Genomic DNA, 72,089 nt, shown 5'->3' on the forward strand with positions numbered 1-72,089 from the left:
TATTATGGCTAAAATGATTGATTAATAACAGAAATATGCTGAAAATTAGACGACACTAATTATGCTAATACAGCAAACATTTTCTGCTTTTTTCAGGTCGCAAATGGCTTAGGGCCTAAACATTTCATAAATACTTTAAAATTGTCATACTTCAACTCATTTCTTAAAGGTAAGACTAGTGCACGGATTTTTCTACTTTGCTAAAGTATATTATTTTTCTACAATTTAAAAACAGCAAAAAACAAAAATTCTACTTAAGTAATATTCATCCCTTTAAGCAAAAAATCACCTAAAACTGCAATAAATGTTTATTACCACATAACAAATGCGTAGTTATCGTTTAAAACCATTCGAAAACTTTAGATGAACGCCTTGTTTCAAATTCTGGCGAGAACATAAGTAAAAGTTTCCTGCAGTGGTTATCACCTCCTTATGCTGACGACATTTGTGAGGTACTTTGCCATGCAAAAACTTCTTTCCAAAGAGGTGTCGCACTGCGGCACGCCGTTTGAAATCTTTTATTATATAAAAATTAAATTGTTGCGCTTTGTTGAACGAATTTTCATGAAATTTTCACAGATGGTAGAGTTTGAGCCCCCGGTGAAAGTAGGGTACCAAATTTTTTGATATCCGAAGGGGGAGCGGACCCTCCCATTTACCTAAATTTTAAAAACGCCAGATCTCGGAGATGGATGCACCGATTTAAGCAAAATTTTGTATGCCACCTTATGTTACCCCAACTAAAAACACGAAATTGGTATAAAATTGTTGGGTCAAGTAACCCGGAGGGACTCCCCACCCAAAATCCACCCGAACGGACATGTGAAAGATATTTAAGAGTAGAGTACGAATTTGGTATAAAAATTTCACTCCTAATTTTCGCACACGCAAAAAAGCCCCACGAGGACACTTTCACCGCTTTGGGCAATATGCGCGTCAAATGAAAGGTATTTAAGAGTAGAGTACCAACTTGGCATAAAAATGTCACTCTAAGTGTCGGGCGGTCCCCCACCCCCAAAAACTCCACCCAACAGGACACTTTAAACGCTTTGGGCAATATGGGTATCAAATAAAATTACTTAAAAGTAGAATACAAATCTGATACAAAAATTTATTTTTTGATGTCTGAGGGCTACCCCAATCCACCACCAAATCCAAGAGAATGAAGTAGAGCTAACGTCCCAACTTAATGGGCGGAACCTCCCCTTATCCTATTTACAATAACGCTAGATCTCGGAGATGAGTAGGGCGATTTAAGCGAAATTTAATTTGTTTATAACCATAGCAATATAAGGCTCCAATGAAAGGTATTTGGGAGAAGATAGAAGAAATATCTGAAAGGCCGTACCACCACCCCCAAACAGGAGTTATTTCCTGATGAGATCGTATAGGACTCAGATAAAATAAAAGAGAGAATGAAGGCGCAGCGGAGCGGGCTCTGTGCAGCTAGTCGACAATAAAAAGGAGGTTCCTTATCATTGAGCTTAAAATTGAATCGGACAGCACCTCTGTTCCTTATTATTATTTTATTTATTTGCTAATTATAATTGTTACTAAATTATAAGTATAATGGTTGAAGCGATGAGCGCATTGCTAAAAAAAAGCAAAAAACCGTTAAATTCAAAAGGTAATTTTTTTGTTTTGATTATTAGCCGCGTGTTTACTGATATCATAATTATTTCTTGGATACTGAACTATTTAACATTCCTGACTAAGTGAAATAGCCCAAAAACATTCAGTTGACTTATTGACTGCTGCCCAAACGCCAAATTTGGCAAACTCAGTGGTTGACAGAGCTACATGAATGCAGAAACGCACGTTCATCTTAAACACAGCCACTTACATTTCACTGGCTCCTTCTGTTCTGTGTGAACCATTTTTGGATTTCTTATTTTGCATTTCTTGTAGATCCTCGCAACTTTTGGCTAATCGTTCAAATGAAATCGACAAGCAATTTATTAACACAACAAGTAAGCTCAAATATGGGCCCAAGGATCCAATTGAATTTTGTGGAAGGCGAGCTGTCTGGCTGAGGGCTCATCTCGAAAGGTGCTTTGCAACGAATAAACATGGAAAGCATCAGGCTTCGATGGAATGCGCTCTCTTACTGACTTGCTTCTTCGTACTATGGAAGGCAAGTCAGACGTGTTTGTTTGGCTGTATGTGTGTTACGCATTTGGAGAATGCCACCACCAGTTCCAGAGATTATCTTAATACAACTTGTGGGAGACTAATGAGTCCAAGAACATAAAACGAAAAAAAAACTAAACTACCTCCAAAAAGTTGGAGGCCAGAGGTATTTTAAATGTTCAACTCACTGCACTGCGGTGAGGTCCTTCAGTTAGCCATGCATTACTGCAAATTGTAAGCAGATCCCACTGATGTGCAAGTTGTCGCAGTTGATGATCCATTCATTTATGGCAGCGGACTATGGAAATTCCCAAATCCATCGAATACGACCCAAAATGAAGGAGACGTTTGGTATGCGTGCGTATACTTCATGTGTTTTCCTTGTCTGATCGCATTTTTTACTCACTTTTGAGGTGGTGTACTAAAGGGTGTCAATGCCGGAAGAACGAAAGATTTAAGAAAATGTTAAAATTTTATTCTTAGTCACAATATGTATCTGATGCTCAAAGTCTCTGTTTTCCTGGATGATCGAGCTGTTGCCATCGTTTTTATGATGTTCAAATCCAACATCATAAAAAAGAGATGCAGAAGAAGAAAATGGTTTTTCTGCATCCACAAGAAGTCAAATCATGAGATCAATTAATAATTGAGGCTATATCGAAAAGTGAGCCTATGTATACCATATTTGTTACAGAGTTCAAAACCCGGGGAAATAAGTTTGCTAGTATCAGCAATGGCTGCTGGCTTTAAGTTAAAAATGTTTAAACTTTGAGGGAAATAGTTCAACATTTTTGAACATCTAACCGACGGGCAAGGCAATTCCTGAACATGAATGCACCTTTTTGGCAATTTCAGACGTTATTTTTCGATGAATGTTAAATAATTAATATGTAGAAAATTTTGTATTCTGAAAATCTTAAAAACAATTTTTATGAATGTTTTGAAAGTGTTTTTTCACATTTTGAGGCTAATATCACCATTGTGGTGTCTGGCAACAGAAGAAAATGTTTCCTATTTTGGCCAAAAATTCCTGAGATTTCTGTGTTTGCTATTCCTTTTAGTGAAGTAGTAAACGCTTTAGGGTTTCGTTTTATATTTATAAACTCTTTTGCGTTATAAAATATCCTACTTTGTGAACTACCCTAATATCAATGTGAACACTCATAAGTTTTCCAAATGTTATTTTAACTGGATCAATTAGCTGAATTTCCATACGATTAGAATTGTTGTTTAGTTTAAAAAGTAAGTTTGTAAGAATAGACTAAGTATTTTTTTTTAATTTGGCAACACTGATTATTAGCAAACAGCTGATAATGTTTACAAAATTTAAACACACGGTAAGCAGAAAACAGAGCGGAAATTTCAAATATTTCGTTAGTTATATTTTCTTTTAAGGTGTTTGAATTTCAATAACTTTTTATATGGTGAGTACTTTAAAAATGTTGTTATTAAAATGTTAAATATTCATAATAAATCCTTTGTATTACTCATGGAGGCTTCCGTGGCGCAAAGGTTAGTTCAAATCCAGGCGTGAATATCAAAAAAAAAATTTCAGCGGTGGTTATCCCCTTACTAATGATGGCTACATTTGTAAGGTATTCTGCCATCGATATTTAATTTTTTTACTGAATATCGATTGATATTCTTCGGACGGATACTATCGCAAAAGTTAAATTGTTTGCAAAACTAAACAATAATAAGCAATCCGACGCTGAATGTATCTTTATAGACACATTGCGCCTATAGAGTGCGCAATTTTCATTCGATAATACTAACATTTTGTACAATGATTTCTCTCATAACTTTCAACTGACTTTATTAACCTTGGATTTATTTGGTCTGTGCATTGATATTGCTTCTACATATATAAATTGATTTTCTGATTTTAACTTTTCAATTTTGTTTGAAATATGGTTGATGGGAAATTAACGATAACATCGATACTATCGATATTTATTTTTAAAACCATCGAATATATCGAATTATCGATAGTTTGCCAGCTCTAGTCGCTATGCGGCACGCCGTTCGGACTCAGCAAAAAAAAAGAGGCCCTATATCATTAAGCTCAAACTTTAATCGGATTGCACTCATTGATATAAGAGAGTAATCCCCCGTTCCTTAATGGAATGTTCTTGAGAAATTTAGTAGTAATACCCATTGATTCTAAACTTGCTTGAAGCAAGCAGATAGTACCAGCAAGATCTGAGGCGATATTACCACTTGATATAAAAGTGGACGATGATTCTCTAATAATGAACAAGGAGATAACAAAAGGCGTTTTTGTTGAAAATTGTCTAGTACCGTCAAATGGAATGGAATCAGTTCGTACACTACTTAAAAGGTTTAAGCATGTACAAACGGCTGATTTCTCACCAGTATAAATAAAGAACTATAGACTCCCTCAGACCAAGTGGAGGAAATAAACTAGAAAGTCAAACAATTAATCAGTGATGATATAAAAGCGCACTCGATAAGTCCATATAATACACCACTGTGGTAGTACCAAAAAAATCCATCAATGATAAAAAGAAATGGCGTTTGGTCGTCGATTTCAGGAATGATAAAACCGTGAATGACAAGTTTTCGTAAACGGAAATTGAATTGATCGGCTAGGTAGGGCCAAATATTTTTTAGCTTTGGACATGACAAGTTCATTCCATCAGATAAACATACGTACAGATTCACTCCCTCTTACAGCATTTTCAAAAACAGATGGCCACCACCAATTTAAACGTTTATTTTTGGCTTGAAAATTTCTTCAAACAGTTTCCAAAGAATGCTTGCAATAGATTTAAGTGGTTTAGATGCATCCGCATTCTTATACGTTGATGATATGCAGTCGAATCCGCTTGATTGGACACCTTTTAATTGAAAAAAATCACTTGAACTAATTGATAACAAGGAATTTTTAATACATTTCACTCCCCCTTTATTGAAAAACCGCTTTATTGAAAAACGCTCAATTGAAATACAAATTTATGACAAAAAATCAAATTTCTCAACTCCGCTTAATTGAAAACATTAAATACACAAAATTCGCGTTTGGTCAATGCTACGATTTAACTAATTGCACTACATATATAGTTCCAGATCTTTTAATTACAAAGCCTTTAACTCACAGAAGTTCTGCTAATAGAAAACATTCTTAATTCTACAAACTTCGGTTAATTGAAATGTATTTCAATTATCCGAACTTCACATAATTGAAAACAGCGGATAATAGAAACAAATTTCTTGTATTGTGCTGTTTTCAATTAAACGGATTGAACTGTAATTGAATATGGCTAAGACACCACAACGAAAACTTATGTAACGTTTTTCAGCGGTAAAGAAAGTTTAATATAAAGCTAAGTGGAGCGGGAAGTAGTCTATTTGGGATACCCTATAACTGATAAATCCGTAAAGACCGGTCCAGCCAAGAATAAAGCCATCAAAAAAGTAATTGCGGATTTTTTAAAAGAAAGTAAATGCATATTTAATAAAACTTAGAATAAACTTTAATCAAATATACTTTTTTACACTTTTTTTCTAAAGCAAGCTAAAAGTAACAGCTGATAACAGACAGAAGAAAGAATGCAATTACAGAGTCACAAGCTGTGAAAAAATTTGTCAACGCCGACTATATGAAAAATCCGCAATTACTTCTTGGGCAACCCAATAATACATCGAAACATTGATTTGAGACCCAAAAAAGTATATTCTTTCTTGACACTCTAAGTACGGTCATCGAAAAAGTTTGCTGAAAATGGCAAACTGTATTCTGAATATTATTAGCTAATTTTGTTGCTTTTGTAGCAGTAGTTCTCATATTACAGCAGAAGTGTTGCAATTTCAGAGCAGCAGGATTACTGTTGAAAAGTCTTTGAAATTGCTCTGCAATTTCAGAGCAGCAGGATTACTGTTGACAAGTCTTTGTTTTTTGAAAATGACTGCTGCTTAATTATGAAGGGGATGTTGGAAGAAAAAATAAAATACAAATGTAAGTGTGTTTCTCGATGGATGTTTATAATCACCACTGAAGGAATACTTTCCACAATCTTTTTTCTTTAAATTAAGATACAAAAGGCCATGCCACTCATGTACACATTAGTAGGGCAATAACAAAAAAATGTGAGCGAGCTCAGCCACATTTCGAAAGGTATATCAATGGATGGATCAGGTAGCTTCATTACAGCAATGTTCCACAAATTAAAATGTTCTCTTCCAACAAAATTTCTAAAAAAAAATTAATAAAGTCATCAAAACAAGTAACAGGCACACCAGAGACGTAGCAAGACTCGCGCAATCTTATCTTTTATCCTTTTTTTGCCTAAGAAGAGATGCCGGGAAAAGAACTCGACAAATGCGATCCATGGTGGAGGGTATATAAGATTCGGCCCGGCCGAACTTATTACAATTATTTTAATTGTAGTTTTATCTGTTGAATTTAATTTAATTTATTATTTAAAAAATATATTTAAATGCAATATTTTGTATTTAAATTAAATATATTTGCTGAGTCTGAAAAACTTCTCCAAAGAATATTTAGTAATTTTTCGATGATAGATAATTTTGTAAAAGAAAAGGAAAGCCAGAGTGAAGAGTGTAGTGATACACACCCACCATTATGGGAAGCGTTTCGTCGTTTGGTTGGAATAACTCATTGGCCATATTAGGTGTGGAGGCTTCAAAGGGCCAAACGTTGGTAGTACTTATAATGAATATACTCGGAAACGTGTATACGATGTAAGTACGAAACTAACAGACCTAGCTGTTCTTATCCATCGCATGTATTTTCTTCTTAGTGATAGACTTTTTTTCTACACGACTACTTAGCTTCCATGGCATAAACATGTCATTTGTGTGCATCTTTTGGAAGTTGTATTTATGAATATTAGAAAACGGTAACGGCTCTTGCCGTTGCTCCGTGTGTCATGGTTCGAGTCCCGTACATTCGAATCTCCGATCATTGAGCTAGTCTCGAAAGAGAAACAAAACGAAACATGGTGAAATTAAATTATCTTCGCTTTAACAGACAAAACAAAACTTGAAAATAATTTGTAATATTTAATTATAAATTATTTGAATTACATTAGTAATGAAATGAAAAATTTTCAGGACTCGGAAGCACAATTTAAAAACCCCGAAATGATCACCCAGATTAATTTCCATTTTAAATAAAATAATTATTTCAAATAAAACCATAACATTTTTTTTTCTTGGAATTCTGTAATTTCCAGTACAGTATTTAAGGCCTTTGGTTTTGATTCGAGAGCTTCCAGAGGGCGCAATTTTTATCCGATTTGGCTGACATTTACCATGAAGTGCTCTGGTATGACTCCCAACATCTCTACCAATGTATGGTCTAAATCAGTTCATAACCTCATATAGCCGCCATATAACCGATCTCCCGAATAGACTTCTTGAGGACCTAGAGGGCGCAATTCCTATCCGATTTGGCTGAAATTTTCCATGACGTGTTTCTTTATGACTGTGTTAAGAATGGTTTAAATCGGTCTATAACCTGATAATGCTGCCATATAAGCCGTTCTTGGGTCTTAACTTCTTGAGCTTCCAGAGGACGCAATTCTTATCCGATTTGGCCGAAATTTTGCATGAAGTGTTTTATTTCGACTACCAACAATTGTGCAAAGTATAGCCTAATTCAGTTCATATCCTGCTATAGACGCCATATAAACCGATCTCCCGATTAGATTCTTGGGCTGCTAGCGGACGAAATTTGGCATATCTCGTTTTGGTATGACTTACAATAACTGTTCCAAGTATGGCCTAAATTGGTATATAATCTGATATAGCTGCCATATAAACCGATCTCGCAGTTTGACTTTTTGAGCCTCTAGAGGACGCAATTATTACTCGATTTGCCTGAAATTTTGGACTTCTATGACTTATAACGTCCACGACAAGTACAGTCGGTCAATAGCTTGGTATAGCTCATAGAATGGTCATAGAATCACGGGAAATATCTTTCACCAAAGGAATTGTTTCCTAAAATGTTTATCATCTTTAAATTGGGGTTTCTTATCTTTGGCTCGAATCTTTAAAATAAGTACACACATTTTTACACTGAAGAGATACCGGTCAAAGAACTTGACAAATGCGAGCCATTAACACTTTGTTGGATCTGCCTTTCACTAATCAAGTGACTAACACGTGTTGTCAGTTTTGTGCACTGTTCATTTGATATGATTAGTATCATCAATGGAAGTAAAGTTGTTCGTAGAAGTAACAAAGACCGTTGTGTGTGTAAATCCCAATGCTGTTGATATTAATTATCCAATACCCAAATTTATATGAACGTATTGCAAATTATTCAATTATTGTTTCGGAATTGAAACATTTACTAGTGCTCTATTCAAAAATTGAAAATGTTTATTTTAATATCAGCAGACAGTGCTTGTTAATATCAGCAGACTATTTTTATACCCTCCACCATAAGATGGGGGGTATACTAATTTCGTCATTCTGATTGTAACTACTCGAAATATTCGTCTGAGACCACATAAAGTATATATATTCTTGATCGTCGTGAAATTTTATGTCGATCTAGCCATGTCCGTCCGTCTGTCCGCCCGTCCGTCCGTCCGTCTGTCTGTCGAAAGCACGCTAACTTCCGAAGGAGTAAAGCTAGCCGCTTGACATTTTGCACAAATACTTCCTATTAGTGTAGGTCGGTTGGTATTGTAAATGGGCCATATCGGTCCATGTTTTGATATAGCTGCCATATAAACCGATCTTGGGTCTTGACTTCTTGAGCCTCTAGAGTGCGCAATTCTTATCCGATTGGGATGAATTTTGGCACGTAGTATTTTGTTATGATATCCAACAACTGTGCCAAGTATGGTTCAAATCGGTCTATAACCTGATATAGCTGTCATATAAACAGATCTGGGGACTTGACTTCTTGAGCTTCTAGAGGGCTCAATTTCTATCCGATTTGGCTGAAATTTCGCAAGACGTTTTTTATTGTTACTTTCAACGACTATGTCTAATAAAGTATAAGTCGGTTCATAACCTGATATAGCTGCCATATAAACCGATCTGGGATCTTGACTTCTTGAGCCTCTAGAGGTCGCAATTATTATCCGATTTGCCTGAAATTTTGTACGGCGGATTCTCTCATGACCATTAACATACGTGTTTATTATGGTCTGAATCGGTCTATAGGCCGATACAGCTCCCATATAAATCGATCTCTCTATTTTACTTCTTTAGCCCACAAAGGGCGCAATTCTTATTCGAATTGGCTGACATTTTACACAGGTCTCCAAATATAATTTAATTGTGGTTCAAACCGGACCATATCTTGATATCGCTCTAATAGCAGAGCAAATCTTTTCTTATATCCTGTTTTGCCTAAGAAGAGATGCCGGGAAAAGAACTCGACAAATGCGATCCATGGTGGAGGGTATATAAGATTCGGCCCGGCCGAACTTAGCACGCTTTTACTTGTTTCTGAATTAAACTATGATGTATTCCAAGACCAACCATCATTGCTAAAACTCATCACTACTATATGGTGCACGCTTTCAGTGAGAATTTCATGGGTATGGCATTGCCGTTGTAGGCAAAAAGTCTCATATGTAGCGTTTTTCTGAAATTCTATTCATTTTTTTATTGAATAAGTTAAGGTCTTTCAAGACAATATTTACATCCAGCACAGTGTCGCGTCCATATAACAATGTTGTCATTTGTCCATCTACATCGGCGTTATGGGGCACAACTTATCAAAGGGTGCGTTTTAAGTCAACATTAATTGTTGCATTCCTTGGCTAGCAACATGGCCGGTGTTGGAGGCAACGCGCTTGCACACCAAAGTTCTTATCAAATGTTAAACGGCAATGGTCCACAATACTGATATGCCCAGTCAATGTATGGCCAAACAGGGTTTGGTGCGTTTTCTGCATATGTTCTGTGTCACTTTTAATTAAGCATAAATAACTTAAGTTTTGATACGAATAGCTAACAAAATATAAACGCATTGTTGGCGTCTTTAAGCTGGAACAATTACCATCCAAGGATGTATAGAGTTTTCTCACATATTACGCTTTGAGCGTTACTCGATTACTTTGTCCAATGACTCATAGAGAAACCAAATATGTATCTGCACGAAGTTTGAATTGTAATTTAGTCTATCCCCTCCAAAATCAAAAATGTAAACTGTTGTATATACTTAAGATCTAATTTAAGTTATAACCTCTCAACACAAAACTTTGAATGAGTATGCTAAAGAACAAAATATCAGCTATGCAATCCATACACGAGTATATATCAAAACAAGTAAAAGCGTGCAAAGTTCGGCCGGGCCGAATCTTATATACCCTCCACCATGGATCGCATTTGTCGAGTTCTTTTCCCGGCATCTCTTCTTAGGCAAAAAAGGATATAAGAAAATATTTGCTCTGCTATTAGAGCGATATCAAGATATGGTCCAGTTTGGACCATAATTAAATTATATGTTGGAGACCTGTGTAAAATGTCAGCCAATTCGAATAAGAGTTGCGCCCTTTGGGGGCTCAAGAAGTAAAATAGAGAGATCGATTTATATGGAAGCTGTATCGGGCTATAAACCGATTAAGACTATAATAAACACGTATGTTGATGGTCATGAGAGAATCCGTCGTACAAAATTTCAGGCAAATCGGATAATAATTGCGACCCCTAGAGGCTCAAGAAGTTAAAATCCCAGATGGGTTTATATGGCAGCTATATCGGGTTATGAACCGATTTAAACATTATTTGATACAGTTGTTGAAAGTTAGAATAAAATACATCATGCAAAATTTCAGCCAAATCGGATAGGAATTGCGCCCTCTAGAAGCTCAAGAAGTAAAGTCCCCAGATCGGTTTATATGACAGCTATATCAGGTTATAGACCGATTTGAACCATACTTGGCACAGTTGTTGGATATCATAACAAAACAGGTCGTGCATAATTTCATTTCAATCGGATAAGAATTGTGCACTCTAGAGGCTCAAGAAGTCAAGACCCAAGATCGGTTTATATGGCAGCTATATCAGGTTATGAACCGATTTGAACCATACTTGGCACAATTGCTGAATATCATAACAAAACACGTCGTGCAAAATTTCATCCCAATCGGATAAGAATTGCGCACTCTAGAGGCTCAAGAAGTCAAGACCCAAGATCTGTTTATATGGCAGCTATATCAGGTTATAGACGGATGTGAACCATACTTGGCACAGTTATTGGATATCATAACAAAACATGTCGTGCAAAATTTCATTCCAATCGGATAAGAATTGCGCACTCTAGAGGCTAAAGAAGTCAAGACCCAAGATCGGTTTATATGGCAGCTATATCAAAACATGGACCGATATGGCCCATTTACAATACCAACCGACCTACACTAATAAGAAGTATTTGTGCAAAATTTCAAGCGTCTAGCTTTACGCCCTCGGAAGTTAGCGTTAGCTTTCTACAGACAGACGGACGGACATGGCTAGATCGATATAAAATGTCGCGACGATCAAGAATATATATACTTTATAGGGTCTCAGACGAATATTTCGAGTAGTTACAAACAGAATGACGAAATTAGTATGCCCCCCATCCTATGGTGGAGGGTATAAAAAGGGTAGATATTTACCAGATCGCTTTTCGTGGCTCCCCCAACATAAGCAGGTTTATCCAATTAGTTTATCCGGTTTGATTGTTCTATGATTTGTTGTATCGCATACAAGAACGATGGACCCATTACCCAACCTGACTACATCCAGTAATTTCTAGCATGCTGACATTTGTAGGATCGTCCGTAGTGAAAACTTACTCCTGTTTGTGCCTCCAAAAATGAAAACTAACTGTAGCAGCTGAGTTTTGTCCAAACTGTTGGATGGGTCTGCATGGTCGTCCTATTTACCAGGGTATTCTGAGTGAAGCAACCTAGTTACATATTTTCGCCAGTGGCCTTTATTAGCTTATTTTTTAGCAGTCATACACCAAAGCAATAAACGTTAAAATTTATGGTCAAGCTAAAGGCAAAACCCTCACACATACACACAATGCAGTCTAAATATTAATGTTTTCGGGTTTCACTTCTATCTTCAGCCACATACTTTTTGGCAATTTTATGGTATCTTCCAAAAAAACGATAATAACATAGTAGAAAAAGATTTCAAATGTTTTTATGACCACTAGACAGGACCTCGTTGTCATTTTCCGTGATTTTTTGGTTTTCTTTTTCTCGTTTGCTTCGTGGTTCCTAAGGGTGTCTGAAAGGGTTAACTAGAAAAAATAAGGAAATACTTGAAAATTTGTTTTTATGTTTTCAAGGGATACCGGGGTTCACCTTTTCCGGCTAATGTAGTTGATGTCTTGGGATTTCAAGAGTATGCCGGCTATCTATCCATCCATCTCTCTCTGGTGTAATCCTTGGCTGCAACATCGTTGCCATTGTTGCTGATGGTGGCAATATCGGCCGACTAAGAAAATGTCTCCGGGCCGACGGACAACATAATATTTTCTTGTTTCCGGATTAATTTTCGGCAAACGATATTTGCTAGGTCCTGACTAAGCGGGAGTGGGTATGTGCGTCCTGTTTTTAATTCAGCGAGACAAACACCAAACAATGCCAACAAGAAAAGAGACGGCAAGCCAAAACAATTGGCGACAACAACAGCCACGAAATAACTACAAAGTATCCTGTCTTTAGAATGGATAATCTCTTGTTTTTTGCACTTGTCACAGGATATTCGAAGGAATGTTAAAGCGGCTGAAGATTTGTCTTTTTGCAATCGCAGTTATTCAGTTGCTCTTTTGTAAAAGGACAAAAAGTTCGAATTTTTTGTTAGCAACTGCTGGAGAACAATGTATCAGACATTTCACATTTTAGTGCTTACGTCTGGAGAATACATAGGCGTCGAAAGCTTATCAACAAATTTTTCACAGCAAATCCCAATGGTGTTTTAAACTATAACAAGTAAGAGCGTGCTAAGTTCGGCCGGGCCGAGTCTTATATACCCTCCACCATGGATCGTATCTGTCGAGTTCTTTGCGCAGTATCTATTTTTAGGCAAACAAAGAATAATTAATATGGACGGAGGAGGAGCTATAACTTGATATAGCTCCTCCTCCGAAGTTATAGTCCGATTCGCGGCTCAAGAAGCAAAATCGGGAGATCGGTTTACATGGGAGCTGTGTCAAGCTATAGACCGATTCAGACCATATTGCACATGGGAAAAGCCGTTGTACAAAGTTGGATGAGAATTGCGCTCAATAAAAGCTCCATAACTCAAGATCCCAGATCGGTTTATATAGCAGCTATATCAGGGTGTGGACCGATTTGGACCATACTTCCCATAAATGTTGGAAGTGATACCAAAACACCAAGTGCAAAATTACAGCCAAATCGGATAGGAATTGCGCCTTCTAAAAGAAGTCAAGACCCAAGATCGGCTTACATAGCAACTATATCAGGTTATGAACCTATTTGAACCATACTTCGAACAGTTGTTGGAAGTGATATCAAAACACTATGTGAAAAATTTCAGTCAAATTGGATGAGAATGGCGCACTCTAGAGGCTCACGACGGCAAGACCCAAGATCGGTTTATATAACAGCTATATCAGGCTATGGACCGATTTGGACCATACTTCGCACAGTTGTTGGAAGTGATATCAAAACACTATGTGCAAAACTTCAGTCCAATCGGATAAGAATTCCGCCTTACAAAAGCTCAAGAAGTCAAGACCCAAGATCGGTTTATATGGCAGCTATATTAAAACATGGACCGATTTGCCCCATTTACAAGCCCAACCGACCTACACCAATAAAAAGTATTTGTGCAAAATTTCAAGCGGCTAGCTCTACTCCTTCAAAAGTTAGCGTGCTTTCGACAGACAGACGGACGGACATGGCCATGGCTAGCTCGACGAAATTAGTATACCCCCATCCTATGGTGGAGGGTATAAAAATATGTGAAGCTACAAGTACGAAATTGTATTTCGCAAAGAATTTCCCTGGAGTCAACTTTATTTTTTTTTTTTTTGGCCTGCATAAAAGAGAGAAAGAAATATTCGATTGGATTTGACTTCTAATGGGTCCAATCCCATAGCAGCCGGTTGTATGTACCAGATTAACCCGATGAATTCCTTCATCGGCAAGGGCTGCTGCCTCAGTGTACCACACACTGCTACTACAACAACAACAACACCAATGGGTCAGTCAGTTTAGAATCGTAAATGGGTCAAATTATTAACATGGTTAGATATAGCCCCTCTTGTAGAGCTGACAAAATATCTATCATAGCATCGGTATTTTACAATATTATTTGCTGAATATCTATTGAAAGAGTTTCCATTGATATTGTCAGCAAAGTTCAGCTAATGGCAATGGCAATCTGATTCTGAATGAGTACCGATCATGCAAATGCAAATTTGCCCACTCCTCTTTGGGAAGATGTTTTTACATGGCTGCCATACCAAATGGCCGTTCAGCGTCATAGGCGGACATGCTAGCCTCTGTGCTACGTTGCCCTCATCTTACCTTTTCCAATCGTCCTTCTTGTTTAGCAACTCATTGACCTAGATGTCACAAACGTCTTTAAATTGCCTTTGTGAATTTTGGGGAAATATTTAGGAATCGTTGAAATTTCTGTAAGTGTAGAGGGCCAGTTTTACCTTTTACATTAAACTTTGAATGATGTTATTTGGCAAATATAAATTTAAAAGACAATACCAGTATGTCGCCAAATTGTTTGAATCTGCAGACGATACAATTTTAATTTATTGTTTTTATACCAATCTCTTTATCACTGGTATAGATATAGATAACTTCCTTAGAGTTTGCATTATTTCCATTTGCAGCGCTTTCGAGTATTTGAACACGATTTTACGCACACAAATCATATTAATCGAAGCAAATAGTTTACAATGTCATTAAAATTTTAAGTACAAGGCCCAACTATTTGCCACGATGACAAGAACACAAATGAAACGCCGTCAATTCTTAAAAGCATTCTTCATCTGTTATTAAATTGATACCAAATGGTATTAAAAATATTTGCCAATAACGCGAATAAAATAATACCAGCCGGTATTGGCAAAGCACTGTCTCTTTTCTGTTAGTGTGTGTTGTCAGATGGTAAAGTATAATTGAAGCCTCAATAATGCTAAAATTTCTTTAAAACCCTTTATTTTACGCCTTATGTTTTAATTTTAAAGGTTTTTAGAATACCACTTTACCAAATTTTCTACACTTTAATATTTATACCCTATCGCACCATTGTGGTGCTTAAACTTACTAAATTTGTTTGTACACTCAACGAAAATGGCTTTTCAAAATAGCAAACATGTTTGCTAAAACAACAGTTTTTGTCTGCTGAAAAAGCAAAAAACTGGTAAAATTTTGATATTACTGAATTAACAAAAACAATTTTGTTTTTGCTTAAGTTTATGCTTTTGTGTATGTTTGTCTCTTAGACCGGACAAGTGTTTTGCATTTTTTCTCAAGGGGAATTAGGTTGGAAGACAAGATTTGAGTTTGTGGAATATTACTAAAAACGAATTACCTGATCAACAGATACCTTGTACACATGACATCGCATCCATTGGTGTGTACACTCAACCAAATTTTTTATTCAAAACAGAAAATTTTCTTTTATGAAAGAGCAGTTTTTGTCTTCTGAAACTGGAAAAACAGACATCACTGCTGTCTCAGCAAACAAAAGGCTGCTGTTTTAGCAAACATTTGCGTCAGCTAAATCAGCAAACAAAATCTGCAGTTTTAGGTACAGAAATCTGCAGAAAAAAATTATGCTGTTTTTTATGTTTGCCAGTAACTGGTTTTGATTACATTTGGCATTTTTTTAAGAAATTTTGCTGGAAGAGATGATTTTAGTTTGAGAAATATTACTGTAAAGAAGCTACCTGATTCATCCATTAGTGTTAATTTCGAAATGTGGCTGAGCTCGTTCGCATTTTTTGTTATTGCTCTACTAATGCGTACATTAATGTAGTTTTAAAAAAAATTTTTTGGCGGCACCCCCCAAAAATATTTCTTTACCGATTTTCATAAAAATTAGTAGAGGCTTTCAGATGATTAATGCATCATTCCATACCGAATTTCATGCATATCAATCCAAAATTAATGTAAATACGCCCTTTTAAGTGTAAATCGGGTTTAATAGAGAATGAACTTTAATACTATAAATGACACGGGCAAATAGCTTTAGCCGTTTCAGAGATATGGGTCGCCAAAGTCCAAATAGAGATTTTCAAAATTTTGAGGTCCCAGCAGCACGTGTTAACATCTTTCAATTGTGCTCAATATAGATAATACCGCTGTCGACTGTTAGTAATTAATTTTGCTGCTATTACATCAGTCGTTCTGTTATTACAGCAGTATTTCTGCAATTTCAGAACAGCAGGCTTACTGCTGAAAAGTCTGTTGTTTGCTGAAAATTACTGCTGCTTAATTATGTAGGGGATGTTGGAAGAAAAAATAAAATACAAATGTAAATGTGTGTCTCGGCGAATGTTTATAATCACCACTGAATGTAAACTTTCCACAATCTTTCTTCTCTAAATTTAGGCAAAAAAGGCCATTACAGTCAAGTACACATTAGTAAAACAATAACAACAAATGTGATCAAGCTCAGTCACATTTCGAAATGTATACCAATGGATAGAACAGGTAGCTTCTTTACAATAATATTTCACAAATTAAAATCATCTCTTCCAACAACATTTCTAAAAAAATGCCAAAAATAATCAAAACAAGTAACAAGCAAATATTAAAATTATCATAATTTTTTCATTAGATTTTTGTTCTGAAGACAGCAAATTTTGTTTGCTGATTTAGCTGACCGAAATGTTTGCTAATATAGCAGCCCATATTCGGCAGACATCATTCAGTGGGTTGTCTTAGGCTTCCCAACATCTGACCTTAATATGGATTAGATCGGACGATATTTAGATATGGCTACCAAATATACCGATCTGCCGATAAAGGGTCTGAAGCCCATAAAAGCTTCATTTATTATCCGGTACAGATAGGACTATATTTAAATATGGGTGTCATATAAACCGATCTGCCGATAAAGGGTCTGAAGCCCATAAAAGCTTTATTTTTTAACCGATTTCGCTAAAATTTGAAACAGTGAGTTATTTTTAGCCTCCTGACACCCGATCTATATATGGTTCAGATCAGACTATATTTAGATATAGTTGCCATAAAGACCGATCTGCCGATAAGGGGCCAATAAAAGCTTCATTTATTACCCGATTTCGCTGATCAGACTATATTTAGATATGGCTGCCATATAGACCGATCTGCCGATAAGGGGGCTGATATTATATTAGACCACTCAATGTCCGTGCCGAATTTGGGTCTTCAAGTTATCCAATTTTTACCGGATTGTGACGAGATGGGGTTTACATATATACCCGAGGTGGTGGATATCCAAAGTTCGGCCCGGCCGAACTTAATGCCTTTTTACTTGTTTGTATTGTATTTCAATTCACTTTCCTTCCAACAACCCGTTCATAAACTAAGCAGCATTTATGAAGGGGTTGATTTTCAGCAATCAAAAAACTTTTTAGAGGCCGTACCGCTGTTCTGAAATAACATTTAGCTATAACAGCAGAACTATTGTTGTAATAGCAGTAAAATTAACTACTAACAGCCAGCAGACAGTAATTCCTGCTATCAGCAGGCTTTTTTCAAAGAATATAATACTCTGAAGGATGTAACCTGGCATAGGTCGCATCTTCTAAGTACCGGTTGCTACCTTTGTATCCGGCCGTGCTCAGGGAAATGGGGTGGTGATCTTGGTCTTAGAAGATGCGTTAGGGCCTATTACAAAAACCAAAAGTTAGGTAGCATAAACCCTGATGAATAATAACGGCACATAACGATAAATTGAAAGTCTTCGAGTAAAAGAGGACTTAGATGTAATTTTCCTCTTTGTTCATTACCCTCCCATCTATGTTATCCTATTTAGATGTCATTGGATAACCCTTGTCGATTGCGCTACTTCCGCCCTAAATCTTTCGTAGAAATAAAATTATCCAACTAATTCATTTTATAAGTTATTTATAATAAAACAATAAACAATCATTCTAGGAGTAGTGTATCAAAATTTAAGGTAAAATACACTTTGTTATTACTATTTACTCGTTACTATTTTATAGGGAAAAATTAATAATTGTTAGAATACTATTTTTGTTGAATATATAGTTTAAACATAAGTAATTAATAATTATAAAAAAAAAATTCAATATTAAATGTTTTATCAATGAATATTTGAAAATTTTAAATTGCAAGATATTAAGTGGAAAAAAATATATATATATTTTTATAGCAAATTTAAGATAGTAAGTGTTTTTTTTTCACGTAAATATTTTAAGTGGAGTGGAAACCTTTCGACTGATTAAATGTAAAAAAAAAACTCACCTTTAGATCCTTGAATTTGACCGCAGGCCTGTTGTCGCATCTTGGTCCAAACAAAAACTGCAAAATTTCCACTCTACCAGGATAAAATTAAATTTAAATTAAATATGAATGATTTGTGTGCTTAGAAATAGATTCTTCTTCTTCTTTTTTTTTTGGCAAATCCACAATTCTTCAAACCTTGCCGCTGTCCTTATTAGAGTATGCTTATTGAATTATCTGACGTTGACCATTTGGTGTAATGTGGGAACTTGACCAATGCTTCGGGCGTTATCGCTTCAATTTCATAAATGAACCAGAAATTGATTCCTGTGACCACACATTAAAATGAGGAATAAAGGGTTTGATGTACCATCGTTTTGAACATGACAGCAATAAGCAAATTAAAAAAAAATAAGCTTATTTTTTCACGGTTCAGGCCACTTTGGAATGCGATAGACTCCTTAGAATTTCAATGTTGGCGGACCAGTTGTCCTTTATGACCAAAAGTAAATTTAATCCTTTAGACTCACGGAACCAGAACGCAGATTAAATAGCCAATCGTTTACATCTTTTTGTGTTTTCAAAGAAAAAAAAAAACGTCTGTCTTCTTTAAAATTTCAAATTCCAATCTCTTTCAAACTAAATTTTCTTATATATTTTTTTTCGAATTTTTTTTCTGGGCCACCTTCATTGAAAATTAAAACCTTTCGAAGCCACTAGATTTCTATAGTTCTCCTATAACTTAATCCGCCTCACAAGGATCGTCTCAGAATCACTTTCTGATTTGATTTAGCTACGTCCTTCCGTTAGGCTGTCCCTCTGTCTGTCTGTCCATGTTAATATGTATTCAAAGTATAGGTCTCAATTTTCAACCGTTCTTAGTCCAAGCAAGATTTTTTGACCTAGAGTCAAAGCCTTTTGAAATTTGAAAAAAAATCGGATCAGATTTATAAATGTATGTATCTTACACCATTCACATTTAGTGTCTTTGCAGGCGCTATTATCAACCAATCTTCTCAAAAGTGAGTAAGGTCTTCTGTTAATAACTCCGACAATATGTACGGTTTTTGATAGAAATTCCTTATTTCAAATTTAATCAGATTCTAATTTCGAAGACTTGGGCTGTATACCCAATATGGTATAGGGTATCATCAGCTTTGTCCGATTTTAGTCCGTCCTTACTTGTTTTGATTTCAAGTAACAACAGACAAAATATCTATTAAAATCACAAAATAGGTATTAGCATCAAAAAAGGTGTTACAAATTTTGAAACTGTCTCTTTCAAAGTTCATACATTTTTATTTTAAAATCAGCAGACAGTATTTGCTGATATCAGCAAACTTAATTTTCTGGGACCACCTGGTGACAATTAATCTTATATTCTTTATAGCAGACAATGGTAGTACTGGTCTGTTTGTCGATTTCTTCATATTTTATATTTTCCACAATAGGATGGTGGTTTACTATATGACTGGATTACATTTGAAGCAGTTGGAAATATTGATCTGCAACCCCATCAAATTTTGCAAACGAAAACTCCTCTAAAATGGGGTCAAATTTCTCACATATCAATGAGTGCTGTCACGATTCAAGTAATGCAAATGTGTCCATGAACATTAAGGAACTGGGGCAAACTTCTCACATATCAATAGGTATTGTCGGATTCAAGTTTAAGCTCGATGATAATGATAAGACCTCTGCGCTACAGTGGCCTCCGTTACGTTTCAAGTATATATGTATATTCTTGATCGTAATGACATTTTATGCCGATCTAGCCATGTCCATCTGGTAGTCAGTCTGTAAAAATTATGATAGATTCGATAGTCGAAACGAAAAAAGTATCAGCATGACATTTTGTAAACAGTTCTTACCGGTGTCATCAGCGATTGTAGAGGGGCGAAGCGATCCATGTTCCATGTTACTTATTGACCCTTTTAGTTCACCCAATTCTTATTCGATTTGTGTACGATGAATTAAGTTGTGAAGATAAGCCGTGTAAAGAATTTAAAAAATGCGATGCGGGTTGATTTTAAAATGGATGGATGGTAGATTGTAAGGTTAGAAAATCCCCACCGATCCAGGGTGCACCAGAGAAACGTACTTTTATGAAACAAGTCCCGAGCGTTGAGTTGTTCGGGGAGGCTGTCGAGAGGGGCGCATCTGGAGATGGAAGTCGCCCCGTTTGTTTATCTCTCCAGTCAGTTGCCTTCATGCTCTGATCTAGGGAGCAGCGGACATTCGCCGCCGAAAGCTTCTTTTCTATCGGTCGGTCACATGTTGCTATGCAACGTACCTTCCGCGCTCGCTTTGAAATTCCTCCTTACAGACTCGTTCCTGGCCGTAATTCGATTTTTCGTAGGTTATCTCATTTCGGGAGTATGGAAGTGCAGTTAAACCCAGAAATTGAATTAAACGGACCATCAGAACTCCGGAAAATATCAAAAGAGTGAGGCAGCCAGTTGTAAGTTCTCCCCGGCGTTCGGTTCGCATACACGCAGCTGTTATGGGAATTTCTGACATCACTGTTCGACGAATTGCTGTTATGCAGGAATTAACTGAACGCAATTTTGTTGCGCGTCGTCAAAATGCATGTGAATTGCTGATTGAAAGCCTGCCTGAAGAAGCGGTAGTTTCTTTTTCGAGTGACGAGGCACACTTTCACATTTCCGGCTGCGTCAACAAGCAAAACATGCGTTATTGGAGTGATGTAAATCCTCTGAAACAACGATCGCGACGCCATTGTCAATGTTACAAACCGATTGATATGCTCCAAAAAGTGGACACAAATTTCAAAAATCTTAATATTAATTAGCGTATGCGCAATGGTAGTCGCCACTTACCTGATGATGTTTTTTTAGACTGCATGAAAAAAAATGGGATATTGTATACACAAATAAAAAAATAATTAAAACAATAACTGAAGTACTTTTATTTTATTGAACTTTCAAATAAGTAAGTTTCTCTGGCACACCCTGTATTAGCTAGGGCCATTAGCTTTCTTTCTTTAAAAGACATTTCTGTTTATACACGTTTTATTCCCAAAGGATGGTAATCCATTTTTCATTTCCTTTACGAAAACTGAACATAAGCTTACTAAGCTTAGGTATTTTTGTGCTCCATAATCTGTGAAATCAAACTGTACACCCTCATGTATAATCTGAGGAATTTAGAAAACATTTTTGATGCCCCACCATCATCTAACTAATTTACGCTAATGTCAACTGTTTCTTTGAAAGTTGAAGTGCAAAAAAAATAAATAAAATTATAATGCATTGACCAGAAAAGAAAAATCCAAATGAATCTAAAGAGAAAATCTTGACACCCTCAAAAATTATAACAATCCATTGTGTCTGCTAATGTCTTTGTCATTGTTTTTGTTTTGCTGTCACTTTGTGTATTTTCGACTCCTTGGTTTTTGACTTTGTTTTTTTTTTTTGTATGATTAGCAAAGGAAACCCAAAAATGCCAACAAATTATGACATCTCATATTTCTTTGGCGCCATCTTGAAATTGCTTTATGTGCTATCTTGTGTTGGGAGATAAATGTGCGAGGAAAACTAAGGCAAACTTAACTGAGGCAGTCTTAAGGTCACAACGAATAGTGATTTCATTACAACGGACAGTGATTTCATTACAGAAAACTTTACATGAAATCCTTCGGCCGAAAGCCTAAAACGCATTGCAAAAATAAGGTAACGAAGGAAATGCGAATACATTCTGTAGAAGTGGTACTAGTTCTATGAGCAAAATAGTAGCGACATGTCGCTGTCATAGTACAAATTTCGCTTCAATTAGTTGCAAATGTAATAAAATGCTCACGAAACGGGTACCAATAAACTCTACTTCAATGCCGACGTCTTTGTTGTGTGTTGTTCTTTGACTTCAGATCGGATTTCGCAAGCATTTTCGCTACGAATGAAAGCGGTACTTGGCTGAATTCAAAATGATTGTAACCTTTGCGAGATCAAAAAACTAAATAAAAGCATAAATTTTTATGAAGATAGGTAAAAATAAGCAAAACAAAAAACAGATACAAAGAAAACTTGTTGCTATTTTGAATAACAAATTTTGTTAAATGTTTTCCACAGAGGATGCATGTTCTGATCCCCTTATTCCCCCGGCGCGCCGATGCCCCCGCAGAGATATATCTATACCCCACCGTTTGTGTCTCAGTCAAAAACGGCAAATCAGCCGGACCAGCCGAGCTGTTCCGGTTTGGAACACTCCCCATTGTTCAATCAATCACCCCAATCATCAGAAAGATCTGGGATTCAAATGTTATTCCCTGAGAATGAAAGAGAGGAATCAACGCCACAATCTCAAAGAAGGGTGACCTCAACAGGTGTAAAAACTGTAAAGGAATAACATTGTTAAACGCCATAAATAAAGTAATTTCAAGCCTTCTACTTCAGTGTGTTTCGCTTGCAATTGAGATGGGGAGAGCTTCTTTTACTATTGGTCTTATTTCTTTTTAATATATGTATATCAAACTAGAATCTCGGTTGTCCGCTTGCTACCCCCGTTTTTGAAACCCCTTTTTTAGTGTATGACTCCCAAAAACCATTTATTCACTCAGTTTATAATATTATGAAGTTTCTAAAAATTGCGTATAAAATTTCAGAAATCTGTCCCCTTCTGTAAAGAAATTACCAAATATAATAATACATCGGAAAAATCATTTATTCGCCCCATACATATTAATTCGTACAGAAAGTACCATGTATGTTTTAGTACTTAAATGTACGATTTTGAAAAAAAATCTTCCGGGGCGAACACCAGCCATATCGGACTATTTTACACTTTTTGGTAACAAAATGTTCGAATTTTGAATGAATTATTTAGTCATCAATCATATTTTTCCTAGTTGTACCTGCATACCAAATTTTAGACCTCTAGTTCCATCTGTAAAGAAAGTACAAAATGGTACCAAAATGTGCTAATGATGAATAAATCATTTAGCCACCATTCATATACTTCTTAGTTGTTACTACATGCCAAATTTCAGACCTCAAGCTCCAGAGCACTAAAATGTAGGAAGTGTATAATGATCATAATTACCCATCATATTTTTCCTAGTTGTACCTGCATGACAAATTGCAGATCTCTAGCTCCATCTGTAAAGAAAGTACCAAAATTTACGATTTCGAAAAAACCATTCAGTCACCCGTCATATATTTCCTGGTAGTACCTACATGCTAAATATCAGACTTCTTGCTCCTTCTGTAAAGAAAGTAAACATAAGTACTGGTAACGGGAGAAACATAATTTTTCTCCCGTTACCAGTACTAATTTTCCATTTTTTCTTTAAACCTCATCTTTTTGCACCAGATATCTTTTAAGTCAAAATTCTTCCTCTCTTCATCCATACTGTACAAAGTTCACGCATTTCGTACCTTTTCAATAATCTTTTTAGTATCAAAATGTACAAATTTTCAAAAACTCTTATAGTCACCCAATTAAGGTTGTCATAGCGTATCTTAGTTCCAAAATTTAGAGTTCTAGTTCGATTTACAAAGAGAGTAAACATAGTACCAATTGCGGCACTAAAGGTACTATTTCTTCCAGTACTTGCAGTGCGATTTTTCAAACTTGTTTTTACCAAACCTTATTATACCCTCCACCATCGGATGGGATTATACTAATTTCGTCATTCCGTTTGCAACACTCCGAAATATTCGTCTAAGACCCCAAAAGTGTATATATTCTTGATCGTCATGACATTTTAAGTCGATGCCAAGTCCGTCCGTCATTCCGCTCGTCTGTCGAAAGTACGCTTACTTTCGAAGGAGTAAAGTTTGTATGTCTTGATAAAGCTGCCATACCAACCGATCTTGGATTGAGACCCTAGAGTACAGGGCGAAATTCTTATCCGATTTGGCTGAAATTTTACATGTCGTGGTTTGTGTGTTGTGCTAAGTATGGTTGAAATCGGTCCATAACCTGATATAGCTGCCATATAAACCGATCCTAGATCTTGACTTCTTGAGCCACTTCAGGGCGCAATTATCATCCGATTTAGCTGAAATTTGCATGAAGTGTTCAATTCAAATCAAATCGGTACATAACCTGATAAAGCTGCCATATAAACCATTCTCTGATCTCGACTTCTTAAGCCTTTAGAGGGCGCAATTATTACCTGATTTGGCTGAATTTTTGTACAACAGCTTCTCACATGATCTTTAACATACGTGTCCATTATGGTCTGAATCGATCTATAGCCTGATACAGCTCCCATATAAACCGATCTCCCGATTATGCTTGAACCCTTACCAGTTGCAATTCTTATCCGAATGGATTGAAATATTTCCCAATGACTTCTTCTATGGTCTTCAACATTCAATACATTTATGGTCTTAATCGTATTATAACTTTATATGGCTTTAATAGCATTACAGTTCTGGTCCATAATTCTTTGTTTGCATAAAAAAGAGATACCGCTCAAAGAACTCAACAAATGCGATCCATGGTGGAGGGTATATAAGATTCGGCCCGGCCGATCTTAGCACGTTTTTACTTATTTTTTGAAATGCTATTTAATTTGAGCGCAAGAACATAATTCAACCCTTTCCGTTCACGTTGTTCAAATATGTACCATTTCGTACTTTTTAGTACCTATACGTACGAATATGGCCAAATCCTACTTTATCCGCGCCCATGAACCAAGATTACCATTCGTAAAAAATTTCTGATTCTAGCTTTAGCCGTTTAGGCTGGGCGATGATCAGTCAGTCAAGCAACTCTTTTGTATACATAGATATCCGTTAATGGTAAATTTTATCTAACACTGCATAGATATGTGTGAGTTTTTACCCGCAGCAATGTTTTTAATTTGAACAATAAATTTTATTCGCTTTTTTTCTTTCAAGAAAATAAGTATTGGCCATACATTATAACAAAAATTTGGTTTGTGCAAATAGAAAACTGCTGAGGTAATTTATAAATTTTTAGACAAAAATATATTCGATTTATTTAAAAAATCGATAACTGTTTCGACCAATTACTATCGTAAGACATAATTCACCCAACATGTACATTTCGTATACGTATGCGAATTCGAATTCGGCCTCACATTAAATGGAGAACTAAGCATACTCGTTTTGGTTTCATAGGTGATAACCCAACTATCTTTTCCTCGAACAATAATGCAAACTAACACATTTTTTAAGTACTTTATCACATACTTTATATACATTATGCCATATACATTCATATGAGCACTTCGTCTTTGGATATAGCAACACAATTCTTCTTGAAATAATGTATGCACCTAACTCTTTAATATATTTCATAGTTTTGCGTTGCAACTAGAGGATATATAATTGTTTCTGATAGTTAATCAAATCGAGTGTAAATAATTGACTTCATATAATGCCAAAATATTCGCCGTCTATGGGCTCCAATAAGGATCTATTCACTATTGATGTGCTTTATGTGTCATTTCCCATTACTGTTACAATGTTTTTATTCTGTTGACACACTCAGTTCAAAGAGCTTCTAAAGCTAGTGAATTATTTACCAGGATTATAAAGACAGAATGAGGACATTTTGGTAAGTAATATCTTCTTTGTTTGGATTGTCCTAATACAGATGTCGCCTTTAAATGAACAAACTGACTTTCTTATACTGCATTTTACTTACGAACTTTTTTAGGAGACCTTGAGACTCAACATAAGCATAGAATGCACTTTGCAAAGGAAAAACACAAATGAAATAAGAGGATATCTTGAGGTTATGATTTCATACAAATGTTTTTTTTAGGTTTGCTAATATCAGAAATATTCAGATACACCTAGAAAAACTGATGCAAAACGTGAGTGAGTGACTCAACCTAGTTCGATATCAAACAAATGCCGTGAGGTATAGATCGGGGTTCACTAAAGAAGGTTAAGTCACTTGCTCAACAACAACAAATCAACGTTATAACCCTGCGGGTATGGTGGCGCTAATTCCCACTAAAGGCTCTATTACACATCGTGTAATTGTCTTGTGATATGTAGCACATTTAGAGTTGTACATGTCGTGTGATACAAACGGAACTAACATATTAAAATTACATGTAATTTTTTTCGATTAGAGCGTTCTCTACTCCTTCTGAGAAATCAGCTGTTTTTGTTGTCAGTCAAATGAAAGCAACCACAAATTAAACTGTTTTCAAAAATTTATAATTTAACCAGCTTTCTCACAACTTTGACAATTATTACTCATTAAAAAATCAGCTTTTGCTCAAATTTTAAGTTATGTCATACAAAAATAGCATACAGGTGTGAAAGCAAAAATTATGAATCGTATGTAAATTGACAGATTGCCAAACATTTTCAATTACATGTGAATACAAAAAGTGGCATGTCATAAGACATCTACATGCCGTGTAATAGCGCCTTAAGCTGTCAAACTTCTGAACACTGTCAAATTAACATTCCATTTTGTATGTGTTAGTATGTCTAGCATCATTAAAATTAATAGATACGTGATTATATATGTGAAATTTATAAACTAAAACATTACAAATTTTATTAAGAACAAAAATTTAACAAAATTTGGAAAGCCTTAACAAAAGATTTGACGTTCTAGTAGTATTTGACTACAACACGAAAGTAGGAAAATTTCACATCACATTTGTATTCTTGTCATCGCGGTAAAAGTATTGTTTAGCTTTGTACCTTAAATATTAACGTCATTCTATTTTGGCCTTAACTCTCTAATCTATGTGATTAAGTGTCTTGTTGTTGATAGGTTGTTGTACAGTTGGAAATCAATGGATATGTAATCAATTGCTGAATACAAAGAATCGAGGTTGGTTACGTTGTAATATTTATGTGTTATCAGTATCTCATATGTTTCTACGGGTTTTGTAGGAAATCTTTACAAAAACGTAAGGTGTTTTAAGAACGGAGTCAAAGTGAAAATGGCGACTAGCTTTCTTCTTCCTCAACATATTTTAGAGCCAGTTGAAGTGACACATTTAGATATATCTGTCATATTGGCCCATCTTTCGATTTAAGGCTGGTGTATAGACCAATCTCTCTTAAACTTCTTGAAGCCAGAACGAGTAAATTTTAGCCGATTTCGTTGTAACTTTTCAGCCGTTTTTGAGTCTATATTATAGACTCTATACTTAAAAAGTCGCAGAATAAAAACAAAATCATTTTTAACGGAATCATCCACACATGTCATTCAGTTGTACATTTAAACTCCCGGCTTTGCCATCGGTGTCTTAAACCCCATTTAAGTGAATTTAAAGCAGTATTCAACCTAAATTGTGGTGTGGATTCATAGGTCTACAAATGTTGGCTAATTTTATCGCACATAATATTCTTATATTATGGAATTAAGTTATAAATTAAATTGCATTTTTTAACCACCATTTTGTCTTTAGCTGTCTGGTTGCTTGACTGCATTGTTCTAAGTTCCCCAACTCATATCTTAATTAATGATGTTGTTAGTAATAAAACCCAATAAAATGTTTTGTTGCTGGCGTTCGCTTTTAATAATTTCCTAATTCTCTCATAAACACTTCTTTAGCCGACAACTACAAGCTTTTGCGTACAACAAATTAAACGGCTGATAGTCGAAGAAATTTATTGGTTGTTGCAAATCAAACATGCACCACTTGTTAGGGCCAACCAACAACGTACACTGAGTTGAGGCACGTCAGCGATAAGTAAGGTGATAGTGCCGCAACCGCCAAAGAGTAACGTTGACTCTATCTATGTATGGTTTGCATGTGGTAAAATCGAATGTCTCATAATTTTCAACTGTAGATATGAACCAAAGAGAAGATCTGCTTGTCCGAGTAACTAAGCAGTAATGAAGTTTAGCGCCTAATCAGACATACTGTATGTCCGAAAAGCGATCACACAGAATCGTATGTGCCCTCCGCTCCTTCTCACCAAAGCTAAAATGTCCCCTTTTGCAGTCGAAAATTTAACACTTGACTATACATAAGAATAATAAACGATAAACAAGTAAAAACGTGCTAAGTTAGACCGGGATTTAATCCCTCTCTATAAGGATTGCATTTGTCTAGTTCTTTGCAATAAAAATGAATAACACGAGTTCAATTAACAAATCCCATGGATTTGTTTTATATATGGGACGAGCTGACCCGGACCCGCTCCGCTGCGCCTTCTTTTACTTTATATGGAACAAAAGTTTCCTTGGAATATTTATTTTCGACAATTAAAGATCTTTTAGTGAAATACAATGCTACGAAAATAGTATATCGCTTGACTAACAGTTTAACAATATAAGTGCCTTTATTTGAATTCCATATGATCTTTATTGGTCTACGAATTTAAGTTTCGATGTAAGGTGTACTCCATTCTTAAAATACTTCATTTCAGCCCGATATTCTCATGATGTCTGATTTAGTGGTGTTTTCGGGGGTGAGGTGGTCTCCCAGACACTTGGCCCTGAAAAAATAACAGCATCGTGCTCTTCTCTCAAATACCATTTATTTAAACCCCATATTGCCATTGGCTTAAGAGGAATTTACAGGATGAGGCGTCCCCCAAACACATGGCCCCAAAATGGGTAATCAAATTCGTTTTCTAATCTCAAATACCTTTCATTTGAGCCACACATTGGCATGGTGTAAATTTGTTTTTCCTTTGGGGGTGTTTTGGGAAAGGGATGATGCCCTAAATACATGGTCCTACATTTGGATAACAAATTCGTATTCTACTCCCAAATACTTTTATTTGTATATTGCGATGGCCACTAAAAAATTGCTCTTTGTGGGGTATTTTGGATGTCAGTTACGTTTTCTGAACGTAAATACCTTTCATTTGGTCGTGATTGGTCTAAATATATGTTTGGTAGGTTTTAGGATGGGGCAGCCCCCCTAGTTACCCCATCCGAAATTTGGATATCAAATTTTTATTTTCAGGGTACTATATTAGAGCACACAAAATTTCGATTAAATGGTACCACCCATCTCCGAGATCTGGCGTTACTCTAAATTAGGGTAAGGGGGAGGGTCCAGATAGTTATACTACGCCAAATCCTGAAAAAGACCCGAGAAGGACAAATCGACACCTACTATCTCTTTGTTGACTACAAAACCACTTTCAACAGCCCTATACGTTCAAAAATATTTCAATTTCTGCTAAATTGTTGTTATTTCTGCTAAATTGATACGACTTTGCAGGATGACACTTGTTGATACGCGCTCCTCCGTTAAAATAGAAAGGAACCTCTCCGAATCGTTCAATACAAAACTAGGTTTAAGACGGGGAGACAGCCTATAGTGTGATCTCTTTAATATGCTGCTGGAGAAGACTATACGAGATGCAGGTGTGAATAGGCAGGGCACACTACATCGATATTATAGGTCGGTCACCGGCAGACACAATCGCAGCCTTTAAAAGTATCGAATCAACGAAAGTGGGTTTGGCAGTAAACTGACATTAGACAAATTGTATGATATCAACTCCCACAAAGCCCTGTAAACCCGATCAGATAAAGAAAATGGAAGAAGTTGGGAACTATAACTTTCAGACAGTCAACAACCCTATCTACCTCGCACCGCCGTAACCGAAACAAATGAAACAAGTTTTGAAATAAAACAAAGATAATATTGGCTACTTTGGATTGAGCAACCAGCTTAGGAGCAAAGCCACCTCTCGACAAAGTAAATTTACACTATACAAGACATTGATACTATTCGTGTATTGCCATCTGGAAGATCATGTTACACGGATGGATCAAAGCTAGAGGACAGAGTGGGCATGGGGGTCTACATTGAGAACCCACGGACTGAGACCTGTTTTGGACTGCCTGACCATAATGCGGTCTACAGACGGAGATCCGGGCGATCATGGAATGCGTGAGGTGGTGTGGTGCTAACGCAAGGATGTCGAGTGTGAACATCTTTAGGGACAGTAAAATTGTCATAGGGTCAATAACAACCAGGACAGTCTTGCAGTGTAAGATGGAGATTAACGCCTTCTCTGTGGATGGCAAAGTCCGCAACGTTTATGTGCCAGGCCATAACGGAGTAAGGGGGAATAAAAGGACGATTTGGCGGTGAAGGCGATAGGACTGCCGTCAATAAACTTGGTTAAGCCAAAGCCTTTCGGGTCGACGCAGTCCGATTTAAGGGCGTGGACGATGAATGCGCATGCAACCCTGTGGAACAGTGAAATTGTCGGTAGGACGGCGAAAACCCTATAAGGCGATCTAGATCGTGAGAAGACGAGGCTATTACTGAAAGGAAGTAAGAAGGAGGCCAGTACAGCTTTCGGTATCATAACGAGACACATAGGACTACGAGCTCACTTATGTAAGATCAGTGCGGCAAGTGATACCATGTGTAAGACATGCGGAAAAGATGACGAGAAGTTGGAGCATTTCCTTTGTCATCGCCCGACTTAAGCGTCTAACAGATACCGGCACTTAGGTGAGGACACAATGCCAGACATGAACCAACTTAGGGGCGTGGCATGGAAACCAATTAAAGGTTTTGTAAGTAGCGCGGAATTTCTAATTTAGGTTTTTTTTTTCGAGGTTACTTTTTAGTATGTATGTCTATAGTGCCATGGAGCATATTAATATCAGCACCCTCTTTTTAACCTAAACTAACCCGTGCTGTTGTATGTCTCCGAAGCATGGGTACTTGCGGAAGCAGATAAGGCGTCACTTGGATTGTTTCGGAGAAAAATCTTTCGCAAAATATAGACCAGTCTGCGTTAATGGGTAATATAGGCGTCGTATGAATCACGAGTTGTGTGACGACGATAGTATACATAGTTAAACACATGGCAAAACAATAAAAGGTGGTCTCATTTGTACAGCAACCACAAATCGTATGGTGCAATTCGCCATATTGCCATAAAGCTGATCGACGTTTTGCCAACACACACAAAAAAAATGTGTGTGAGTTTGTGAATACTTGTGCGTACATGAGAAGAGAATATACGAGAGAGAAGATAACAACAAAGAGAATGCAAGCAAAAACTGATATCTTAATACCGTCAAACCTGGCCGGCTGCCAACAACTGTTCGTGTGACACCACCTTTTTTAAATCCGCCTTGAGTTAAACGCAACAAAATTCAACGTTTGCGAGGTTAAGCCAGAATGGCTCAAAAAGCTCCACCAAAGAAGTCTTTTGAAGGCGACCATAAAAGAAAATCCAAAACTCCGATGGTGTGACCAAAGGGAGAGCGACACCTCGAAACTGGGTGGCAGAAATTGGAGAAGAAGAGCAGAAGATCGAGGCGCTTGGGCATTCTACGTACTGCTAAAGGTATACATTTTCTGTAATGGCCAATTCAAGTAAGTAACAGTAAGTGGATTTTCTCGCTAAGTTTGTATGGGAAAAAAGAGCTATCACCGATTAGCTAAGCGGCTAATCTTATTGTCGCTTACTATCGCCATTTATTAAAACAAAAACTATCTGAATGACTAAATAAGAAAGAAAGCAACATTAAACAATGATTAAACGTTCTGGAATACAAAAATTGCTGAGGAATTTAATAAAATCACGTATATGGACTACAAGAAGCATTTATTTAAATCTAAATGACTTATTTTATTTATTTTGTTGATATTTCATTATTTTGGAGGTATATTAGTGCTGCCAACGTTTAAAGTACAAAGCATTTAGCGAGAAGAATGTTTTATGTATACAAGCTAGCGAATCCGCTAGACTTGTAAATAAAATGACGCAATATATGACATTGTTGGTAAAGCAGGGTACTCTGTTTTTAGTTGTGAAAAACTTCAACAAAATATGTTACTTTAAGGCCTGTTTATGCTCTCGTAAATGTAGAACAAAAGTATCGTAAATGTAAAGAGGCAATTATGGTTATTGCCAAACGTAACATTTCAAACAAAACAATTTTTTTAACAAAAAAAAAAAAACTTGAATGTGAGAGGGATCTAACTTCGAAGAACTTCAGGCATAACTCAAGGGCAGGTCGAAGAAAACGGTCCTCCATGCAGTCATGCTTGAAGAGTTGAGACGTCTCTCCAACTGAAGGAGTACGCAATGGCGGCCTTCTCGAATATTGAGAGGGCATTTAACAACGAGGAGATGTGCCGCACGGGGAGACAGAATACGGCCAAGTTTCCCTTCTGGACACTATGGATGCGGTGGGCAGACTGAGGACGGTTTCAGGAGACTGCGACACACACAACATTTCAGGGAGAGCTATTTGCCATACCGATAAACGCAAAAGAAATTCTGGGAAGGGATTTACAGTTTTCGAAATCAGTTGTTGTTAATGATGTTGTAGCCACATTTGTATGTGGACATTCCGGTCACCGATCGCTGCGCACAGATTAAAATAATTTTGAAAAACAACAACTTTGATTGAAAAAACAACTACGCAAATTGTTAATTTTCCTGCAACAATTTATCTTGAATCTCAACGACCCAAAGTACTAATTTGTTGTTGAAAGGCACTCTTTGCAAGCCAAGAAATAACAACAACAACAATATATCCATAAGCAAGACAAAAAACCATCTACCAACCCGCCGGTGGTGTTTTTATTATCTTTGTTCGCTCTTAGCTCTCGGGTTTTTCTCTGTCACTCTCTCTACTACTACCCTTAAAAATGTTAATAATTTTGGTGCCGCAGAGTATTAACTGAACTCACGATCTCATGTATGGTTGTTTTGCACGCATCCTCGGCCTACCGACATCATCTTCTTTACAATGAAATAAATTAATAAGTACTACTGCACAGTAATAAGTGGCTCAATTAATTTAGATAAAAACAACTAAAAGCGTGCTAAGTTCGGCCGGGCCGAATCTCATATACCCTCCACCATGGATCGCATCTGTCGAGTTCTTTTCCCGGCATCTCTTCTTAGGCAAAAAAGGATATAAAAAAGATTTGCTCTGCTATTAGAGCGACATCAAGATATGGTCCGGTTTGGACCACAATTAAATTATATGTTGGAGACCTGTGTAAAATGTCAGCCAATTCGAATAAGAATTGCGCCCTTTGGGGGCTCAAGAAGTAAAATAGAGAGATCGATTTATATGGGAGCTGTATCAGGCTATAGACCGATTCAGACCATAATAAATACGTATGTTGATGGTCATGAGAGGATCCGTCATACATAATTTCAGGCAAATCGTATAATAATTGCGACCTCTAGAGGTTTATATGGCAGCTATATCAGGTTATGAACCGATTTGAACCATACTTAATACAGTTGTTGAATATCATAACAAAATACTTCGTGCAAATATTCATTCAAATCGGATAAGAATTGCGCCCTCTAGAGGTTCAAGAAGTCAAGACCCAAGATCGGTTTATATGACAGCTATATCAGATTATGAACCGATTTGAACCTTATTTGGCACAGTTGTTGAAAGTGAGAATAAAATACGTCATGCAAAATTTCAGCCAAATCGGATGGGAATTGCGCCCTGTAGAAGCTCAAGAAGTCCAGTCCCCAGATCTGTTTGAACCATATTTGGCACAGTTGTTGGATATCATAACGAAATACTTCGTGCAATTCATTCAAATCGGATAAGAATTGTGCCCTCTAAAGGCTCAAGAAGTCAAGACCCAAGATCGGTTTACATGGCAGCTATATCAAAACATGGACCGATATGGTCCATTTACAATACCAACCGACCTACACTAATAAGTAATATTTGTGCAAAATTTCAAGCGGCTAGCTTTACTCCTTCGGAAATTAGCGTTCTTTCGACAGACAGACGGACATGGCTAGATCGACATAAAATGTCGCGACGATCAAGAATATATATACTTTATGGGGTCTCAGACGAATATTTCGAGTAGTTACAAACAGAATGACGAAATTAGTATACCCCCCATCCTATGGTGGAGGGTATAAAAAGGTAAAAACCACTCTAAAATTGTTTTTCTGAATTCGAAATTCATGCTTTTTTATGCCGAATTTGAAATTAATTTTAATGAACATAAATATAACTTTTTTTTTACCGACCGGGGGACTCGAACTTGTGTTTGCAAGTGATGAATGGCGTGGGAGTTTTATGCGCTACGTGGTAGTACGCCTATTTTAACAACTACCTCAACTAAAGAATTTGTTGAAAGTCAACAAAATATCAATAATTTTGTCCGTCAAGTCTCTTGTAGAGACTTACTTACGTACTTCAACAAATTATGTCTTCGATTCAATGCTAAAAATGCGTTGAGAATTTAAAGTTTCACATTGAAATTTGGCAGTTGGTTTTTTCTAAGAGTTATTTTTTTCTGTGTATATATAAGGTGTTTAAGACATTTCTTCAAAGTGATACAACATCAATGTTTAACACATGATTTGGCTGAAATTTACTGAAAACATTGCTTTGGAGTTTAAAAAAAATCGGTTCGGTTTAAATTCGGATATTGTTCAGATAAATATAGTTTTAAAAATTTCCCTTGTAAATTGGGTGGCAGAAATTGGAGAAGAAGAGCAGAAGATCGAGGCGCTTGGGCATTCTACGTCCTGCTAAAGGTATACATTTTCTGTAATGGCCAATTCAAGTAAGTAACAGTAAGTGGATTTTCTCGCTAAGTTTGTATGGGAAAAAAGAGCTATCACCGATTAGCTAAGCGGCTAATCTTATTGTCGCTTACTATCGCCATTTATTAAAACAAAAACTATCTGAATGACTAAATAAGAAAGAAAGCAACATTAAACAATGATTAAACGTTCTGGAATACAAAAATTGCTGAGGAATTTAATAAAATCACGTATATGGACTACAAGAAGCATTTATTTAAATCTAAATGACTTATTTTATTTATTTTGTTGATATTTCATTATTTTGGAGGTATATTAGTGCTGCCAACGTTTAAAGTACAAAGCATTTAGCGAGAAGAATGTTTTATGTATACAAGCTAGCGAATCCGCTAGACTTGTAAATAAAATGACGCAATATATGACATTGTTGGTAAAGCAGGGTACTCTGTTTTTAGTTGTGAAAAACTTCAACAAAATATGTTACTTTAAGGCCTGTTTATGCTCTCGTAAATGTAGAACAAAAGTATCGTAAATGTAAAGAGGCAATTATGGTTATTGCCAAACGTAACATTTCAAACAAAACAATTTTTTTAACAAAAAAAAAAAAACTTGAATGTGAGAGGGATCTAACTTCGAAGAACTTCAGGCATAACTCAAGGGCAGGTCGAAGAAAACGGTCCTCCATGCAGTCATGCTTGAAGAGTTGAGACGTCTCTCCAACTGAAGGAGTACGCAATGGCGGCCTTCTCGAATATTGAGAGGGCATTTAACAACGAGGAGATGTGCCGCACGGGGAGACAGAATACGGCCAAGTTTCCCTTCTGGACACTATGGATGCGGTGGGCAGACTGAGGACGGTTTCAGGAGACTGCGACACACACAACATTTCAGGGAGAGCTATTTGCCATACCGATAAACGCAAAAGAAATTCTGGGAAGGGATTTACAGTTTTCGAAATCAGTTGTTGTTAATGATGTTGTAGCCACATTTGTATGTGGACATTCCGGTCACCGATCGCTGCGCACAGATTAAAATAATTTTGAAAAACAACAACTTTGATTGAAAAAACAACTACGCAAATTGTTAATTTTCCTGCAACAATTTATCTTGAATCTCAACGACCCAAAGTACTAATTTGTTGTTGAAAGGCACTCTTTGCAAGCCAAGAAATAACAACAACAACAATATATCCATAAGCAAGACAAAAAACCATCTACCAACCCGCCGGTGGTGTTTTTATTATCTTTGTTCGCTCTTAGCTCTCGGGTTTTTCTCTGTCACTCTCTCTACTACTACCCTTAAAAATGTTAATAATTTTGGTGCCGCAGAGTATTAACTGAACTCACGATCTCATGTATGGTTGTTTTGCACGCATCCTCGGCCTACCGACATCATCTTCTTTACAATGAAATAAATTAATAAGTACTACTGCACAGTAATAAGTGGCTCAATTAATTTAGATAAAAACAACTAAAAGCGTGCTAAGTTCGGCCGGGCCGAATCTCATATACCCTCCACCATGGATCGCATCTGTCGAGTTCTTTTCCCGGCATCTCTTCTTAGGCAAAAAAGGATATAAAAAAGATTTGCTCTGCTATTAGAGCGACATCAAGATATGGTCCGGTTTGGACCACAATTAAATTATATGTTGGAGACCTGTGTAAAATGTCAGCCAATTCGAATAAGAATTGCGCCCTTTGGGGGCTCAAGAAGTAAAATAGAGAGATCGATTTATATGGGAGCTGTATCAGGCTATAGACCGATTCAGACCATAATAAATACGTATGTTGATGGTCATGAGAGGATCCGTCATACATAATTTCAGGCAAATCGTATAATAATTGCGACCTCTAGAGGTTTATATGGCAGCTATATCAGGTTATGAACCGATTTGAACCATACTTAATACAGTTGTTGAATATCATAACAAAATACTTCGTGCAAATATTCATTCAAATCGGATAAGAATTGCGCCCTCTAGAGGTTCAAGAAGTCAAGACCCAAGATCGGTTTATATGACAGCTATATCAGATTATGAACCGATTTGAACCTTATTTGGCACAGTTGTTGAAAGTGAGAATAAAATACGTCATGCAAAATTTCAGCCAAATCGGATGGGAATTGCGCCCTGTAGAAGCTCAAGAAGTCCAGTCCCCAGATCTGTTTGAACCATATTTGGCACAGTTGTTGGATATCATAACGAAATACTTCGTGCAATTCATTCAAATCGGATAAGAATTGTGCCCTCTAAAGGCTCAAGAAGTCAAGACCCAAGATCGGTTTACATGGCAGCTATATCAAAACATGGACCGATATGGTCCATTTACAATACCAACCGACCTACACTAATAAGTAATATTTGTGCAAAATTTCAAGCGGCTAGCTTTACTCCTTCGGAAATTAGCGTTCTTTCGACAGACAGACGGACATGGCTAGATCGACATAAAATGTCGCGACGATCAAGAATATATATACTTTATGGGGTCTCAGACGAATATTTCGAGTAGTTACAAACAGAATGACGAAATTAGTATACCCCCCATCCTATGGTGGAGGGTATAAAAAGGTAAAAACCACTCTAAAATTGTTTTTCTGAATTCGAAATTCATGCTTTTTTATGCCGAATTTGAAATTAATTTTAATGAACATAAATATAACTTTTTTTTTACCGACCGGGGGACTCGAACTTGTGTTTGCAAGTGATGAATGGCGTGGGAGTTTTATGCGCTACGTGGTAGTACGCCTATTTTAACAACTACCTCAACTAAAGAATTTGTTGAAAGTCAACAAAATATCAATAATTTTGTCCGTCAAGTCTCTTGTAGAGACTTACTTACGTACTTCAACAAATTATGTCTTCGATTCAATGCTAAAAATGCGTTGAGAATTTAAAGTTTCACATTGAAATTTGGCAGTTGGTTTTTTCTAAGAGTTATTTTTTTCTGTGTATATATAAGGTGTTTAAGACATTTCTTCAAAGTGATACAACATCAATGTTTAACACATGATTTGGCTGAAATTTACTGAAAACATTGCTTTGGAGTTTAAAAAAAATCGGTTCGGTTTAAATTCGGATATTGTTCAGATAAATATAGTTTTAAAAATTTCCCTTGTAAATGCTTGCGCCAGAGTGAACAACCGAAGTATACCACATTGGGCCGAAATACACCACAGACATTGGTAAGTGAGGAAAATATTTGTGAAATTTTAAACAAATCGAATCAGATTTCGGTGTAATACTGATGCAGGGTGGGCTAGAGAAACGTACTTAATTTAAAGGTCAATAAAAACGAAAGAATTTCAGTTATTGTTTTAATTTTTTTTTTTTATTTGGGAATTCATTTTCCCAATTTTTTCATGCAGTCTTGAAAAGACATCGGGAAAATGGCGACACCCATTGCGCATGCATTGATTAAGTTAATTTTTGAAATCGGTGTCCACTCTTTGCAGCATATATGTTGCCAATGGCGTCGCGAATGTTGTTTTTAAGGTGTGTTATGGTCCGTGGTCGATCGACATAAGCAAGGGATTTCAAATATCACAATAAGAAGAAATTGCACGAACTCAAATCTGGAGAGCGTGCCGGTCATTGGAGATCGCCTGAGAGAGATAAAGCGTCAATCAGCATTTCACATGCAGTTTGACGGGCAACAAAATCGCATTCTTTGAATTCTTGCACAACAGCTAATTTATGACGATGACATTTAAGGTTTTGTTGAAAAATTCACCGAACAGTGGTGTCGGAATTTCCCATAGCACTCTTTCGATTTTTTTCCGGAGTTCTGAGGGTCCGTTGAAGTACATTCTGAGTTTAGCGACACTTCCCGAAATGAGTTCACCCACGACAAAATCGAATTAAGGTCAGGAACAAGTTTGTGAGGAATTTCAAAGCGAACGCGGATTCTTGTTTGAACCGTTGTGTGGAACGGACGTATTGTTATTTAACGCCGCAAGAATTTTCCTGTAACACGTAATAGGTCATTATTTTTGGAAGAAAAATTCAAGTCACTCAAGGATATCTGCGATAGAGGTATACATTAGGTGGTTGATGATCTGCGTCTGTTTCCAGTGGAACGGCAGATCTAGAGCCCGGGAGTAGGCTTAGAATGGACTCCAAAGACCCAACAGCTGCGGTGGTGGTATCAGGCCGTAGCATGTTGTCTGCTACTGAAACCTCGACTGGTGGAGCGGCTGCTCCAGGCTCCACTAGCCGACAGACGACTGGTCAGATGGGGCTTTTGTCGAAGACACCTGGTTCGACTGTAAAAGACAAGGCCAAACCTATTCTTTCTTCGCATGCCCATAATTTGCATAGGCCATAGGCCTTCCCCGGCAAACCAACACGCTCTTTAAGATGTTGGATTAATAGAAGACGCATCCTTCTCAGGTTTATTGAGAGGCTAGGTACGAATCCTAAGATTCTCACTAATAGGGAGGGAGACTCCCTAAATTGGGCTCAGGAATTCGCTGCACAGGCTACCTCAAAGGCTACACGTCTAGATTCGGAAACTGCACCGCAGTCAGCCAAAAGGCTGCGGTCACTTGGAGGGCATCCCATGCCTAAAAGAACTAGAGCGAACAACAGTAAGATGGGTCCAAGGACCTTTGCTAATGTCGCTACGGACAGTTTGGCGATGGCAGTTGTCGACAAGGGAGAAGAACAGGGCTGCATACCTAGAAATAATTGGAGTCAGATAGTCAATGGACTGTCACCGGTATACTCCGATGTCCTTGCGGAATTTTTACAATGCAGGCTGTTTTTTACAATGCAGGCTGGAAGTGAAGCCGATACAGAGTAATTGCCTTCGGGGATAAACGCTCAGTTGAAATGTATCGTTGTGCGCTAAAAAAGATGGTGGGATCTGGTCAGGTACAGCACTAGATCCAGTCAAGAAAGAAGTTATTCCTTCTCGTCCAATGGCGCATGCTTAGATACGAAGGATTCCCTCAGATCCTGAAGCGATACTTGGAAGGCTAAGGCAATGTAATCCCCATCTTTCAACCACCGCCTGGAAGATTGGTAGATTGGATGAGACTGATGGTGACCGGAGACATGCGGTATTTGTACTAATCTCCGGCTGTCTCGCAGAACTCGCAGGGTTGTATCCTACGGATTCAACAAGTTGAAACTGAAGGTCTATAGAAGCGGTGGGGCTTGAGAATCAAGAGACGAATCATCAGTTGTTGCTGAACGCTTGTCTGAGGAACTATCGACCACATCGCTAAAGTCTGGGGAGGGGGGGTGGCATCGAAACGGCACCCGACAAGCCCTGTGTAGGTGGGTCACAAAGTTGGACTAGGCTCAAAGTGCGCGCCAGCGGGGAAGAACGGAACTCAGAAAGTAATTCGACAGCAGCAGTTAGTGGAGAATCTAAGGAGAAATCGCCCACACCGCAAGTGACCAGTGTCCTGAAGAAGAGTGGTTCCACAGCTTTCTCACCTGCCCCTGGATGCGTACGAAATCTCATCATGACAAGTTCTAACGAATCTTGTGAGGATGAACTCCTGGTAGAGTCAGAAGACGAGGCAAACACTACAGTGGTGGAATCTCTGAATCCTGACTAGGGCCCGGTTTCTACAGATAAATCTCCACCATTGTAAGGCCCCTTCGCCGGCACTAAAGGACTAAGAAGATTTAAACTTCTCAAGGGTACGGGGAATGGGGACACAGAGCCTGTATTCTTGCAAAGGGTAGTCTAAATGTTTTTCTCCTCCTTTAGTAGTAGCCAGCTTTGAAATAAACAAGTCTCATTGCTGGCTGGCTTCCCTATATATGGCACACGATTCAGAGATTCCCAAATTAAACCTTAAGTCGTTGGTTGAAGCCGCTTCTGTAGGGAAGAAGAGCCTCATTGTAGGATGTGATGCTAATGCCCATCACCAGATATGGGGAAGTTTGGGATAATTGGGATAATTTTCGGCACAAATTCTGCACGTCTATCCCTTCTAGACCAGAAAAGGAAGTGGAAACTACGGAGGACATAGACATAGTGGTCAAGCGGATCACGAAGGCCTTGAATGACTTGTGTCAGCATGACGCAATGGCAAGCCAAGGGGCAAACAGCGACCGTCATGGTGGACTCCAGAGCTGGTTGGTCTAAGGAAGGACTACAGAAAACTCTTCAACAGAGCAAAAGGCACAAGAGCACCACACGACTGGGACATCTATAAGGGTGAGTTAAGAATATATAAGGGCGAGCTGAGAAAGGCTCAGAAAAAGTCCAGGGTAGAACTCTGCAGCTCTGTGGAGGATACATCTGATGCCTCTAGGCTGGAGGATGGAGGGACACAAAGGTCATTTTCATTCCGAAAGCTGGAAAACCCTACCACACGAAGGCGAAAGATTTTCGTCCTATTAGTCTGTCAACTTTTATGCTGAAGAACCTTGAGAGGTTGATAGAAACATATCTTAGGTTGATAGAAACATATCATGCATATAGTAAGCCCTTCACGACCTAGTCGGCTACATCTGGGGTCTTCTCGCTTTCAAGGAATATACAATGGCCGCATTTCTTAACATTGAAGGTGCTTTCAATAATGTAAAACCGAAGGAGTTGGAGTTTCTAGGCATCAACTCTACAGTAAGAAAGTTTATTAATAACTTACTTACTGAAAGATGCATTACGGCAGGCTTGGGATCTGTGGATCTAAAAAGATGTGTCAGCAGAGGAACACCTCAAGGAGGAGTACTGTCTCCTCTACTTTGGAATATAGCCATTAACAATAAATTATTTTCTCTGGAACAAAAAGGTGTAAAAGTGGTTGCGTAGGCTGATGACGTGGCAATAGCGGTTAGGGGAAATTTCCTTGCACTCTTATAGATATACGTCAGAAAGCTCTACGTGCAACAGCAAAGTGAGCTACCGAATGTGGTCTGATTATAAATCCGTGCAGAACAGAAATTGTTCTTTTCAGCAGGAGATACAAGTTGCCTACGGCGGAACATGTCTCCTTGGGTGCAGAGAATGTTCCATTTACAGAAATTTACAGAAAGGGCAAAATACCTGGGTGTTTTACCGGACAGGAAATTGAGCTCCAAATTTAACATTTTAAAAAGGGCAACAAAGGCAACTCTTGCCCTATACATATGCAAGAGAGCCATTGGCAAAAGTTGGCGGTTTAGACCACGTGTCATGCATTGGGTATATACTGCAATTGTCAGACCTATTATGCTATATGGTGTTGTGGTCTGGTGGACGGCGCTTCAAAAGTCCACTCAATACTTAACCGGATCCAAAAGATGGCTTGTTTGTGCATCACAGCCGCACTGAGGACGCCACCATTTGATGCACTGAATTTAATGCTACATCTTATGCGTCTATACATTGTGTGGGTAGCCGCAATTTGCAGCGACCACTGCCGTGAGGTTAAGAAAGCTTTCTCATTGGTCATGTTGCGACACTGTGTTATCCTTGATACAATATCCGATATTTCAGGTAGTGTGGATTAGAATCGATTAAAACTACGATATCCTTGGTAACAAAAGTTACACAGACATCTATACGGATGGTTCCAAACTAAACGACCAGCTGGGCTTTGGGGTGTACTCTAGAACTGTTCATATCGAAATGGTTACCCGACCACTGCAGTGTGTATCAAGCAGAGATCCTTGTAATTAAGGAAGTGCTGGAATGGCTAAGATATAATGTCATTACGACGATTGGCATAAATATCTTCTCAGACAGCCAGGCATCCATTTAATCCCTGTATTTCTGAACATAAAAACCGCCCTCGACTGTCGCAGATCTCTCAACGAGATGGCTGAACAGTTCAAAATTCACCTGTTCCAGGTGCCGGGCCACAGAGATATCCCAGGGAATTGCGAGACTAGGAACTATCCTACACATTCCTGGGATACTGGAATCTGTGGGTATGGCTCTAGCGACATGTAAGCAACGTTTTCAGGACCAGGCCCGAAGAACAACGTATGATAGATGGTCACAAAGAGGGGGCTGTGAGCATTCCAAACCTATGTGGTCTAATTTAGACTTGAAGAGGTCTACTGCTTTGCTGTCATAGGCTAGAACAGACGTCTCAGTCATTGTGTCCACCATAACAGGTCACTGTCTAATCGGAAAACAAGCTGACAGACTGAAGTTTGCAACGACTTTCGCAGAAGCTATGACGACATGGAAGAAGAAAAGACTATCGAACGCCATCAGTGTGTGTGTGTCCGCACTAGCAGTTAGACGGAGTTCCACTTTCTTTGAGAACCTGTCTGATTTAGCGGATGTGAACATTTACTGATACTGGGCTTTTTTAAAGCGATCTGGATGGTTCAACTAGAAGGCATCTTCCTTCTTCTGTTCTTGTGGTATCACAATGGACGAACACGTCTAAGTGAGTCTGATTGCAGACTGTCACTTAAACCTAACTCAACCTAACCTAAAGCGAACGCGGAAGGCATTTTGTGTAGCAACTAGTGAGCGACCGTTAGAAAAAAAGCTCTCGACGGCGAAGGTGTGATGCCCCCAAGACTAGAGCATAATGGCAACTGACTGGAGAGAAAAACAAACATGGGGACTTCCCCCTCTAAATGCGCCAACTCTCGACCCCCTCCATGCCCAACTCACCGCTCGGAAGTTTTTAAACCCTACACCACTACTGTGGTACAGGGTATTCTTTGGCGCCCCCTTAAATAAAAATACTAAACTACTTGGTAGATATTAAGCAACGACTCTATGCCCTCTGTAGAGAATTTCCTACTCTTCCATTGAAAATCAATTTTTACTATAACTTAGAAGCCTTTGATTTTTGTCAAGAAATATTTTGTCTTTTATTTTACATTCTTTCAGTCTTAAGGCCTGATTATGCTCTTGTAAGTGTAGAACAAATGTATCGTAAATGTAAAAATGCAATTATGCTTATTACAAAACGTAGCATTCGACATTTCAAATAAAACAATTTTATCAACAAAAAAGATTTGAAGGTGAGGAAGGGTCTGACGTTGGGGAACTTCAGGCATACCTCAAGGACACAGGTAGTAGAAGACGGTTCTCCACGCAGTGACGCGAGAAATCGAGACGTCTCTTTAAATGAAGGAGTAAGCGATGGAGGCCTTCCTGAATATTGAGAGGGCATTGAACTCTGGGGAGATAGGTCGACGGTCACCGCTCTTAGCTGCACGGGGATCCACCCGAGTTTCTCCCTGTGGACGGACTGTACGCTACGTGGCAGTACTATCAACGCGGACTTTGGAGATAGTGTAGTCAGAAGGAGAATGATAGCAATGCTAGGTATGCAATATATTAAGGTTAATATTCCGAACTGTGTCTTCAAGGCTGCAGTTAGGCTGAGGAACTTGGCATACAGGAAAATATAGTATACCGTCAAAGTTCTCTTCTAGACACTATGGAAGCGGAAGGAACACTGAGGAGGGTTTCAGATTTCTTGGGATTTCGGGATTCGCTTTCCAGGGAGGGAGGAGCAGGAAGCGAATACTATGTTTGTAGAGAATGATACTTCCGTCTTTATAGATACCTCCAAGATGCAAACGGGGACAGAATTGAGGCTATACAACTGTACACACAACATTTCAGGCACAGCTCTGTACCATAATGATAGACGCGAAAGAAATTCTGTTGTCGAAATCACTATATATGGCGGCTCTCAAGACCATGGGTTCTAGTACAGTGAGATTAGCGCTGACGTGGCGGTATTAACGCATACGACGGCACCGCATTGGTGCTTACCCCCAACTCTTCTTGTAATTTCTTCTTATCACATTTTTCTCACTTTTTCATTTCCTTTTCACCACAGGTCAGACTAGCCACCATGTGAACTCACCTTTTGGTTTAAGGTTAGCGAAAGTCTGTCGACAGTAACCGGAAAGTAGAATTCAATAAAAACAAAATTTTAAGTTCCGTTTTCGTGTCAGCTGATAAAAATTGGAGTTTAAATAAATTTCAAAACTAAAATTATTTAAAATACAATTTATTGATAAAAATAAAATACAATTTATCGATACCCTAGCGAGTGGGTGAAAAGGAAAAAAAGGGATAATATAAGAAGAAATAACAAGAAGAGAGTCCGCGGCAAGCGCCTATCTATCTATCAGATTTTTTGTGGCCATCGTTATATAGCATACTTCTGCCTGAAAGAACATACACGCGTCCGACAGTCTCACCGACATACAGATGTTGAGTATCTCGGAGAGTACTTCAAATTCAGTCCCTGACTCCATCTTGTAGCCATCTGTGAAGACTGAGGTCTCCGCCGGCTTCCACCATACCAGTGCTTCACATGTCAGCATTGCTCTCACAATACAAGTGTAGTGTGCGCACAGAACTTGTCGGTTTCTTTTATCCCGATTCCTTTTCCAGGACAGTTTCGAATCGAGGACTTGACCCAGATATTTAGCCTCCTCCGACAACAGCGGGGTGATCCCGTCCAAAGATGAGATTCTTAAATCCGCTTATTTATATCTCCGAGTGAAGACGACCATATCTGACTTTCCTGGGTTCATCTTTAACCCATTTCTCGTAGTCCATCTCGATAGTCATCCTGTTGAAATTTCCATGATAATGCTGATAGTCGACAGAAATTTGCTTAGGATCAGTAGTACGACGACGTCCGCATATGCGATCATTGTCATCACTGTTGAGATCCATCAGAATTTCGTTTATCAATAGGTTCCAGGGAGTTGACGAGAGCACCCCTCAATGAGGCGTCACTCGTCCACCGCCTTCTGACCACTCTTTCGGTGAAGCCCGCTTTAATGATACTGCCACGTAGCATTCAGTCCGTCCAACAAGTTAAACTCAGGACGGAGACTATCGTAATCGCAATCCCATGGCTGCCGGTTGTACGTACTGGATTGAGCTGATAAAGTTCTGCATGGACAAGGGCTGCCGCCTCAGTGTACAACACACTGCTACAACAGCAACTACAACTATCGTACCAACCTCAAAGGTTTAAAATGCTCCCTCAATATCCAGGAAGACACAGTCTATCAGTCACCTTCAGGTCTTTATGCCTAAAAAAATTTTATGCTTTTTATACCCACCACCGAAGGATGGGGGTATATTAATTTTGTCATTCCGTTTGCAACACATCGAAATATTCATTTCCGACCCTATAAAGTATATATATTCTTGATCAGCGTAAAAATCTAAGACGATCTAGACATGTCCGTCCGTCTGTCTGTTGAAATAACGCTACAGTCTTTAAAAATAGAGATATTGAGCTGAAATTTTGCACAGGTTCTTTCTTTATCCATAAGCAGGTTAAGTTCGAAGATGGGCAATATCGGACTATATCTTCATATAGCCCCCATATAGACCGATCCGCCGTTTTAGAGTCTTAGGCCCATAAAAGCCACATTTATTATCCTATTTTGATGAAATTTGGGACAGTGAGTTGTGTAAGGCCCCTGGACATCCTTCGTCAATTTGGACCAGATCGATCCAGATTTGGATATAGCTGCCATATAGACCGATCCTCCGATTTAGGATCTTAGGCCCATAAAAGCCACATGTATTATCCGATTTTGCTGAAATTTGGGACAGTGAATTGTGTTAGGACCTTCGACATCCTTTGTCAATTTCGCTCAGATCGGTCCAGATTTGGATATAGCTGTCATATAGACCGATCTCTCGGTTTTAGGTTTTGGGTCCATAAAAGCCACATTTATTATCCGATTTTGCTGAAATTCGGGACAGTGACTTGCGTTAAGCCCCTTAATATCCTTCGTCAATTTGGTTCAGATCGGTCCAGATTTGGATATAGCTGCCATATAGGCCGATCATCCGATTTAGGGTCTTAGGCCCATAAAAGCCACATTTATTATCCGATTTTGAAATTTGGAACAGTGAGTTGTGTTAGGCCCTTCGAGATCCTTCGTCAATTTGGCTCAGATCGGTCCAGATTTCCATATAGCTGCCATATAGACCGATCCTCCGATTTAGGGTCATAGGCCCATAAGAGCCACATTTATTATCCGATTTTGCTGAAATTTGGGACAGTGAGTTGTGTTAGGCCCTTCGACATCCTTCGTCAATTTGGCTCAGATCGGTCCAGATTTGGATATAGCTGCCATATAGGCCGATCTGCCGATTAGGGTCTTAGGCCCATAAAAGCCACATTTATTATCCGATTTTGCTGAAATTTGGGACAGTAAATTGTGTTAGGATCTTTGATATCCCTCATTAATTTGGTGCAGATCGATCCAGTTTTGGATATAGCTGCCATATAGACCGATCCCTCGATTTCATGTTTTGGGCCCATTAAATGCTCATTTATTGTTCGATGTCGCCGAAATTTGGGACAGTGAGTTAAGTTAAGCCCCTCGACATAATCCTTCAATATGCCACAGATCGGCTAAGATTTGGATATAGCTGCCATTAAGACCAATCTCTCTATTTCAGGTTTTGGGCTCATAAAAGGTGCATTTATTGTCCGGTGTCGCCGAAATTCAGGACAGTGAGTTAGGTTAAGCCCTTCGACTTCCTTCTGCAATATGGCCCAGATCAGTCCAGATTTGAATATAGCTGCCATATAGACCGATCTCTCGATATAAGGTTTTGGGTCCATAAAAGGCGCATTTATTGTCCGATTTCGCCGAAATTTGGGACAGTGAGTTGAGTTAGGCCCTTCGAAATATTTCTGAAACTTGGGCTAAATCGGTTTAGATTTGGATATAGCTGCCAAATAGACCGATATCTCGATTTAAAGTTTTGGCACCATAAAAGGCGCATTTATAATCCGATTTCACTGAAATTTGACACAGTGACTTATGTTAGGCTTTTCGAAATCCGTGTCGTATGTAGCTCAGATCGGTTTATTTTTAGATAAAGCTACTAAAAAGACCAATATTTTGTTATACACAATTGAACAATGACTTGTAGTTATAAGTATTTGGTCAAAATTGGAACATATTTTGATATAACTGCTATGGGACAAAAGGTATACAATTTTCACCGGATTTTGATGAAAGATGGTTTACGTATATTTCCAAGGTGGTTTACGTATATTTCCGAGGTGGTGGGTATCCAAAGTTCGGCCCGGCCGAACTTAACGCCTTTTTACTTGTTTTATTTGTAATGTCAAATGCTACGTTTTTTTACTTACGATAAAATTATTCAACATTTACGGTACATTTACAAGAGCATAACCAGGCCTTAAGTCAAAAGAAAACACTTGATACGTTTTCCTACATATATGGTATGTTTATGAGAGCATAACCAGGTCTTAAAAAATATTCTCAAACAACACGTTTGTCGGCTAAATAAAGAATCTTAGCTTTTTTTGTAAAAATTGACTTTTTTCCTTCAAATAAATTCGTTAGTCACATATATCTCCATACTAGCTGATCCGGGCCCACTCCGCTGCGCCTTCTTTTACTTCATATGGAACAAAAGTTTCCTTGGAATATTTATTTTCGACAATTAAAGATCTTTTAGTAAAATACCATGCTACGAAAATAGTATATCGCTTGACTAATAGTTAACACTGTAAATATGTTAAGCAGAAACCCTCTCTTCTATTTCTTACGATCTTTGGTTAAAATTGCAGCCTCTCATATAAAAATCTCTCTAAATGTTTTTCGGTCACACGCTCTCTCTTACTGGCAAACGAAAGACTTTCAGTAAAAATGTGTGCAAATTGTTGAGTACGTTGATTGCTGCGTAATACTGACATATCTTCTAAATTTCCTTAAAAGTGTACGAGAAACATAAATATGTTAACAAAATGTTTATCTCCTCGATAAATTATTGTATCGGTTAGTTATCACGAACATTATTTTTTCTACGTGAAACTGGCTCTATTCAATAATAAAACTTTCTGGAATGCAAGAAATTAAATAAAATCACAACTATGAACTCCGACATACATAGATTTATGAATAATATGAATTATTTGAAGCCTTCACACATACAACAGCCGATATGTTATTCTAACCAAATGACTAAACGCGCCCCATAGTAGTTTGTGTGTGTGGTGGACTCTAGCTTTCCTTTTTATTGCAAAAAATCTCCGATCATTGAGCTCGTCACTAAAGAGAAACAAACGAAAATATTTTTTTTGTTTTACGTAATTTTTTAGGTTGAATGTAAGTTTTGGTCAAAGTTAAAATATAAAGCAAAGCGTTTTATTTGTCCACGAGCTAGCAAATCCGCCAGATTAAAAAAAACAGATTGTAGATAACGTATACTTTAGTAGCAGCAACACTTAATTAAGTGCATTTCGATATTAAGCAGTGAACCTTCCCAGTTGAACCTTTTAAATATCCCATAGTATGCGAAAGTTCAAAATTTTCTGTTAAGAAAACTTTTAGAGATCTATGCTTCCTCTTCAATGTTCGCAAAGCATCTTTAAGACTTTCCTACCTTACCAAAAGCATTTTTTTATACCCACCAAAATAGGATAGGTGGTATATTCATTAAGTCATTCCGTTTGCAACACATAAAAATATTAATTTCCGACCCTACAAAGTATAGTTCAGGTCGGACAATATGTGGATATAGTTGCCATATAGCCCGATATGCCGATTAAGGGTCTGAAGTCCATAAAAGCTTTAATTACTACCCTATTTCGTTGAAATTTGAAATAGTGAGTTGTTATAAGCCTCCCGACATCCGACACCAAACATAAATCATAAAAGACTCTGCAGATATAGCTGTCATATAAACGATCTTCTAATTTTGTAATTAGTATTTTTTTTTTTTTGTAATGATCGGGACCATCCCCTATTTAGATCTTAATATGGTTATAATAGTGGAGTTTTAATAAAATAGGATGATTATTGTATCCTTGGTGGTGGGTATCCAAAATTCGGCATGGCCGACCTTAACACATTTTTACTGGTTTTAATTCAGCAGTTCTACCACGCCGTTGAAATTTCATTTGCAATTCAGGATCAAAATGAAAAGTGTTCTGCGCCGGCGCATTGCTTTTATTGTTGGTAAGCGTTAGTGCCGATCGGCGTTATTCCAATTCTTGTCGATCATTATGTCAACGCATTGAATAAGCGCGTCAATCAAGATGCAAGTGCCACTGATATGTGATGGCGATATTGCCATGATTATGGTACTATCATTCTACGTCTGGGTACTGTCACATACGGCACCATGACAATGGCATTGCTATACACGCTGACATCGCATATGTACAGACTACTCTTCGTGTAAAATGTGGATAATGGTGATGTGCTTCTTCTGCCACTGTTGCTTGCTGTTGGTCATTTTTCTGGCTATCACATGATCCGTATTACAGCGTCATGTACGAAATCTGCTTCGGTATGGTCTACCAGGGTAAATAGTGTGCTTAAATGAAATGATTTACTGATTTTGAATAAAATTTTAATGAGATGCGCTGTTCATTCACTGTCCACACACGGTGTGATTTCTCGTTACTGCTTGGTAGTGTCTTGTGTAATTATTGCCATGGCTATGTACATGCCGCATGGGGTAAGCGTGTTAATTTCGACAATAATAACTTAATTTAATAGGTATGCGATGAATATATGTACCTCAAAATGATATCCCTTATAATACTGAGCTTTGAAATTTTCTGATTCCGAAAAACAAAATTTACATAAATATTTCCATATATGACGGTCACAAATAAAGATAGATAGGAAAGGTATGTAATATTATAATAATTATTCAGCAATATTTTTTTTTTTGTTTCATCATTTATTATCTAATGCGAGTGAATACCTAATGTAAAAATATATAAAATTTCGCTGCGATACACAAACTTAGCATCGGCTTTTTTTTGTAATAAAATATTCCAAGACATGCTGTTGGCTATGGAGGCAGTAATAAAACAGAGCAACGTAATGTTACAACTGTCGCGTTGGAAAATGTAAAGCTTGAGCCCGCGCCACATCTGGACAGTATTTGGCACCACTTGCCACACGCCTTCGGTAGCCGTGATCGTCTAGTGGTTAGGACCCTACGTTGTGGCCGTAGTAACCCAGGTTCGAATCCTGGTCACGGCAATGTTGAAATAATCATTGTCACGGAGAAGGTATTATTTTTCTTTATTTGTTTTGCTTATTTTTCCGATGGTTATCGAAATCACAATATAGTAAACCATTAAGTATAAATGGTTGCCTTTTATAGTTAAAAGTTTAATTCTTTAAAGCAACTTATACAGAAACTCAAAAACACATGCAAATAGATGAAACATCAACAACACGTTTTTTAATTTCAGCATTTATACAAGTGTTTCTATAATTAAGCGTAATACTGTTTTTGTTTCTTCGAAGTTCAAGAACCAGTTGCTTCAAGACACCTAAGTGACGAAGACTTGTGTCTTTCCATGTTGCGGAGGGGCAATGCGACGCCAACTAATTAACTGGCTGCCACGCGAAAGAAGCTTCCAGTAGCCGTGATCGTCTAGTGGTTAGGACCCTACGTTGTGGCCGTAGTAACCCAGGTTCGGATCCTGGTCACGGCAATGTTGTCATAGAACATTGTCACGGTGGAAGTACCTCTTTTATGTAGGGTGCTCTTAAATTTCAAGGTCAATATTCACAAAACAAAACTACGACCTTGAAAGAAAGTTACACTTTTAATTACCCTTGTTATTCAGGAATTTGCAATTTAAAAAAATGTCCTGTACCTAAAAATATTGAGGTTATAGTTATTCATTCTGCGTACCGAATAGTTGTATAACAGGTAATTAAAGATCTAATAAAATAAACTTTTTGTACCATAAAAAATGTAAGTGGCAACACTTGAAACCATTGGCGGCATCATTTTTATACTCTCCACCATGGGATGGGGGTGTACTTATTTCGTCATTCTGTTTGTAACACCTCGAAATATGCGTCTAAGACCCCATAAACTATATACAAATATTCTTGATCGTCATGTCATTTTAAGTCGATCTAGTCATGTCCGTCCGTCTGTCTGTAGAAAGGACCGTTACATTCAAAAGAGTTAAGCTAGCCGCTTGAAATTTTGTACAAATACTTTTTATTAGTGTCAGTCGATTGGGATTGTGAATGGGCCAAATCGGTCCATGTTTTGATATAGCTGCCATATAAACCGATATTGGGTCTTGACTTCTTGAGCCTCTGAAGGGCGCAATTCTTGTCCGATTTGACTGAAATTTTGCACGTGGTGTTTTAGAATTACTTCCAACAACTGCGCTAAATATGGTTCAAATTGGTATATGTTTTGATATAGCTGTCATATAAACCGATCTTGGGTCTTGACTTCTTGAGCCTCTAGGGGGCGTAATTTTCATCTGATTTGATTGGAATTTTGCACGTGGTATTTATATAGCTACCATATAAACCGATCTTGGATCTTGACTTCTTGCGTCAGTAGATCGCGCAATATTCATTAAATTTGGCTGAAATTTTGCATAAGGTGTTTTGTTAAGACTTCCAATAAATGTGCTTAGTATGGTGCAAATCTGTAACACCTCGAAATATGCGTCTAAGACCCCATAAACTATATACATATATTCTTGATCGTCATGTCATTTTTAGTCGATCTAGCCATGTCCGTCCGTCTGTCTGTAGAAAGCACGCTAACTTTCGAAAGAGTTAAGCTAGCCGCTTGAAATTTTGTACAAATACTTTTTATTAGTGTTAGTCGGTTGGGATTGTGAATGGGCCAAATCAGTCCATATTTTGATATAGCTGCCATATAAACCGATCTGGGATTTTGACTTCTGGAGCCTCTAGAGGGAGCAGTTCTCATTCGATTTGGCAGAAATTTTGTACAACCGCTTCTCTCATGACTTTCAACATACGTGTCTAATATGGTCTGAATCGATCAACAGCTTGATACAGCTCCCATATAAACAAAAAATCAGAAGATCGTATTTTGCTTCTTGAGCCCCTACAAGGCGCAATTCTTATCCGAATGAACTGAAATATTACACAATGACTTGTACAATGTTCAGCAATTATTTGTGGTCCGAATCGGACTTGAACTTAATATAGCTCCAATAGTATAACAGTTTTTATTCAATATTCTTGGTTTGCCTAAAAAGAGATACCGCATAGAACTCGACAAATGCGATTTATGGTGGAGGGTATATAAGATTCGGACCGGCCGAACTTAGCACGCTCTCACTTGTTTTTATATGGAGTTTGACAGCATTTCGCTTGAAAAGAACATACTCAGTTTATGGGAGAGAAGCTGAACGTACGCAGCTTATGGGAGAGAAGCAAGAAATACAGTTTTTGTATTCAGTGGGTTATTTGTTGTTGTTGTTGTTGTATTTGGGTTACTTTCACTTCTGTTGGGATTACATACCTATTACTGACATACAAAAATAATAATAAATCTTAAAGCAGATCTCCGATGTTTGGTACAAAAACCGATATTGTACTGCTATATTTAGCCAAATACGTAACACTGTTTTCCAATATCGTCCTTATGACCTTAATTATATTGCAAATTTGCCCATGAATATTTCATTGAAGGCAAATTTCTCTCATCGTCAAAAATCATTGTCAAAATGTGAAGGGATTTAAAGCAAAAATTGTTAAGCGTCAAATGGCCAAAAAATTTTCAAAATTACGTAAAATCGTTTGGTTGAAAAGCGACAACAGAAAAGTTTACGAATTGGGTATTCAGTAGCCACTTTTAAAGATAATCGCTAAGGAATAGAAAATCGTCAACTAAGGGTTGGCATTCTATTCTGCCTTCGAAATAGTCGCGGAATTTTTAATTGTTCCGCGCGATTTGACAGCAATTAAATGTTTTTGTTTCAATCCCAAAACACTTTTTTTAACTGCATTTATTGTTTTCTCTATTTTATTCTATTTTTCGCAAAACGAACAAATAACGAACCGTTGAAACCAATAAAACATACAAAACTGATACCATCAATGGTGTCAAGTGTTGCCACTTTCTTTTTTTTTTGTTATTTCCCTAACTATAAGCTGATAACTACTTTTCCGCCTATTTTTAGCCAACGTTTTTTTACATGGGGTTTGACAGCATTCCCTCTGAAAAGCTGAACAGAATACGTAGCTTAAACGAAGTATAATTATTTGGTTTTTACTTAAACGATGAGAAATCGAAATCATAATTTACAGCGGTACAGCGGTGTTTACAGTATAGGACGCACCCTCGATTTCGATGCAACATGGTTCACATATGCAAAACACCTGGAACACGAATTTGAGATTTATGTTTGGGTCCATGATCACTCCGGGGGTTTTTCCAAAAAAACGAATAATATTGTTTGCCGAGTTATAAAAGAGTAGCGAGGCAGGAACTTTATGAATTCATGCATTGAGGATGTAAACCCAACAGAAAACACACAAGAATGTGTTATAATGAGATTGATACTAACGAAGCCGTTATGCCCTTAAAATGCATATTTTGATCATAAATAAGATTAGAACTGCGTCTAGAAATTTAAAAAGGTAGTCGAAAGACTGTTTGTGGGGGAGTTTTATCTTCAGTATGTAGAAAATATTTATCAAAATTTTGAGAGCCTAGACTTTTTTAAAAACGGACAGTTACACAGTGCTATTGGGTTAAAAAAGTTTCCGATTCAACTAAAAAATTATTGGTAGAACTTACTCTCTAGACCACTAACACATTTTTGTGTTTGTCACTCGATTCGTTCGCCAATTCAATGAAAATAGCTGAGTTGGTGAACGAATCGAGTGACAAAAAGAAAAAAGGTTAGTGGTCTAGTCCGTTATTGTTTCATTAAAAAAGATAAAATTTCCAATCACATTTAATATATGTACATAAAATTTTCTAACATTCAAAAAAAAAAAAAAAATATTATTTAATTAAACCAAGGCGCATTTATAAGGTGGCCGCATTGGCGAGTTGCTACAACAAAGCATCTTTTTTGGGAACTTGATATGTCAAAATTTGTATATAGGGCGAAGAAGATTCGATTTGTCGTGACATTTAAAATTTGCGGCAAATTTGCTTCAACCATTCAGAGCAATAAGAAAGGAGTTTAGTAATATTTGATTATATATATTAAGAAAAACAAATTTAACAAGTAAAAGCGTGCAAAGTTCGGCCGGGCCGAACCTTATATACCCTCCACCATGGATCGCATTTGTCGAGTTCTTTTCCCGGCATCTCTTCTTAGGCAAAAAAGGATATAAGAAAAGAGTTGCTCTGCTATTAAAACGATATCAAGATATGGTCCGGTTCGGACCACAATTAAATTATATGTTGGAGACCTGTGTAAAATTTCAGCCAATTCGTATAAGAATTGCGTCCATTGGGGCTCACGAAGTAAAATAGAGAGAACGATTTATATGGGATCTGTATCGGGCTATAGAACGATTCAGACCATTATAAACACGTTTGTTGATGGTCATGAGAGGATCCGTCGTACAATTCAGGCATATCGGATAATAATTGCGACCTCTAGGGGTCAAGAAGTCAAGATCCCAGATCGGTTTATATGGCAGCTATATCAGGTTATGAACCGATTTGAACCTTATTTGACACAGTTGTTGAAAGTAAAAATAAAATACGTCATGCAAAATTTCAGCCAAATCGGATAGGAATTGCGCCCTCTAAAAGCTCAAGAAGTCAAATCCCCAGATCTGTTTATATGACAGCTATATCAGGTTATCGACCGATTTCAACCATACTTAACACAGTTGTTGGATATCATAACGAAATACTTCGTGCAAAAACTCATTCAAATCGGATAAGAATTGTGCCCTCTAGAGGCTCAAGAAGTCAAGACCCAAGATCGGTTTATATGGCAGCTATATCAGGTTATGAAACGATTTAAACCATACTTGGCACAGTTGTTGGGTATCATAACAAAACACGTCGTGCAAAATTTCATTCTGATCGGATAAGAATTGTGCACGCTAGAGGCTCAAGAAATCAAGACCCAAGATCGGTTTATATGGCAGCTATATCAGGTTATGGGCCGATTTGAACCATACTTGGCACAGTTGTTGGATATCATAACAAAACACGTCGTGCAAAATTTCATTCCTATCGGATAAGAATTGCGCACTCTAGAGGCTCAAGAAGTCAAGACCCAAGATCGGTTTATATGGCAGCTATATCAGGTTATGGACCGATTTGAACCATGCTTGGCACAGTTGTTGGATATAATAACAAAACACGACGTGCAAAATTTCATTCTGATCGGATAAGAATTGCGCACTCTAGAGGCTCAAGAAGTCAAGACCCAAGATCGGTTTATATGGCAGCTATATCAGGTTATGGACCGATTTGAACCATGCTTGGCACAGTTGTTGGATATAATAACAAAACACGACGTGCAAAATTTCATTCTGATCGGATAAGAATTGCGCACTCTAGAGGCTCAAGAAGTCAAGACCCAAGATCGGTTTATATGGCAGCTATATCAGGTTATGGACCGATTTGAACTATACTTGGCGCAGTTGTTGGATATCATAACAAGCTATATCAAAACATGGACCGATATGGCCCATTTACAATACCAACCGACCTACACTAATAAGAAGTATTTGTGCAAAATTTCAAGCGGCTAGCTTTACTCCTTCGGAAGTTAGCGTGCTTTCGACAGACATACGGACGGACAGACGGACGGACATGGCTAGATCGACATAAAATTTCACGACGATCAAGAATATATATACTTTATGGGGTCTCAGACGAATATTTCGAGTAGTTACAAACAGAATGACGAAATTAGTATACCCCCCATCTTATGGTGGAGGGTATAAAAATGTTCAAAATTCCCATTAACTCCAGAGGCTTTACCCACAAAACCATCAAGGTGGCAGGTTTAAATTGTGTTAACTAGGTTATTGTAGCGATAAAATAGCTACCAAATACAGACCAGGGTAGTTCTGGCTCAATTCGATTGTTTCCAACTTCATAAGCGTGTATTTCGATTGTAACTAGAGACCACATATCGCATGTGTGAAATGCATGACTCTTTAAGCGTACCACTAGCAAAGGGCTCAATCACCACAAGGACGGTTTTTGTACCCCTCTTTGAGGCTCTTGCAATGTCAGGACTTTGACGTCGCGCTGGACACATGACGGACTTACGCATGATTTGTGGGGATGAGGAGGAGTTATAGACGGTTAATCAGCTATTGACACCTATGGCTAGATGAACACCATTTTTCCTGTCTAAATTATTTCTAGAACATAGTCCTCTCGCCATTCTGGACTGCAATAGGGCTTACAATGGCAGCTAGGAGGTAACTTGTCCAGCCCGCCTGGCTTCCATTATTGTCATGCATGTTGGCTCCTTATTTTCCTTATTCTAATGTCTGGCATTGTACTGCCGTAAATTTTGTCTGTGTTCTTCGGCGCTTTTTGCATCTCTTTCGGAGGCGACACAAGTTCCCTGAGTGACGCTGATAGTAATTAAGGTTGTTAGACGCGTAACATTATATAACATAATTCTATTTTTTATAAGGCGAATTCAAAAATTAATTAATTATTTTTATAAGGCGAATTCAAAAATTAATTGACATATCAAGATCCATCAGCTGTGCTGATGCGGCCACCTTATTAAATACGCTTTGAATTAAACTTTTCCTGTTGTGCTAATGACGCTACCTCTTAATTGTACTATGACCGAATGGTATGGATGATGTTAAGCACTTGAAATACCATACGGTATAGTTTTGGTCTAAATTCACGGTGTTGCTTTGCAGTATCAAGTTTTCTTTCGGTGTAAAACAAGCAACTGCGCACCATTCGCCATACCCCGTATGCTACCATTTGACACACTCCTCACCTTTTTTGTGACAGTGTCAAATTTGTAGACTACATTTTTTCCCAGCATGAGCGAATGGGGTTGCAAACGGTTTATTGTATAGAGTCATTTATTTTTAGATAAACTTTCACTATTTCACAATACAATAGTAGAACACATACCGTACCGTAACAAATGTGGCCTGCGAGTGCGTCGACAAAAGCAGCATACAGCAGCTGGCGTCACTGTCTGTTTTGTTTTTTTTTTGTTTTAATCTAAATTCTTGAACGAAAATGTTAAACTTGCTTTGGATAGGCAGACATTAAAAAGTGCTTTTGCCAACGGATACAAGCTTCTCGATGTGATGATGGTGAGCTTTTAAAATAAATGCTTTTGTTGTATACTTGTTATGCGCATGACTCATAGTAGTTACGGTTGGCTTGTGTGCGCTGTTATTTGCATTCGTCTCCACGTCTTCAATAGCCGTGATCGTCTAGTGGTTAGGACCCTACGTTGTGGCCGTAGTAACCCAGGTTCGAATCCTGGTCACGGCAATGTCCGAATAGGTCATTGTCACGGGGAAGACTATTCTTTTTTTTGAAAAAAGCATAATTACTTGTTACGCAAAACTGTTTTAACTCAAAAATGAAAAATAATGGTCAAATAAAAAGTGTGTTGTTAGTTTTTTTTTGCATAGAGGAATATACCAAAGCTATGCCATTAATACTAGAGCCTTCCATTAATAAAAACAATTGGTGTTTGTCGAAGTGATAGCTTATTTTATATGGACAAAATGCTATCGCCAATTAAAATAAGCGGCTACAGCCATAGCCAATTTTGTGTAAAACCAGTGTACTCGTATGTATGAACAGCCTATTTTTGTCATAAAAAAATCACAAATTTGTTTCTCATAATAACCTTTTTTCATCAAAAACGGTTGTTTCTTAAACCCATTAAACAATAAATAACAACTTTAACACTAGAAACTCTTATTCTTTTTTTTGGGAAAATAGTTTTTAAAGGGAAATGTTAAATGTCATATGTAATTTGTCAAAAGTGAACTGGCTTGGCTTCAACCAAAAGTGAAACTTGTCGCTTGAGTTCACCCCATAGGTCCCCAATGGGATTGAGGTTGGGGAACTGACTTGGCCACTCATCAACGTTCAAGTTATGATTCCGAAACCACTCACTCTCCAATTTTGATGAGTATTTCGGTCATTATATTGTATATTATACTATCTCACTACTAAGCACTCATTGATGCGTGAGAATTTGCCCCTTCTCGGTTCCTGGTGGTAATGTTCTTCCACAGGGTAATGTTCTCATTAGGGGAGGGATGGCATCTCAGATATTTCGACTGAAATATGGATATCAAATTCGTTCTTTATTCCCAACGGCAATGAAGTTCAGTTAAGAGGGTGCTTTAGGGCGTATCCCAAAAACTTGGCTCCAAAATTGGAGCCGTATCTTTAGGAGACTTGAACGTAAATTTTAATGTCATATTCGTAATCTACTCTCTAATATCTTTCATTTGAGTCCCATATAGCCATGGTCGGCTAATATGCTCATTTGGGGGTTTTTTGGGAGTGGGCGACCTGGACCTAATGTTTTATGCCATATTTGCAATCTACTGCCTAATTCTTTTCTTTTGAGTCCCATATTGACATGAACTTTGAATATATCTGTTTAGAGGAGTTTTGGGGTATTTGGACCCACATTTTAATACCATATTCGTTTTCTGGTCTCCAACACCTTTCATTTAATACCCTTATTGTGCCCATCGGACCACTTTCGGATGTGGATGGCGTTTTTGGGGTTAGAGAAACGTTCCCCCTCACCCGATAACTAAAAATTATATAGCCTATGTTTCCTTCCAGACAAACATACACAATCCAAGAAAATTTTAAGAAAATCGGTTCAGCCAAGTATCATATAGTCATAATGGGTCTAATGGCGTTATGGAGGGTTGGGGTGACCCCCAATACTTTGATTTGATTTTGTATGCCAAATTCGAAATCAAATCCCGAATACCTTTCATTTGAGCCGCATATTGAAATGAACGTCCAATATGTCTGTTTGGGGGAGTTTTGGGGTTGCGGTGGCCCGATGGGTACTTATACTCAAATTTTAATACCATATTCGTATTCTACTCTCCAATACCCTTCATAACTACATTGTCCCGATGGGTCCATTTTTGATTTTGGGTTGTGTTTTTGGCATAAGGGGGAGGGTCCGCCACCCTTCCGATACCGAAAAATGGCTATATAATTGTTCTCTTCCTTCCAGACCAACCTACACAATAAGCGAAAAGTTCGAGAAAATCGGTTCTGCCGTTTTTCAGTCTACACGGAACAAACAACCGAGTCCCATATATCCGTGATTGGCAAATGTGCCCATTTTGGGCGTTTTTGTGGGGGTGGGGTGACCCCCTATACTTCGACATGAATTTGTATGCCAGATTCGTTATCTACTCCTTACTTCCGCCCCTTCCCGATATCAAAAAATTATATAGCCTATGTTTCCTTCCAGACCAACCTACACAATCTGTGAAAAATCGGTTCAGCAGTTTTTGAGTCTATACGGAACAAACAAGCAAACCAACAAACAAACAATTGAATTATATATATCCTTCCTTATAAACAAATCAATTCATTGTGTTTTCAATAAGATGTATCGGACCTACTTCCTCCCAAGAAAAAACAGCCCCATTCCATCACATTCCTCTTCTATGTTAAGCTTTTTTTGATTAATCTGACAAGGAATTCTTTCAAAGTCCGTTAAAAGTGGTTCAGAATAGGATATTGCTCCTACATTGTACCTGTAGGGTAGGTGTAGGGTATTATACAGTTGGTACCGCCCGACTTTTGCCCTTCCCTACTGGTTTTAATTTAAGTCATTTGTTACGAAGTTTTCAGACCGTCCTGGCTGGTCCTGCCCAAATCCTGACCGATTTGGCTATAAATTTATAAGTTTTTCTTTCCTTTAGAAGCTGCTGAAGTGGGAGATCTTACACAGGGAGGAGAAGGAGAAAGGAACTCTCTTTGTGGTTGGCACAAGTTTGGTTAAGTAAGCATGGCGCACTATGGGAGCAAAGCTGTCTTTTTCAAGATTGGGAAGACTTGGATAGGCAGAAATTCTCATTTTACGACATCAGGCCGTGCAGTGGCAGGTGACTCAGCACCGCCCAACAAACAGGGGGCAACAACGAGACAATAACGGCATATTTCAATATTAGAAAGACTAGGAGAAGCAAAGATCCTAATACTAAAATATCAGGCAGTGCAGTGGCGGGAGACCCAACACAGCCTAACAAACTCAATGCAACCCAACGATCAGGGAGCCGATGATGGTACCATCACCTACTCCCAAGAAGCCCGTTTACTTAAGATTTGGAAGGCTTAGATAGGCAAAGATCCCAGTATTGAAACATTAGGCAGTACAGGGAACGAAACCCAATACAGCTTAACGAACAGGGACCCGACGATGGAACTATTACCGACTTTGTAAAGATTCGGAAGTCTAGACTATTCGAAGAACCTAAAACGATGACATCAGGCAGTGAGTGACGGGAAAGTCAATGCACTCTAAAGAACAAGGAGCAGACGATGAGATCATCACCCGCTTCCAAGATTCTCATTTACTGGAGGACCAATGATTGAGGTAATCCAGATAAACCTCCACCGGAGAGAGACTGCTACACACGCTCTGATGGAGAACAAGTAAAAGCGTGCTAAGTTCGGACAGGCCGAATCTTACATACCCTCCACCATGGATCGCATTTGCCGAGTTCTTCTCCCGGCATCTATCCTTAGGCAAAAAAGGATATAAGAAAAGATTTGCTCTGCTATTATTATATTACTACATGTTGGAGACCTGTATAAAATGTCAGCCAATTCGAATAAGAATTGGGGCTCAAGAAGTAAAATAGAGAGATCGATTTATATGGGAGCTGTATCGGGCTACATACCGATTCAGATCATAATAAACACGTATGTTGATGGTCATGAGATAATAATTGCGATCTCTAGAGGCTCAAGAAGTCAAGATCCCAGATCGGTTTATATGGCAGCCATATCAGATTATGAACCGATTTGTACTATACTTGGCAAAGTTGTTGGATATCATAACAAAACACGTCGTGCAAAATTTCATTCCAATCGGATAAGAATTGCGCACTCTAGAGGCTCAAGAAGTCAAGACCCAAGATCGGCGATATGGCAGCTATATTAGGTTATGAACCGATTTGAACTATACTTGGCACAGTTGTTGGATATCATAACAAAACACGTCGTGCAAAATTTCATTCCAATCGGATAAGAATTGCGCACTCTAGAGGCTCAAGAAGTCAAGACCCAAGATCGGTTTATATGGCAGCTATATCAGGTTATGGACCGATTTGAACCACACTTGGCATAGTTATTGGATATCATAACGAAACACGTCGTGCGAAATTTCATTCCAATCGGATAAGAATTGCGCACTCTAGAGGCTCAAGAAGTCAAGACCCAAGATCGGTTTATATGGCAGCTATATCAGGTTATGGACCGATTTGAACCACACTTGGCATAGTTATTGGATATCATAAAAGAACACGTTGTGCAAAATTTCATTCCAATCGGATAAGAATTGCGCACTCTAGAGGCTCAAGAAGTCAAGACCCAAGATCGGTTTATATGACAGCTATATCAAAACATGGACCGATATGGCCCATTTACAATACCAACCGACCTACACTAATAAGAAGTATTTGTGCAAAATTTCAAGCGGCTAGCTATACTCCTTCGGAAGTTAGCGTGCTTTCGACAGACAGACGGACGGACAGACGGACGGACATGGCTAGATCGACATAAAATGTCGCGACGATCAAGAATATATATACTTTATGGGGTCTCAGACGAATATTTCGAGTAGTTACAAACAGAATGACGATATTAGTATACCCCCCATCTTATGGTGGAGGGTATAAAAAGAGCAAGGGCAAGATTCATATTGCCTTAATTCAGGAGCAAGGTCGACCCGGAACAAAGTTTCTGGACTGAACCATATAAACTACCAATTATTCTATGCTAACCTTGGTACTCGGCCGAGGACATGCGTTATTTGCCATAAAATTTTGAATTATATATTTTCCCCAGAGTTGTCAAAGTCGGATGCAACAGTGGTGAGACAGGGAGACGATGGAGTATACCTGGCATCACTTCATCTGCCTTTCGACTCTCCGACACCGCCACCCACGTCGGAGCTGCAAATAGGGTGCGATGCGAACTCTCACCACATTTCGTGGGGTAGTACCAACACAAATAAGCGACGCCAAGCCCTGGTAGAGTTCTTGAATACACCAGTGGTAACACCACTACCTTTGTAAATAAGATTAGGGTGGGGGTATTAGATGTGACGATATGTTCGGAATATATAATCGTAAGGTTCAGGATTGGAGGGTCTCCATGGAACACTCTTTCTCTGACCATCGCTACATTAGGTTTAGAATAGCACGGCCAGCGCCGAATCCGATAAGCTTCCGGAACAAGTTGAAAACCAACTGGACAAAATTCGGAAGGCTACTCAGAAGACTTGGGCACGATAATTTAGATTGTCCAAGCATAGAAAACATTGACGAAAATGTCAACAGGATTACGACTGCACTGGTGCGGTCCTTCGAAGATAGTTTTCCGCTTTGGGAAAGGAAATCAGCCCAAGAAAAACCCTGAACGACCGGGGAGATTCCCAATATTGGGAAAGAGGTCCGAAAAAGGAATACAATAAGATTACCACAGCGGCAAAACGTACCTCCCGAAAGCTTTTTTGCCAACAGGTCGATAGCGTTAATGACGCCGCCAAGATAATACAGTTTCTCTCAAAAACTCTTGTTCAAACTGAATCTTTAGTGGATGACATGGTAGTGAGAGCAGAGACAACGGAGGACATGTTGAGGGTTTTGATGAAAACCCATTTTCCACAGGATACGAAGGGACTCACGGAGACACCGTAATCTTGGAAAAATGACGTTGATCGAAGGTTTATAGATACGGAATTTATGGTGAAGGAATCCCTGAGGAGCTTCAAACCATTTAAGTCACCCGGACCTGATGGAATATTTCCGGTGTTACTACAGAAAGAGGCAGACTATCTGGCGCCTCATCTGGCCAAAATTTTCACAGCGTGCCTAACACATGCATATACTCCGAAAGTCTGGCAGGATGCAAGGGTGGTGTTTATACCCAAGCCCGGCAAGGCAAGTTATGCGCCACCAAAAGCCTACAGGCCCATAAGCCTTATGTCCTTTCTACTCAAAACCATGGAACGTATTGTGGACACCATGATAAAGAGTAGGACATCCAGCGAACTGCTCAAATACAAACGGCATGCCTATGTCAAGGAAAGGTCGGTGCAGACTGCCCTGCACGAGGTTGGGCATAACATAGAAGAATCTTTCGATGCCAAAACGTACACACTAGCGGTATGCATTGAATTCAAGGGACCTTTTAACAATGTGCGGACCGACACACTGATCCAATCCTAGACTAGTACTGGGTGGACCCGGTCCTTAGAGACTGGATAAACCATATGCTAAGGATAAAATGTGTGTCCCATGGCATAAATATAATGGAGAAAGTGCCACAGAGCACGCCACAGGGGGTCATTTTATCGCCACTCCTATGGGTGACCACCATAAATGACCTATTACGGATGCTGACTGAGGAGGGATTTGAACCCGTCTGCTACGCAGACGATGTTATAATACTTCCAAGAGGTAAGGATCTGAACGAGCTATGCAGAAGGGCCGAAGGGTTTTGCATATGACATATGACTGGGCTACACCCAGAGGTCTCAATGTTAACCCAGAGAAGACTGAAATATGACTGTTCACGAGGAAGACGAAGTGGGTGAATTTAACGCACCACGTTTTCTCGACAAGACGATTTCGATATCTGACAAGGTCACATACTTAGGTGTAATCTTGGACAGGAAACTGAATTGGAAGTCTCACATTCAGGAGCGTACTGAGAAAGCTCACAGATGTTGGGCACTATGTAAATAGGCCGTAGGCTCGAAATGGGGCCTGAATCCGAGGATAGTCCACGGGCTCTACAGGAGCGTGAATAGACTAATACTTACTTACGCCTCAGTAGTTTGGTGGAGAAAAAGTGCAACATAAGGACCATACAACAGGTTCAGAGAACATTTTGCCTTGGCATAGGTGGAGCGATGAGGACCACGTCCACTAGAACAGTGGAGACTATTCTAGATATCCAACCCATTGACCTACAGATTTAGTGTGAGGCAGCCACTACGGCTATGAGACTTAAGGCGATGGGAGAATGGATTGAGGATGGGATGCTGCCATCGGCACAGTCTTGGATTCACGGAACCCTAGTATTGCCATCTGGAAGATCATGTTATACTGATGGATCAAAGCTAGAGGACAAGTGGGCCTGGGGGTTTACATTGAGAACCCAGGCACTGAGATCTGTTTTAGACTTCCTGACCATAAAACGGTCCTATAGGCGGAGATCCGGTCGATCGCGGAATGCGTGAAGTGGTGTGGTGCTAACGCGAGGACGTCAAGTGTGAACATATTTACCTACAGCAAATTGCCATAAGGGCAATAACAACCAGGACGGTAAGGTGACGAACAGTCTTGCAGTGTAAGAAGGACATTAACGCCTTTTCTGAGGATGGGAAAATCCGCATCGTTTGGGTGCCAGCAATAACGGAGAAAGGGGGAATGAAAGGGCATTCGATTTGGCGGTGAAGACCAGAGGACTGCCGTCAATAAACTTGGTTAACCCGAATCCTTTCGGGTCAACGCAGTCCGAGTTAAGGAAGTGAGCGACAAATGCGCATGCAATATTGTGGAACAGTGAAACGGTCGGTACGACGGCGAAAATCCTATGGGGGGATCCAAATCGTCAGAAGAAGAGGCTATTACTGAAAGGAAGTAATAAAGAGATCAGTATAGCTATTGGTATCATAACGGGACACATAGGACTACGAGCCCACTTATGTAAAATCCGTGGGGCAAGTGATAGCATGTGTAGGGCATACGGGGAAGATGATGAAACGTTGGAGCATTTCCTTAGTCATTGCCCGGATTTCGCGTCTAAAATATACGGGCACTTAGGTGGATACACAATACCAGACATGAACCAACTTTGGGGAGTGGCATTGAAAACAAATAAGGATTTTGTAAGTAGCACGGAATTTCTAACTAAGGTTTTCATTTTAGGGGTTATTTTTTAGTTTTTAGAGCGCACAACAAGCCAATTACTGGCTTAGATGTATATCCATAGTGACATGGGGCGGATTAATATTTACACTCTCTTTTCAACCTATCCTAGTAGCTGCTGAACAAGGCGTCTTTCTTCTTCACTGCAGTAATGTCCACGACCCATCTAACAATGTTATAAATTAAATTTAAATCTACATTTACTTTCTTAGATAACAGATTTTAAAGCAAAACAATTTGCTTACATGATTCAGCAGGACATTCACCCATAAATTATCTAAAAATATAAAAAAAGTTTTATGTTATCATTGAAATTTTTGTAATGTTTCCAAAAAGTAATCGTGGAAAACACGTGTGTTTCATCGGTGAAAATCGAATATAGTACCAACCTTGAGTTGATTTCACCGAAATACTTTCTTTTGTTTATAAATATTACAATAAAATTTGAGATTTCACTGCTTAAACAATACACACCTATTTTACTGACCACGTCAGAAAGCTACCAAATCAAAAGACATCTCTACATTTGTTACTATAAGCATATTCACTAGTGGGATTCCCCTTTTTCATTTTAGAACAGCATTGCCAGATATAAATGTTTATTATGAGCTTGATGAGAGTTATCAATATTTTTGCAAATTTATACATCCGTATTAACAAAAAGTTATGGAGTTTTTATAAACTACTAAAAGGTATTTGCGTCAAAAACCGTATTCGCAAACCCTTAATAGCCTATGAAGGGTTTAAAAAATCTTTGTTCAGAGTGTTATTGTTGGCTCTGACCTTCTTTAACCACATAATAACCTCACTTATTGCAATTTCTGCATGCACCCGCAAAATAATATTATTATCTAATAAAATAATTCTATACGAATCTGTTGAAAAAACTAAGAGAATTTTACGAAACTTTGGAAAATGATCTATACTGCTTTATTAAGTCACACAAATTTTATTAAAAATTTAAAAAATTAATAGACAAAAACAATTTCTTAATGTGTCTACGAGAGATAATCGAAAGAATTTGGAGCGAACGCGTATATATATTTTTAAATATGGCCATGAAAGTCCCGAATGGTCGAAAGCAGTAAGGAAGGGCAAAAGTCGGGCGGTGCCGATTGTATAATACCCTAAACCTACCCTATAGGTACAATGTGGGAGCTATATCCGATTTTGAACTAATTTTGATGGACTTCGGCGAGCAAATATGTTCAAACCGTGATAACTACGGGTGGTAATTGACAACATTATTGGAAACTGCCCAAAATCTGACGAACATATATATATATATGAGATTTTACACCCTACACCACCACTATGGTGTAGGGTATTATGGATTTGTGCATTTGTTTGCAACGCTAAGAAGGCGAAGAGCTAGACCCATCGATAAGTATACAGATCGTCTTAGAATCACTTCCTGATTCGTTTTAGCTATATCCGTCTGTCCATGTATTCTTGTAATCAAGGTACAGGCCGCATTTGTTGTACGATTTTCCCAATATGTGTGCAAAATTTCATAAATGTCGGATCAGATTTATATAAAGCTCCCATATATATCTTTCATCCGATATGGACTTTTAAAGCTGTAGTACCCTCAATTTTGGTCTCATCCTTACAAAATTTTGCAGGAGATGTTTTATTTGACGTCACACTACATGCAAAAATGTCATCAAAATCGAATCAGATTAAGATAAAACTCCCATATATATCTTTTATGCGTTTCGACTTTTAAGACTGTCGAAGCCACAATTTTCGTACCATCGTAAGAAAATCGTAGAAGATTCTATTTGATATTTCAATACGTATTGGGTTGCCCAAAAAGTAATTGCGGATTTTTCATATAGTCGGCGTTGACAAATTTTTTCACAGCTTGTGACTCTGTAATTCCTTTCTTTCTTCTGTCAGTTATCAGCTGTTACTTTTAGCTTGCTATAGAAAAAAAGTGTAAAAAAAAGTATATTTGATTAAAGTTCATTCTAAGTTTTATTAAAAATGCATTTACTTTCTTTTAAAAAATCCGCAATTACTTTTTGGGCAACCCAATATTTAGGCTAACTAAATTTAGATATAAGTGCTATATATTAAAAGTATTACATAGACTCGGTGGTGTAGGGGATTGTATAGTCGGCTCCCCCCGTCTTTTGACTTTCCTCACTGGTTTTAATTGAAGATTTTGCCGAAAAAATAAACGCAATCATAAAAAGTTTTTAGTTTTCTACATATCTTTGCTTCTCACTTTAATAAGAGTAAATAGGTGTGTGTTTTCAAAAAAGTCCTAAAATGTCTTCATTTCTGAATTTAGGGTGATCCAAATAATAGCAGTGATAAAATAATATTCAAAGAACTTTTTTTGAATTACGAACTACTACTAAATTTCCCATGAACAATGGGAATTATACTTGGAATGGGAATACCGAATTAAAAGTAACAGAATAACATTATTTTCTCTTCGCAACTATTTTAGCGGAGTGCACAAAAGTACACAAACACAATTTTCTAGAATATATTTTAGTTCGTTTGTCTGCAGCAAAATGGCCTCCTGAGATGGCATCGGTAGTCAAGGGAATCATTGCAACGAAAAACAAGTAAAAAGGCGTAAAGTTCGACCGGGCCGAACTTTGGATACCCCCCACCACGCGTATATATGTAAACCACCTTTCATCAAAAAATTGCATACCTTATGTCCCATAGCTGTTATATCGAAATATGGTCCGATTTGGACAAAATTCTAATAAGTATTTACAAGTCATTGTTCAATTGTGTATAACAAAATATTGATCTTTTTAGTACCTATATCTAAAAACAAACCGATCTTAACCATATACAACATGGATGTAGAAAAACCAATGTGTCAAATTTCAGTTAAATCGATTATAAATGCGCCTTTTTTGGGACCAAGACTTTAAATCGAGGGATCGGTCTATATGGCAGCTATATGCAAATCTTGATCGAAATAGACCAAATTGGAGAAATATGTGGAGGGGCCAAACTTATGGTGATTTCGATTGTGAAAAAAAGTGCAGCATTTTTTCGACATGTTGCACTGAGATCGAAATTTTGTGTTCGATTCTCCAAAAAAGTGTAACCCCACCACCGGGTAAATGTTCGTTTGTAATGGTGTTGCCCACTGAAAGTGAAAAAATGCTGCATTTTCTACACCGTGGCTAGGCTAGGATGGAGAATGCCGCACTTTAAATCAGCTGCTATCATCTCATGTGCATGCCACCGTTCAAGCAAATTTTGGTTGAAAAGAAGAAGAAGAAAACAATTTGTAGAATGTTTGGCAAAATATTAAAAAGAAATACATAAAAAAAGGAAAAAGTAATCGCGTTTTATTTAGCTAACGGCATATTAGATGCATTGCTACATTTTACAGCATTATTTGGTTGAAATTACAATATACGGGCATATTAACATGTTCGATTGAAAATGTAAAAAGTGTAAAACTATGAGAGGGATAAGGCAGCATTCCCAAAATGTTGTCCCGTATAAGTGCAACATTAGTGTAACCGATCTGTGCCATAATGCAGAAGTATATCAAAGGGCTTAACTTAACTCACTGTCCCAAACTTCGGCGACATCGGACAATAAATGCGCCTTTTATGGGCCCAAAAACTTAAATCGAGGGATCGGCCTATATGGGAGCTATATCCAAATCTGATCCGATCTGGACCAAATTGGCGAAGGATGTCGAAGGGCCTAACATAACTCACTGTCCCAAATTTCAGCAAAATCGAATAATAAATGTGGCTTTGATGAGCCTAAGACCCTAAAACGGAGGATCGGTCTACATGGCAGCTATATCCAAATCTGGGCCGATCTGGGCCAAATTGAAGAGGGATGTCGAAGGGCATAAGACAACTGACTGTCGTAAATTTCAGCAAAATCGGATAATAAATGTGGCTTTGATGGGCCTAAAACCCTAAATCGGAGGATCGGTCTATATGGCAGCTATATCCAAATCTGGACCGATCTGGGCCAAATTGACGAAGGACGTCGAAGGGCCTTACACAATTCACTGTCTCAAATTTCAGCAAAATCGGAAATTAAATGTGGCTTTGATGGGCCTAAGACCCTAAATCGGAGGATCGGTCTATATGGCAGCTATATCAAAATCTGGACCGATCTGGGCCAAATTGACAAAGGATGTCGAAAGGCCTAGCACAACTTACTGTCCCAAATTTCTGCAAATGGGCCTAAGACCCAAAATCGGCGGATCGGTCTATATGGGGGCTATATCAAGATATAGTCCGATATAGCCCATCTTCGAACTTAACCTGCTTATGGACAAAAAAAGAATCTGTGCAAAGTTTCAGCTCAATATATCTATTTTTGTAGACTGTAGCGTGATTTCAAAAGACAGACAGAATATATAAACTTTATAGGGTAGGAAATGGATATTTTAATGTGTTGCAAACGGAATGACGAAATGAATATACCCCCATCCTTCGGAAGTGGATATAATTACTGCGAATGAATTATAAGAGAATAAAGAGCAATTGTTTTAAATTTTCGCACAGATACTTCTTTTTGATGTAGGTATTTTGGTTCATATTGGGATATAGCTCACATATGTATTGGGTTGCCCAAAAAGTAATTGTCGGTAATATAGTCGGCGTTGACAAATTTCTTCAACGGCTTGTGACTCTGTAATTGCATTCTTTCTTCTGTCAGTTATCAGCTGTTACTTTTAGCTTGCTTTAGAAAAAAAGTGCGCGAAATTTTGTTTTCATTTCGCGCAAACAACAATTTTGTTGTTTGGGTACGACATGTATTGAAAGAAATTCATTTAACAAACCGAATCAACGCTTGTGATATACACCTTAAACGCAATGAATTCGATCCGTTTTTAAAACGAATCATAACTGGAGATGAAAAATGGATTGTTTACAACAATGTTAGTCGAAAACGAACATGGTCCAAGCATGGTGAACCAGCTCAAACCACTTCAAAGGCTGATATCCACCAAAAGAAGGTTATGCTGTCTGTTTGGTGGGATTGGAAGGGTGTGGTATATTTTGAGCTGCTTCCAAGGAACCAAACGATCAATTCGGATGTTTACTGTCAACAATTGGACAAATTGAATACAGCCATCAAGGAAAAGCGACCAGAATTGGTCAATAGTAAAGGTGTCATATTCCACCAGGAGAAAGCTAGACCGCACACATCTTTGGTCACTCGCCAAAAACTGAGTGAGCTTGGCTGGGAACTTTTGATGCATCCACCATATAGCCCTGACCTTGCACCATCAGACTACCATTTATTTCGATCTTTGCAGAACTCCTTAAATGGTAAAACTTTCGGCAATGATGAGGCTATAAAATCGCACTTGGTTCAGTTTTTTGCAGATAAAGGCCAGAAGTTCTATGAGCGTGGAATACTTAATTTGCCAGGAATATGACAAAAGGTTATCGAACAAAATGGCAATTATATATTTGATTAAAGTTCATTCTAAGTTTTATTAAAAATGCATTTACTTTCTTTTAAAAAATCCCCAATTACTTTTTAGGCAACCCAATATATACTGATCAGTCGATATGACTTCTTGAGCCCTTAGAGGGTGCAATTATTATCTGATTGCGCTGAAATTTTACACTAACCCATTTGTTACGGCTTTGAACGTACATGCAAAGTTTGGTCCAATTCTTTCGATCGGCCGATATGACTTTTTGAGTGCATGAAGAGCGCAACTAAATCACAATCAATAATCGGAAAACATAAAACTAATTTGGGAGCAAATTAAAAATAGTGCAAAAGAAAAAGTGATATCAAAATACTGAAGCTGATTCGTTGAAACTATCAATATAACAGACACATTTTGAATGACTTGATTGTACAAAAGTTAGCTCGGACTTTATGACCAAATGTCAATGTCAATGTTATTTTCAATAAAAATTTGAGGTGCAATATATTAGCTCCCTAAATGGCGCATTTATTACCCGAATTTGCTGAATTATGTTATAATGAGTTGTATTAGAGCCCTCGATATCTCTGCGATATTTGGTGTCTGAACCCAATACGGTATATTTGGATATATGTAGCTGCTTTGTCCCATAAAAACCAAGTGTATTTGTAGCCCGATCCGACAACTATGTATGTGAAAAAACCGATTTCCCGAATAAACTTCTCGGGTCTTATTTGAGCATTTTTCTTGAGATATCGACAAAGTGTAAATAAAATATGTACGAAGAGAAACTTATTCATATAGAGATTTTGCCAGTCTCGACCACGATTTTTTGTTTTCGAGTGCTGTGCTTATCGACTGGGATCTGA

The 72,089-nt window shown here is 38.0% G+C and overlaps 3 non-coding genes across 3 annotated transcripts; all 3 read left to right on the forward strand.

Moving 5' to 3' along the window:
• The first annotated feature begins 50,846 nt into the window (after positions 1-50,846).
• On the forward strand, positions 50,847-50,918 carry Trnah-gug (transfer RNA histidin (anticodon GUG)). The gene has a single exon. It is a non-coding gene; the product is annotated as a tRNA-His (tRNA).
• Positions 50,919-51,307: 389 nt separating this feature from the next.
• Positions 51,308-51,379, forward strand: Trnah-gug (transfer RNA histidin (anticodon GUG)). Its single transcript has one exon. It is a non-coding gene; the product is annotated as a tRNA-His (tRNA).
• A 6,695-nt stretch (positions 51,380-58,074) lies between these two features.
• Positions 58,075-58,146, forward strand: Trnah-gug (transfer RNA histidin (anticodon GUG)). The gene has a single exon. It is a non-coding gene; the product is annotated as a tRNA-His (tRNA).
• The last annotated feature ends 13,943 nt before the right edge of the window (positions 58,147-72,089 follow it).

The sequence above is a fragment of the Stomoxys calcitrans genome, chromosome 4 (assembly GCF_963082655.1).
Source record: "Stomoxys calcitrans chromosome 4, idStoCalc2.1, whole genome shotgun sequence".
NCBI lineage: Eukaryota > Metazoa > Arthropoda > Insecta > Diptera > Muscidae > Stomoxys > Stomoxys calcitrans.